The sequence below is a fragment of the Lithobates pipiens genome, unplaced genomic scaffold (genome assembly GCF_037356315.1).
Source record: "Lithobates pipiens isolate NorthernLeopardFrog02 unplaced genomic scaffold, aLitPip1_a1.2 Scaffold_22, whole genome shotgun sequence".
NCBI lineage: Eukaryota > Metazoa > Chordata > Amphibia > Anura > Ranidae > Lithobates > Lithobates pipiens.
In genome coordinates this window covers 290,318,047-290,390,135 of record NW_027507784.1, presented here as the reverse complement: position 1 = coordinate 290,390,135, position 72,089 = coordinate 290,318,047, and the positions used below count along the sequence as shown (strand labels likewise).

Sequence of the window (72,089 nt, the reverse complement as noted above, 5' to 3'; positions counted from 1 at the left end):
CTAGGTGATTGGACACTGGCACACCCTAAACAGGAAGTTCAATCCCCCATATAACCCCTACCCCTACTGGAGGTACCTCAGTTTTGTAGCAAAGCAATATGAGTGTATTAGAAGAGGGGAGGGACCTCTGTGTCCCGTGATGTACCTCAAAAGAAAAGGATTTTACAGGTAAGCTGTTATGGTAATCCTATTTTCTTTCTCGTACATCACGAGACACAGAGATTCAGTAATTACTGATGGGATGTCCCAGAGAAATGCTATCTGAGGGGATGGGAACCACACAACATAGGGTGTAATCAGACCTGAGGACCCTGTACCGTTGCCTGCAGCACTCTACGCCAAAAGGCGATGTCCTCATGCCTTCTCACATCCACCTGATAAAATTTGGTGAATGTGTGGATTGATGGCCAGGTTGCGGCCTTGCAGATTTGAGCCATGGAGGCCTGGTGATGCACCGCCCACGAAGCACTAATAGCCTTAGTGGAGTGCGCCTTGATCTGAAAAGGCAGAATGTTTTGCTTCAAACCATAAGCTTGAACAATTAGCAATGGTAGATTTTGATGCTGCCTGTCCTCTCTTAGGACCCTCTGGCAATACGAACAAAACAACAGTTTTGTGAACCTGAGCCGTCGCTTCCAGATAGGCTTTGACTGCTCTCACTACATCCCGTAGAACAGGGATTTGGAAAAAAGGAAGGCAGAACCATATCTTGGTTTAGAAAACTAGGATGAGGGCGTAACACCACTCTATCCTTGTGCATTATCAGATACAGTTCTTTACAAGAGAGGGCCCCTAATTCTGATACTCTTCTGGCAGAAGAAATGGCCACCAGAAAAATTAATTTCATTGTCAATAGAACTAAGGGAATTTAATGTATCGGTTCAAAAGGCTGCTTCTGTAAAGCTGACAGAACCAAAATTCAAATCCCAGGGGTTCAAACGCGCCCTGACTGGAGGATTAAGACACGTTACCCCTTGTATAAAGCTTCGGACCAAAGAATTCAAAGAAAGTGGACGTTTAAACAGAACCGATAAGGCCGAGACTTGGCCCTTGATGGTACTCAAGGCCAGTTTCCTCTCTAAGTAATTTTACAGAAATTCGAGGATTCTGCCTATGACATATTTTCTGGGGTGCCAACCCCTGGATTCACACCAGGAGACATATGCTTTTCCAGACTTTATGATAAATCATTCTGGAAGCTGGCTTTCTTGCATTAATCAAGGTAGATATCACAGGGCCCGAAAGCTCACGATTCTTCAGAATGTGGGTTTCAATAGCCAAATCATTAAATCAAGCATTTGTAAGGTAGGATGAAATACCGGTCCCTGGGATAGCAGGTCTGGACGGGACGGTAGGGTCCAAGGAGAGCCTACCGCCATCTAAACTATTTCTGCATACCAAGCTCTTCTGGGCCATGCTGGGACCACCAGAAGCACCTACTTCTTTTCCTGCCTGATCCTGCAAAGCATTCTTGGCAGTAGCAGAATAGGAGGCAATGCATAAATCAGAGAGAACTGATGCCATGGAGTGACCAATGCATCTGTCCCGCATGCAAGAGGATCCCTCATTCTTGACACAAATTTGTCAACCTTGTTGTTGAACCTGGACGCAAAGAGATCTACATCCGGAACCCACCATCTCTGGCATATGGCCAAAAAGACGTTGGGGTGAAGAGACCATTCCCCTGGGACTAACTGCTGGCGGCTCAAGTAGTCCGCCTGTCAGTTTTCTACCCCTGGAATGAAGACTGCCGATATGCATGGCACATGTGTTTCTGCCCAGATTAAAATCTGGGTTACTTCTTCCTGGGCTGCACGACTCTTGGTGCCCCCTTGGTGATTGATATAAGCCACTGCTTTGTCGGACTGGATCCTGACAGGGCAACCCTGCAACCTGAGTGTCCAGGCTTTTGGAGCTACATACGCCGCACGGATCTCCAGAATGTTGATGGGTAAGGCCCTCTCGGTCCTGGACCATCTCCCATGGACAGTGGACTGATCCAGGACTGCCCCCCAACCCAAAAGACTGGCATCTGTTGTTACCACTGTCCAGGTAACTGGTAAAAAGGATTTTCCTTTCCGCAGTTTTCCGCAGCTCGCGCGCTGGTCGGGACCCCCGTGAGTCTGGTCGCGGGTCCCGCGGACTCGATCGCCGCAGGCATACCCGCAATCGTCTCACGGGGCGGCTGAATGGAGAAATGTCGTTGTAAACAGCATTTCCCCATTCTGCCTAGCAACTAGTAACGCCGATCTCTGCTCCATGTGATTGGAGCAGAGATCAGTATTCACTAAATGAGAGCCCAGCCCCCCACAGTTAGTAACACACCCCTAGGAACACGTAACCCCTACACACTGCCACCCACTGGTTAACCCCTTCACTGCCAGTGTCATTTACACAGCAATCACTGCATTTATATAGCAGTGATTGCTGTATAAATGACAATGGTCCCAAAAATGTGTCAAAAATGTCCGATGTGTCCGTCATAATGTCACAGTCACAATAAAAATCGCTGATCGCCACCATTACTAGTAAAAAAAAAAAAAAAAAATTATAAAAATGCCATAAAACAATCCCCTATTTTGTAAACGCTATAACTTTTGCGCAAACCAATCAATAATCTCTTATTGCGATTTTTTTTTACCAAAAATATGTAGAAGAATACATATCGGCCTAAACTGAGGGAGAAATTTTTTTTTTATAGATTTTTGGGGGATATTTATTATAACAAAAAGTAAAAAATAATGCTTTTTTTCAAAATTGTCGCTCTATTTTTGTTTATAGCGCAAAAAATAAAAACCACAGAGGTGATCAAATACCACCAAAAGAAAGCTCTATTTGTGGGAAAAAAAGGATGCCAATTTTGTTTGGGAGCCACGTCGCACGACCGCGCACTTGTAAGTTAAAGCGACGCAGTGCCGAATCGCAAAAAGTGGTCTGGTCTTTGACCAGCAAAATGGTCCGGGGCTGAAGTGGTTAAGCACCTGTTTAACATGGTCTCTCAAATATTGACAGACTCCAATTGCTGCCATTTTTTAATAGGAATTCCATTTTCTTATCAGTTGGATCCCTAAGCATCTGAGCATTGTCAACAGGACAAGTCAGGCTTTTGTTTACAGGGTTAATGGCGGCGTGAACTGCCGATATACCCCACATCTTAGTAAATTTTTCCTCCATAGGATAAAGTGCAGAAAACTTTTTAGGAGGAAAAAAATGTTTATCTGGGTGATCCCACTCAGAATAGAGAAGCCTTTGAAGCAAACCATGAACAGGAAAAGCATGTGCAGTTTGAGGAGGTTTCAGTGAACCCAGAGAAGAAATGGGTTCTTTAACTGACTCAGGTACGGGTATCTTAAACGTGGAACGGACCAATCCAGCAAGAATTTGCACCAACATTTTCTCATCCTGAGAAGCTGAAGAGGGCCCTTCTCCACTAGATTCCTCAGAAGTGGAATCATCAGTTTCCTCCCGATCCTCCTTTATCCCAGAGTTCCTCACTCTGAGGGTCCTGGGTGACAGAGGGGGGCCTAGTGCGTTTTCTTCCACTGAGTGAAGATGGGATTAAGGCTACTAATCTTTCCTCTAAACAGTTTATGGTTGAGGAAAAAACCTCCTATGTAATCTACACAGGGGCTGAAGTGCCAGAAGCGGCTGCAGCCCCTGACCCCGACGGCTCTCCCTGGCCAGCCTCCCCGAGTCCTGCAGGGGGGGAAGGTGCTGCAGAGGGGGGGGGTCCTCAGAGCCTGAAGGGGACCCCTTAGAGCCCCTATTCTTCGGGGTACTTGTACCTCTTTTATCCATAGTGCAAAGCAACAAAAGGTAGAGGTACCACAAAAAAATGCACTGACTGCTGAGCCCTGTAGTTCAGCAACTGCCGCTGCTACTAAGATTCAGTCTGGTGCCTAAGTAAATGCTGCCTGGGAATGCCTGTGTCTCCCACACTCACATGTGCCTGTCAGCTCTGTGTCCCTCCATAGGCTGTGTGCATCTGCAAAAGAGTGCACTTTAACCAGTTGCCGACTGCTGCACGACGATGTACGTCGGCAGAATGGCACAGGCAGGCATATTGGCGTACAGGTACGTCCATGCCTTCCCACCGGTGGGGGGCCCTATCGCCCCCCCCCCCCCCTCCCCGGTGCCAGCCGCGGTCGGATTCTGTGCAGGAGCAATCCGGGATGAGGGGGCGGCCATTCATTCATGGCCACCCCCTCGTGATCGCTCATGACGAATGAAATGCTAGCACTACATCATTTCCTCTCCTGTAATGTAAACACAGGCAGCGGAAGTGATGTAATCTCTCCTCGTGTCGGTCTTTTTCGTTCCGGCACCGAGGAGAGAGGATCAGTGAGTTGCACCTAACACTACACTACACAGTAGAACACGCCAGGCACACTTTCACCCCCCGATCACCCCCCCCAAATCACCCCTGCATCCCCAGTCACAGTGACACCAATTGCATTTTTTTTATTTTTTCAGGGCACCCAGGGCAGTTTCAGGGCACCCGCCATTTATTACCTAATAAAGGTTTAACCCCCTGATCACCCGGCAGGTGATATAAGTTAAGTTTGAGGGTCAGATAGGGTCTGCGTCGCCCCAGGCAGCATCAGGTTAGTGCCAGTACCGCTAACACCCACGCGCAAAGCATACACCTCCCTTAGTAATATAGTATCTGAATAGATCAATATCTGATCTGATCAGAACTATATTAGCGTCGCCAGCAGTTTAGGTTTCCCAAAAACGCATTGTTAGCGGGATCAGCCCAGATACCTGCTAGCACCTGCGTTTAGCCCCTCCGCCAAGCCCAGCCCAGCCCACCCAAGTGCAGTATCGATCGATCACTGTCACTTACAAAACACAACACACAACTGCAGCGTTCACAAAGTCAGGCTTGATCCCTGCGATCGCTAACAGTTTTTTTTGTAGCGTTTTGATACAGTCGCTGACAGCCTAGGTGCTTTTTTTTACCTGCGAGTCTCACTAGTGTACCACCAAATTTAGAGCCCAAAATGGCAAAGCGAAGGTACACTAGTGAAGAGGCCTACACGTTTCTGAGCATGACAGATAGTGAAGAGGAAGTCACTCATCTGTCAGAGTCAGGCTCAGAATACGATCCTGTAGAGGACAGCGGCTCCATGACAGATAGCTCTGACGACTGAGATGAGGTCCCTGTTAAGGGCAGGCGTACCCGATCCCGAACTTCTTCTGTTGTTGAGGTGCAGGAACCGCAGGTCCCTCGTATGGAGCAGAGACGTACTAGAGCCACTCATCCTTCTGGTGAACTGGCAAGCACCAGCGGCCTAGTACACCCTGGACGTACATCCAGCACTGCAGTAGCACGTGGTGACGTGGCGAGTCCCATAAGTGCAGTTCAAGCTGGCGAGGTGGCAAGCACAAGTAGTGTCCCGCTACCACCAAGACAAAGACAAAGACAGGCTCGTCGTGCCCATATAGTGCCCTTCCTGCAGAATTTGCCAACCCTGATTGGGTGCCCACCACTTCTGCAGAACCCGTACTTCCCCCATTCACTGGCCAACTTGGCATTAACGTGGAAACAGTTGATTTTACGCCACTTGATTTTTACTCACCGTTTTTCACCGAAGATCTCTATAGATCTATTGTGGACCAAAGCAATTTGTACGCTGGTCAACACATCGCCACTATTCCCCGGTCCGCCCTTGCCAGACATTGGAAACCAATTACGGTTTCCGAATTTAAGATCTTTCTGGGCCTCTCCCTCAACATGGGCATAACCAAAAAGAGTGAGTTGCGGTCATATTGGTCCACTGACCCAATTCACCATATGCACGTGTTCTCTGCTTCCATGTCCAGGGCACGATACGAGCAGATTTTGCGGTTCATGCACTTCAATGACAATGAACTCTGTCGTCCTCGTGGAGACCCTGAATACGATCGGCTCTACAAAATTCGGCCCCTCATAAATCACTTCAACCAACGTTTTGCAGACTTGTTTACTCCCCATCAAGTTGTCTGCGTTGATGAGTCCCTGATTACGTTTTCTGGCCGCTTGTCATTCAAACAATACATTCCCAACAAGCGTTCCAGATACGGGGTCAAGGTGTATAAGCTCTGTGACAGGGCCACAGGCTATACACGTAGTTTTATGAGGGTAAAGATAGTCACGTAGAGCCGGAGAACTGCCCTGACTACATAGGAAGCGCTGGCAAGATAGTGTGGGACATGGTGTCACCCTTATTCGGAAAGGGGTACCATTTATATGTGGACAATTATTACACGAGCGTGCCACTGTTTAGTCACTTGTTTGATCAGCAGATTGGAGCATGTGGCACCGTGCGACCTAATCGCCGGGGCTTTCCCCAGCGGCTTGTAGATTCTCGTCTTAGGCTGGGGGAGAGAGCCTGCTTGCGGTGTAATAATTTGCTCGCTATGAAGTGGAGGGATAATAAGAATGTTTTCGTTCTTACCTCCATTCATGCAGACACGACGGTCCAAATTCATACGGCGACTGGTGTTGTGGAGAAACCCCACTGTGTCCACAAATATAACCTTAATATGGAAGGGGTGGACCTCAATGACCAGTTGTTGGTGCCGTACCTAGTTGCCCGTAAGGCCAGACACTGGTACAAAAAAAGTGTCCGTTTATTTATTCCAATTGGCTATGCTGAATGCTTATGTGCTACACAAAGCTTCAGGACAGACTGGATCCTTCCTTAAATTCCAGGAGGATATCGTCAGAGCCCTTCTCGTTCCAGACGGTGCTCCACCTCACCTTCCCCAACCAAATGCAGTAAGCCGGCTGCATGAGAGGCATTATTCTTATGTCCTCCCGCGTACCCCTACCCAATGAGCCCCCCAAAGAAAATGTTGTGTCTGCAGAAAGCGCGGATATAGGCGTGACACCCGTCATTATTGTCCCCTTTGTCCTGACAATCCTGGTCTTTGCATTGGTGAATGTTTTGAACGCTACCATGAACTAGTTGAGTTTTAGAGTAGGGTACAGCATTGCACAGGCTAGGCACACATTCACAGGGTCTCCCAAGATGCCATTGCATTTTGAGAGACCCAAACCGCTGGAACCGTTACAACAGAACTGTTAAAGTTACATAAAGTGTGTAAAAAAAATAAAATAAAAATAAATAAATAAAAATTGTTGTAGTTTTATTGTTCTCTCTCTCTATTCTCTCTCTATTGTTCTGCTGCTTTGTACTGTATTCTATTCTGCAATGTTTTATCATTAACCATTTTTTGTTTTCAGGTAAGCCATTCAGCTGCAGCGCTGATTTATTTATCTTGACAGCAACAGCGCTTGCTCCCACGATACATAAAGCCGTGACTCCAGCACTGTCGGAGGTGATTTCACCACCACAGTTAAAAAAAGAGCATATATGCCGAAGCATGGGGGCAGAAGGGGTGGAGGAGAAATTTGCTCCTAACTTTTGCGGGAGGATGCCCCCATGCTTCGGCATATATAAATGGTGCATGTATGCCCACCATTAGAAGTGGGTGGATGAAGGGAGGTATTCTAATGGTGGGAATACCCACCGATCAATATTTTTTTTTTTCGTTCAGCCCACAGGCTGCATGAAAAAAAAAATACAATATATGCCCAACCAGTTTCAGCAACGTACTGGTATGTTGCTGGACTTTGAGTGCTTATACCAGAATGATGCCTGCAGGTTTAGGTATCATCTTGGCATCATTCTTTTCAGCCAGCAGTCGGCTTTTATGTAAAAGCAATCCTAGCAGCTAATTAGCCTCTAGACTGCTTTTACATGCAGTGGGAGGGAATGCGCCCCCCCCCCACTGTCTTCCATGGTTTTCTCAGGCTCTCCTGTCCCAACAGGGAACCTGAGAATGCAGCAGGTGGTTCCGCCAGCTGACCATAGAGCTGATCAGAGACCAGAATGGCTCCAATCATCTCTATAGCCTAAGAAACCGGAAAATACGAGCATTTCATGACTTACATTTAGCAGGATGTAAACAGCGCCATTGGGAAAGCATTTTATCACACCGTGGTGGTGTGGTCAAGATGCTTTGAGGACAGAGGAGAGATCTAGGGTCTGATAGACCCTCATTTTTTTTCCTTTTTTTTTTTTTGAAAAAGAGTACCTGTCACTACCTATTGCAATCATTGGGGATATTTACATTCCTTGAGATAACAATAAAAATGATAAAATATAAAATATATATAAATGAAAGGAACAGTTTAAAAATAAAATAAAAAAGCAAAATAAATAATAAAAAACAAACAAAAAAAAAACACCCCTGTCCCCCCCTGCTAAGGCGCAACGTTGAACGCAAGCGTCGGTCTGGCGTCATATGTAAACAGCAATTGCACCATGCATGTGAGGTATCACAGCGAAGGTCTGATCGAGGGTACTAATTTTAGCAGTAGACCTCCTCCGTAAATCTGAAGTGGTCACCTGTAAAGGCATTTAAAGGCTTTTAAAAATGAATGTAGTATGTCGCCGCTGCACGTTTCTGCACAATTTTAAAGCATGTCGTGTTTGGTATCCACGTACTCGGCCTAAGATCATATTTTTTATTTCATCAAACATTTGAGCAATATAGTGATTTTTAGTGCATTAAAATTTAAAAAAGTGTTTTTTCCCCAAAAAATACGTTTGAAAAATCGCTGCGCAAATACCGTGTGAAAAAAAATGAAATACCCACCATTTTAATCTGTAAGGCCTTTGCTTTAAAAAAATACTTAATGTTTGGGGGTTCAAAGTAATTTTCTTGCAAAAAAAAATATTTTTTCATGTAAACAAAAAGTGTCAGAAAGGGCTTTGTCTTCAAATGGTTAAAAGAGTGGGTGATGTGTGACATAAGCTTCTAAAGGTTGTGCATAAAATGCCAGGACAGTTCAAAACCCCCCCAAATGACATTTTAGAAAGTAGACACCCCAAGCTATTTGCTGAGAGGCATGTCGAGTCCATAGAATATTTTATATTTTGACAAAAGTTGCGGAAAAAATACATTATTTTTTTTGCACAAAGTTGTCATTAAATGATATATTGCTCAAACATGCCATGGTTATATGTGAAATTACACCCCAAAATACATTCTGTTGCTTCTCCTGAGTACGGGGATACCACAAGTGTGAGACCTTTTGGGAGCCTAACCGCGTACGGTACCCAAAAATCCAAGCACCACCTTCAGGCTTTCTAAGGGTGTAAATTTTTGATTTCATTCCTCACTGCCTATCACAGTTTCGGAGGCCATGGAATGCCCAGATAGCACAAAATTCCCCCAAGTGACCCCATTTTGGAAAGGAGACACCCCAAGCTATTTGTCGAGAGGTATGGTGAGTAAAGTTTTGAAAATTGAAAAAAAAAAAAATATAGACGACTCCTAGAAACAGTGTTACCGGTAAGTCTAACTCTCGTTTTCTCTAGTCGTCTGTCCAGGACAGCACTAGAGAGGATCAACGAGAACTTAACAGATTAGGGGGGGACTACCGCTTGAAGGACCTTTCTCCCAAACGCCTGGTCTTGCGCTGAGATAAGGTCCAATCTGTAATGCTTCATAAACGTCGAGTAGCTTGACCAAGTTGCTGCTCGACAAATTTGCTCTGGTGTTGCTCCAGCTCGCTCTGCCCATGAGGTCGATAGTGCCCATGTGGAGTGAGCCATGGGGGGAAAAAGGACATTCCATTTTCATTCCTTTGTAGGCTTCTACAATAGCTTGTTTGATCCACCTTGCAATTGTATTTTTTGAAGCTTGTGACCCCAATTTTTTACCCGCATGTAAAACAAATAATGCATCTGATTTTCTGATGCTTTTTGACATGTCCAGATACTGTAAGACACAGGCTCTCACGTCCAGTTGGCTAAACTCTACCTCCTTAGTGCCCGTTCACACAGGGGCGACGCGACTTGCAGCGCGACTCACAGACGCGACCTGCACACGACTTCAGCGGCGACTTGCAAAATGACTTCTGTATAGAAGTCAATGCAAGTCGCCTGAAGTCGCCCCGAAAATAGTACAGGAACCTTTTTCTAAGTCGGAGCGACTTGAGTCGCTCCTATTAGAACGGTTCCATAGTACAGAACGGAGCGCGACTTGTCAGGCGGCTAAGTCGCCTGACAAGTCGCGGTAGTGTGAACGGGCACTTAGGATTAGTGGGGGACCCACAGAATGAAGGTAAAACAATTTCCTGTGTTCTATGGAACTTTGTCACTACTTTGGGCAAAAACCCAGGGTCCGTGCGCAACACCAGCCTATCTTCAAAAATTTGTAAAAACGGCTTTCACTGAAAGTGCCTGAAGCTCGCTAATGCGTCTGGCTGTGGAAATAGCCACTAGGAACACTGTTTTAAGCGTGATCCATTTCAAGGAAAGTTCTTCTTCCCGAGACTTTTTCACCCATCCCTGTAACACAATTTACAGGTCCCATTTGGGTAAAATTTTGAAAGGAACAGGTTTAATCCTAGTCAATCCCTTAAAAAACCTGCTGACTAGCGGGTCTACCGCCAGGGGTTGATCCAAAAAAACAGACAGGGCCGCAATTTGTACCTTTAAGGTACTAATGGCCAGTCCCTTATCTACACCCTCTTGTAAAAACTCCAAGACCGTCGGGATACTTATAGACACCTTTTTAGTGTCCAACCATAAACAAAAAACCTTCAAATACTTAACATAAATTGCTTGGGTTACTTTCTTTCTACTAGAAAGGAGTGTTTTAATTACCCTATCTGAGAGCCCCTTGGACTTCAAGAGACTCTCTTCAGACGCCAGGCCGATAACTTTAGGGTCTGAAGTTCTGGCAACAGAACTGGACCCTGGGACAGCAGATCCTCTCTCTCGGGCAGTATGAGGGGAGGCTCGTCTGTCAGACCCAGCAGCATTGAGAACCATGGTCTCTTCGGCCAATACGGAACCACCAGTATCAATGTGGTCCGTTCCTGCAAAAACTTCCTCAGGACTAGAGGAATTCGTTTGAATGGGGGGGAAGGCGTAGTGCGAAACGCCCAGTTTTGTGCCAAGGCGTCTATCCCTTTTGCCACTGCCTCCCTCTCTAGGGAGAAGTATACTGGGACCTGGGTGTTCGCTTTCCTGGCAAACCTCCGGAAGACCCCATTTGCGCACTATCAGCTGGAAACTCTCCCTGTTCAGTGACCATTCTGATTCGTACACCCGGTGTCGACTCAGAAAGTCTGCCAGGTGGTTGTCCACCCCCTTTGGATGGACCGCTGAAACCGATCTTCTTGTTAGCTTGATCAAGGACGGGCATCTTGTTCCTCCCTGCTTGTTTAGGTAGGAAACCGCCACTATACTTTCCGAGAGGACCTGTACATGGTGGTCCTTCAGATCCCTGGCAAACACCCTTAAGGCTTCCCAGATTGCCTGCAACTCCCTCCAATTGGCCGACCTCTGGGACTGTGTCTTCCCCCAGCAGCCTTGGGCTACTTTCGACCCCAAGTGGGCCCCCCAGCCCCAAGCACTGGCATCCGTGGTAATGCGAACAGACACTGGAGGAGACCACCATAGACCCTGTACTAGGTTCTCCTCCCTCTTCCACCACCAAAGAGAGCTTCTGGTCTTTGAGGATAGATGGATAGTCCCGTCCAGGGATTCTTGTGTCCCGTCCCAGCTGCTCAGGATATTGGCCTGAAGGCACCTGAAATGAGCTCTTGCCCAGGGAACTGCAGGGATTGTTGCTACTAACAGGCCCAACCCTGCCATAGCTGATCGGATGGAAATTGTCCGATTGGACTGCAAAAAGGTTACCGTCTCTTTCACCTTTTCTACTTTTTCCCCTGTGAGGAAGACTTTCTGTGACACTGAATCTACCAGAAAACCTAGATACTGTATGGCCTGTGTTGGTATCAAGTGCAACTTTTCTTCGTTTACCAACCACCCCAGCCTTTTTAGGCAAGAGATGGCTACCCTCAGATCTCCCTGCAGTTGGAGCTTTGAGGGGGCGAAGAATAAAAGGTCGTCCAAGTATGGTATGACAGCGATCCCTTTCAATCTTAGGGGGGCCAACGCTTCTGACAGGACCTTGGTAAATATCCTGGGAGAAGAAGACAGACCGAATGGCAGAGCCCTGAATTGGAGGTATCGAATCTGTCCTCCCCAAAGAATCGCTATCCTCAAATACTTTTGAGAGTCTTCTCGTATCGGGATGTGTAGATACGCGTCCCTTAGATCGAGAGAGGCCATGAAACAATTTGGAGGGAGTACTGTTCTCACTGTAAAAATTGTTTCCATCCGGAATTTCTTGTAAGTTACCCACTTGTTCAGTAACTTCAGATTCAAAATCAACCGGAATTTGCCTGATGGTTTCTTCACTACAAACACGTGCGAATAGAAACCGTGGTTTATTTCTTGTGATGGGACTGGCACTAGAACCCTCTGGTCTATTAAATCGCCAATTTGCGACAGCAAAGCTGTCGCTTTCTGGGGATCCTTGGGAGGCTTGGTCAGACACATCCTTGTAGGTGGGATGTGCTTGAACTGTATTTTGTAACCCTCCCTGATGATCCTCAGGATAAAAGAATTTGGGGTAGTCTTTTGCCACTGTGGGAGGAACTGCCCCAGTCTTCCCCCCACAGGAACCAAGTCACTGGGATTTAGTGTTTTTTTTTTAGAAGAGGAAAAGAGATTGCCTGTTTTCCTCCCACCCACTGTTTCTTAGGGGTTGACTCTTTAGGGGTCTGTCCTTGTGACTGTCCCTGCCTTTGAGGAAGAAAAAGGCGTTTACCTGTAGCCTTTTTGGGTTTGACAGGAAAGGCCTTCTTTTTGTCCGCAGTACGGTCCAGGACTTTCTCAAGATCCTGTCCGAACAAGAGGTCTCCCTCAAAGGGGATGCCACATAACCTCACTTTTGAGGCCGAGTCGCCTGACCAAGACTTAAACCAAAGTGCCCTGCGAGATGAATTTACGAGGGCAGCGGTCCTGGCTGACAATTTAACAGACTCTGCAGAGGCATCTGCTATATAACCTGCTGCTTTATGTAGCATAGGAAGGGAATCCAGAATTTCCTTTCTGGAGGTCCCCCCTTCCAAATGGCCTTGTAATTGTTCCAGCCAGACCTCCAAGTTGCGAGCCACTATTGTCGTGGCCATTGCAGGTTTTAAATTAGTCATGGTTACTTCCCATGACCTTTTCAGCAGTACCTCCATCCTTTTATCCATGGGTTCCTTAACCACTTCCCACCCGGCCAATGCATATATACGGCCGGGTGGGAGCCATCTACTCCTGATAGGACGTTCAGGAACGTCCCTCAGGAGTAGCGGGATCGCCCGCGCAGTGGCGCGATCCCGATGTGCTCGTGTCACCCGGACACGGCACATCTCAGATCGGCAGGAGGGCTCTGTGATTGGCCCTCCTGATCACATGACGGCCGTGTCCAATCACGGCCGTCATGTGATGTAAACAAACAGCCGGTTGCTAGGCAATCGGCTCTCCTCTCCTCACACGGAAGTCACCGCTGAAGAGAGGAGAGCAGAACGCTGCAGCCGGCTGATGATCAGTGAGTATGGGCTGCTTTTTACAGCTTTTTACTCACTGATCATCAGTGTAGTGTAAACACACAACACACCACACAGTACAAACACAGTCCCCACATATGTCCCCAAAACACATGTCCCCAAAACATACATGTCCCCAAATAATAAAAACACATGTCCCTAATAATAAAAACATGTCCCCCACATATGTCCCACTAAAATCACATGTCCCAATGATTATCTGCACACATATGTACGTGATCACCTGCACACATATGTACATGATCATTTGCGTACATATGTCCGTGATCACACAAACCAATTATTATACACTTAACGGAATTTTTTTTACCAAAAACATGTAGCAGAATACATTTTGGCTTAAATTTATGACAAAATTTGATTTTATTGGATTTCTTTTCAAATAGAAAAAAGAAAATATTGTTTTTTTCCCAAATTTCCGCTTTTTTTGCGCTTATATCGCAAAAAAAAAAAACAAACGGAGTCGTGAATAAATACCACCAAAATAAAGCTCTATTTGTGCGAACAAAATGATAACAATTTCATTTGGGTACAGTGTAGCATGACCGCGCAATTGTCACTGAAAGCGCTAGAGCGCTGAAAGCTGAAAATTGGGCTGGGAAGGAAAGGGGTGAAAGTGCCCTGTATTGAAGTGGTTAAGAACACCCATGTCCTCAAAGGCGAGGTCTGTTGATTTTGCACACTGGGAAAAAGCTGCGTCTACCTTGGGCACTTTGTTCCAAACACAAGAGGGGTCCTCGCTGGAGGGAAATCGCTTCATACTTTTAGGAAAAAATAGCTTTTTCTCTGGCTCCTCCCACTCTTTTTTGATCGAATCTATTAGTGTGCTATGAACCGGAAAGACCCTAACTGAATCTGCCTTTAGGGTCTGATACATCCGGTCATGCAAGGACAGGGAGACTGGCTCTTCTCCAATTTCGAGTGTCTCATAGATCACTCCCAATAAGGCACCAACCTCCTCGAGTGAGAGCCTGTATCTGGGAGAGCTTGACCCTTGAACAGGAACATCTCTGGATGATGCCGCCTCACTTAGGCCATCCAGAGAATCGAATTCCTCTTCCCCTGATTCGTCACCTTCCACTGGGGTGGAAGCAGGGGGAACTGCGGTTGGTTTTGGGGTTTCAAGGTTCGCTAACATCGCTTTGATGGACTCCATTTTTTTCTGTACCCCAGAAATCAAATCCTTACAAGCTCCCGTAGCTTCCTTATAGACCAATTTGTCTATGCATGGTTTACAAAGGGGCTTAGACCATCCTTCTTTTAATTTACTCATACATGAAGGACATCTCTTCTTCCCCCCTGACCTCTCTGGTTCTTTGGGTAGAGCCTAAGGCAAAAGAAGGAGAGAAGGAAGGGAAAAACAGACAAGCCAACGTCAGCGAAACCTTAGCAAAAATAGGATGCCTTCACCAAACACCTATGTGCACCCCACCAACCACTAACAGGATTCGCAAGACTCTTTAGTCCGGATCCTGTTTGAGAGAGGGAGGGAGTAAAAACACACCTGGACCATTTCAAAATGCCTTTGCATTGATTAGTCCATCACTCCCCCCCCTCTCTCTCCCAGCCCTGTAGGTACAAGACACCTCTGTGTTTGCCTACCTGAGCTGGTTCGGCTCCACTGCCACACTCCACTGCATCCATATTCGCTCGGAATCTTGCCTAACCGCCTGGAGGCTTTTCCCTTCGTAAGCGATGCAGCACGAACGCTATGTGGCCGAGGCTTTTTAAAATAGCTGCCAAGGTTCCGAACGTCCACGCTCACCGCGCGACCCGGAACCGGTAGTGGATTGCCGGAAGTCCTCTATCCTCCTCCTGCGTTCCACAGGCCGGAACTCGATGCCTGTGCCCGCCCCCCGCCTGACTTCGCGCCCAATTTTGAACCTATCGTCAGACGGGGAAACGACAGCCCTCCCCGGGCTTCGGAAGGAGAACGCCGGTTCGTAGTTGCTGTCAACCCGACCGGAGGACTTCAGATGTCTGTTACCAACAACAGGTACCCAGAACTCCTTCCCCGTCTCTTATGGGCAATCCCACCGTCAGGGGAAGGAGAGCTCCTGATCCAGCCTCCTCCTCCAGTGGAGGAAACACAAAGACTGAAGGGGAAGGGACGGAGACCGCCCTTTAAAGATCTGGTTTGTGTTTCCTGCCTCTGGAGGTGGAGCCTATCTCTCTAGTGCTGTCCTGGACAGACGACTAGAGAAAATATCATTTTTTTTCAAAATTTTCGTTCTTTTTACATTTATATCGCAAAAAAATAAAAATCGCAGTCAGTCAAATACCTTTCAAAGAAAGCTCCATTTGTGGGAAAAAAAGGACGCAAATTTTGTTTGGGTACAGCATTGCATGACAGCGCAATTACCAGTTAAAGCAGCGCAGTGCCAAATTGTAAAAAGATCTCTGGTCATTGATCAGCAAAATGGTCCGGTCTGAAAGTGGTTAAAGCCTGTGTAGCCTAGTGCTCCGCCCCCCGCTCGTTTTTAAAAAGGAGCGTTTCCCGCACGAGCAGAGGCTCTAACCCTGCTGGCAAGCATGGAGGGGAGGCTGGGACAGAGGAGGGGGAAGGGCCGGTGGATGTGAAGTCGCTGTAATGGCGGCGGCGGCGGATGGTGAGGTATATTACCGCTCTCTGCCCAGCCCTGTCTCAGCCCCCTAATCCATGGAGGGAGAATCCCAGAAGGAAAAAAAACACCTTACCTTCATCCTTCCTGGAGCATGGCTGGAGGAGCATAGAGCGTGGACACCAAGCAGAAAGATCAGGCATGAAAAGGAATGTGCTCTTGGCAGCCCCTGGTGGCAACTATAGGCATAGCATACATTTACTTAAAAGGAGAAAACCTACTAGAATTAGAAAAATTCTTGGAGTCTTCCGTACCTTATCCTGCTGCAGGGTCTGAACAGACCCAATCTTCACCTCTCGCGGTGGGAAAAACCCTTCAGAGACTGGGGCCCCCTGGAATAGGGGGATCCGCAGTTCTGGGCTCTTAAAGCACCCTGCCAGGAATATGGCTGAAAAAAAACAAATACTGGATCCCAGGGTACAGCTCTCTAAAGAGAAGCGTTACAGGTAAAACCTTGTTTCTTCGGACACGAGACACGGGTACCATCCAATTCGGCCTGGAAGAGACACTTTGAATGGATCCGGTTGCATAGCTGGCCCCAGTAAGGATATTCCAGCGGAGCTCAGCACAGCACATCTTCACTTGTGACCAACACCTAAGACACTGGCGAAAAAACTGAGGTACCTCCAGTAGGGGGGAGGAGTTATATGGGGGATTGAACTTCCTGTCTAGAGTGTGCCAGTGTCCAATCACCTAGTGATACCTTATAATCCATCAGTAATTACTGAGTCTCTGTGTCCCGTGATGTACAAGAAAGAAATATTGTTTATCCAGATGTTCCCATTCAGAATACATAAGCTTTTTTCAGCCATGCATGAATAGGAAAAGCATGCCCAGATGGGGGAGGTTTTAATGAACCCAAATTAGAGGTGGGTTCCTCAAAAACAAACCAATTTAGTAAGAGTGCACAAGCAACCTGTCTTGTGATGCTACTCCTTCTATACTAGGATCCTTGGAAGAGGATAAATAAAGTATCTTCCAAATCTTTGGGAAGATCTACCTGATCCACTGCACCTCAATAAGAGGGTCCAGAGCACTAGATGGGGATCTTCTTACGTTTAGCCCCACTATGGAGAGATAACATAGCATCAATCTTCTTTTCCAAATTACAAATGGTAGAAGAAAAAACCTCTTGCGTGATTATATACAGGGACTGAAGTGTCTAGTGCAGCTGCAACAACAGTCTCCCTTGACGGCTCAATCTGACCGGCTGCATCACTCTCAGAGGATGACATTCTTTTGGAAATGTTTTTAGTTTGTTGTGAAACCATTGACCCTTTAGAACCCTTAGAGGAGTTCCTGGTCCCTTTACCACTCATAACCTGAAGCACAAAGCAGAGGCACTACCAGCAAAAGAACATACACTTCTAGGTTATAGTCCAGCGCTATAAGCTGCTATTAATACCTAGCTTGGTAAAGTAATAATGTGGCAAAGGGAATGCCTGTGCCACCAAACCTGAAGCAAGCCAACCTCCTGCTCATGTGTCCCTCCACAGCCAGCAGCAGCTACACACACAGTGCTTTAACAACTTCCTACACATGTGCCCGGCGTCTGAAGCTGTTAGCGTGCCCCCCCCCCCCCCTTCAAAAGAAAGTGTCTTTTTTTTTTTCAAAAAGAAATGCTTTTGGAATAAGTCCCCCGAAGGGGAAGATTCCAAAATTGGGGGCGCAGGGGAAGAACCAGGCCCCCCTTTCTTACCGGAGGATCTGCTTGTGGCCAGAGGAGAACTGAAGGCTTCGGACACAGCGCTGTTTCCAGCATCAGGCGCTGAGTGCTCAATACAGGCCCCAGTGGTGACACATAGGCATGACAACATTATAACTCAAAAGAACAAATTAAGAAAATCTCCACTTACCTTTCTTCGCTGCAGGGTTATCTGAAATAAACCCAATCTTCACCCTTCACGGTGGGCTCCGAAACCTTCAGGAACAGGGGAACCTAGAGGTTACCCACAATCCTGGACCTGCAACAGCACCCTGCCAGTAAAACTTTATGGCCTTACTACCAAAAAGTACTGGATCCCAGGGTCAAGCTCTCTAAAAAAAAAAAAAAAAAAAAAAAGTGAAGCGTTCACAAGCAAAACCTAATTTCTTCGGACACGAGGCCCGGGTACCATTCCTTTAGCCCATGAAAGGACACTCTGAACAGATCCGGTCAGCATGGCTAGACCCAGCAAGGATTGCTTCCAGTGGAACTCAACACAGCACATCTTTACTTGTGACCAACACCTTAGACAATGGCGAAAAAACCGAGGACTCCCAGTAGTGGGAGGGGTTATATAGAGAGTACACTTCTTGCCTTAGGACGTGCCAATGTCTATCAGTGGCACTATAACCCACATAGTAAGTACTATGGCTCTTTGTCCCCTGATGTATGAAAAGAAATGTGTGTTTTAAGCAGCTTTTTACTGCCAGTTCTGGCATTCAGAGGAGCTTAAATGGACACCCTGTATGCATGAAGCCTAAATGTCGTCTCTGGACACAACATTCTGTGCTATGGCCACATACAAACTAGCCTATTAGCTGCACGCAGTGTTGGTCAAAGGCTCTATTCACACAAAACTATTTTCTGCAAATGGTAAACATAGCCTTTAGGCCCAGTTCACACCAGTGCAATGCCAGACATTGCATGTGATTCGCACTGCATTGCTGTGCACATCACATGCAATGTCTGTGCGATGCAATTTCAGCCATACAAACTGTATGGCTGAAATCACGTTGAATTCGCACCAAAATGGTGCAGGACCCTTTTTTTCGGTCCTCACTGTAATCCTGCACCATTTTACAGTTTGCACTGCGATCCAGTCTGGGGGTGTCGTTACATTTACAGTGACACACGCAGCGGTTCGCAGATCTCAGTGTGAATCACTGTGCGATGCGGGAACCCGCACTAGATTCGCAGGGTTCTCGCATCACTCTAGTGTGAACCAGGCCTTAAGGCAGAACATTAGTTCACCTCACTTGGTGGCTCCACCACCCCTCAGGGGCAACTTTTATGGCACCTATGCAGATGTGCCAATGGACTCTTTCCAGCCTTCAGTTCCATCAGCACATCAGCAAACCTTAACCGTACGTGCCACAACTGCGCGACTCGGAACAAGAAGAAATTCTCGATTAGGCAAGAAACACAAAGAATACTTTGTTAAGAAAAAAAAGAATTCCATTTGTAAGGGAGGGAGAGGGGAGAAGGCACCTTTAGGATGAAGGTCAGTTTTAACATATTTGACATTAGATAACAGATGGCAGTATATCCCTCCAGAAAAGTGCAGAACTGTGTGATGGAAAAGATCACTTATAAACTACAACAGAATTTTATTTTAGAAATTTTCAATTGCATTAAACTCCTTGTTTACATGCTAGATTATTAGAACAATGCCTGTTTAAAAATAATAAATAAATGAGAACTGCACTGCAGTGGACCTCATTATCAGAAATAGCTGCATTTTGTTAACTTTAACACTTGAGGGCAGTGTCAGATGTTGAATCTTAGGTGTACACGCTCCTTAAACCTAAAAATAAAGTAACGGATGCGAAAGCTGCGAGCACATACCCCTTCCTGACTCAGGACTTCACTTTTTAGGCCATGTAGTGCACTCATTCAGGTCATTGGAAATTTGGGGAGCTGAGAACCCCTTTTTGTCAACCTTTGTAAGAGGGGTTTTCCGCCCCCCCCCCCCCCCCCGTCGTTAGCCTCCCAAGCAAATTCAACCCTGCCTTAAAAAAAATGTAATGTGACTGACAATATGTAACAGCACAGAGGACAAGGGGACAGTCTTTACATCTAGAGGAAGATTTCATCTCCAAATACAGAAAGCTTTTTTTACAGTAAGAGCTGTGAAAACGTGGAATAGATTCTCTCCAGAGGTGGTTCTGGTCAGCTCTGTAGATTGCTTTAAACAAGGCCTGGATTATTTCCTAAATGTACATAGTATAACTGGGTTACTAATATTTATAGGTAAAAATGATCCAAGGAATAACAGATTGTCTCTCAGGGGATTGGGAAGGAATTTTTTTTCCCCTGCTGTAAGCAAATTGGATCATGCTTTGCTGAGAGTCTTCACCTTTCTTTGGATCAAATGATTGTATGTTTTTTTTTCCTTGGTATGTACCGTATATACTCGAGTATAGGCCGACCCGAATATAAGCCGAGGCCCCCAATTTACCCCCAAAAAAACTGGCAAACTTATTGACTCGTGTATAAGCCGAGGGTGAGACATGCCTGTCCATCCCTGTGTGTGTGTCCGTCCATCCCTGTGTGTCCGTCCATCCCTGTGTGTCCGTCCATCCCTGTGTGTCCGTCCATCCATCCCTGTGTGTGTGTGTGTCCATCCATCCATCCCTGTGTGTGTGTCCATCCATCCATCCATCCCTGTGTGTGTGTCCATCCATCCATCCATCCCTGTGTGTGTGTGTCTCCATCCATCCATCCATCCCTGTGTGTGTGTGTCTCCATCCATCCATCCCTGTGTGTGTGTGTCTCCATCCATCCATCCATCCCTGTGTGTGTGTGTATCCATCCATCCCTGTGTGTGTGTGCGTGTCTCCATCCATCCATCCATCCCTGTGTGTGTATCCATCCATCCCTGTGTGTGTGTGTCTCCATCCATCCATCCCTGTGTGTGTGTGTCCGTGTGTGTGTGTGTGTGTGTGTGTGTCCAGCCTACCTGTGTCCCGAGCCTGTGTCCCGAGCCTCCGTCCCGTGCCTTGCCTCCTTGCCTCCGTCCCGTGTCGTGCCTTGCCTCCGTCCCGTCCCGTGCCTTGCCTCCGTCCCGTCCCGTGCCTTGCCAGGATCGCCGCTCTTCGTCGGCGCCTCGGCGGCCATTCTAAAATTCAAAAGCCGCGCCTCCGCCTGTGATAGGCGGAACGCTGAATTTCCCAGCAGCCTGTGTTCCGCCTATCACGGACATCGTCTCATCCTCGTCCGTAGTACGAGGATGAGACGATGTCCGTGATAGGCGGAACACAGGCTGCTGGGAAATTCAGTGTTCCGCCTATCACAGGCGAAGGCGGAGGCGGAGGCGCGGCGTTTGAAGGGTAGAATGTCCGCTGTCTGTCTGCTCGACACGCTGATCGAGCAGGCAGACAGCGATGACTCGAGTATAAGCCGAGGGGGGCACTTTCAGCCTCAAAAAAGAGGCTGAAAATCTCGGCTTATACTCGAGTATATACGGTAACTACTATGTATAAATAAAGTTACAAAACAGTCCCACAAACATGAAGATGTGCAAGAAGATCTCTTGAATCTGGTTGAAGCCATTTAGACAGATCCCTACTTGCATAGCATATCGAAAGCCAAACTCTTGAATATGAAATGGTTACGGTCCGTGTCCTAATGGGGAGACTCTCTTTTCACACTGGAAAGTGAGAAGAAATCTTTCCATAGTAAGGAAAATACACATCTCAATTCAATAGCAATTCATATTTCTGCTCCCCCCATTTAAAAAAACAAAAAAAAAAAAAAAAACTTGTTGTATGGGGTACAAATGACAAAAAGGCAAATCCACTTAGCTGTGTTTCCCCGTCGCGCGCGGTCGCATACAGCCCCTCCCCCTTGTCCGGGGAACTGTGATAGACATATCACCCATCCAATCTGGATGGGTAATCTGTCTATCACAGTTCCCCGGACAAGGGGGAGGGGCTGTATGCGACGGGGGAACACACAGCTATTGAAATTAAAGCTGTGATGTTCCCGGCGCTCTATTGAACCAGACGGTGGAGGCGGCTCTCCTGCGTTATAGATCTCCCATGATGGGCGGCACCAGGGGCGGGGGCGGTGCCCCGCCCCATTTTCGGCTCAATTATCGGCCATTTTTTCCTTTCGGCAAATTGCCAATATGTTTCGGCGGCCGAAATTTCGGTGCATCCCTAGTGGAAAGCAGCCAATCAGCTTCTAACTTCAGCTTTTTCTATTAAGCTTTGACTCTATAACCTAGAAGCTGATTGGTTGCCATGCACAGCAGGACCAGATTGTGTGTGCGCCAGTTTTAGTCAATCTCTCCCCATGTTACAAAGTAGCGATACAGATTTAGAACCACCTTAAGTGCTCCACACTATGTTATTTCTTAGAAACAAGCACAATATCCCAAGATCCCGTGACAATAAATACACCCAAATGAGCGCTCTTATTCAACCCCCAAGATTCCAAGACAGCCTAATCACACAGCTGTCTTAGGCCTGGATGTTTACGGCCCTTTTTTCATTTCAGACCTTTGGTAAATGTCAACGCTAGAAAATTTTTCCCCTTTAGACAAATTCCAAGAGAAGAGAAATTCAAAATTGTTGAAGTATTCCATGATACTTGCAAATCCATCATTATAATCTCAGACAAGTGACTCAGTTTGAAGAAATTTCCTTGGTAGGTCCCTCCTGCAAATGATATCTGATATTTACAAATTATTGAACGTAAACCCCCTACAAAATTCATATAAGCACCCTTATATGTAAAAAAAAAAAAAAAAAAAGGCAGAAGATTCTGGGGAAGTTACCTCTGGAGAGTTGGTAAATAATCTGGTTGCAAGCGGCTAAAAGTTTAAAATGTACCCATTATTTGAAAAAACAATATAAAAAACATACTTCTCAATTAGTACCAATATACTCAAAGATTGAAAGATGTGGATGTTGCTAAAAGGAATTGGGGTCTCCGCAACAAACACTGGCAGTGCTCACTTATTAAACCATATTGAAAAATCTATCCAGTCTCTAGAGTCTAATTCATTGAGTATTTGGCACACAGATTCTTTTCTCCAAAATCTTAACTCCTGGGTTTACCCCAGATTTGCTTTTCATGCCAAAAAGCTGCTACTACACATACATACCCACAGCTAGATACCTGATAGCTCTCAAAACGCAAGCAATGTGAAGCAGAATTTCGTATTTTATTGGAAGCAGCTGTAAATTGTCCTGAAAATGATTACATTTAAAAATGAGAGAAAAAGGTTCTACAATGTTGCCACTTTTTTTATCCTTTGTTGCATTTCAGTGCTGCTGAACCCCTACAGAATTCTTGCCGCTTTCTGTCTACATGCAATCCCAAGATGGATTCAAGGCATTTGCCAGGGCAGTTTTCCTGGTGGTGATAGCAACAGACAATGCCTGTGTAATGTGTATGTTGAAATGGCCTCTTGTATTGTCCGTTAGTAAACCAGAGGGTGTCCAATGTGTGTTGAAAGGGGTGCTTTTACTCTCTATCAGAAGCTGGTGTGACAAATGCAGGAGCACAGATGGGAGACAGGAACAGAATGCTGTAATCCTATAAACAGCAAGTGCCTGAACTAGCTGTCTAAATCTCATAGAACATAGATCGACTTTACGTTGGTAATAAATAGCACCGCAAAAAGTAATTTTTCTTTTTTTTTTTTTACTTTTGAATAGAGAGGAGAGGGATTAAACCAGTTACATTTTTATTGCTGTCTGTTCCCACATGCAGGACATTCACTCTCTCCCCATTCACTACCATTTCCCCATAACAGAAATAGTGAGGATATATTCCAACAAGGTTGTTCTGGTAACAACCAGGGATTCTCTCACTTCCTTTGGCTGTGGGACAGAAAGTGAAGGGAAATCCCTCCTAAAAAGGTACACAGATGTCAAAATAAACCTCTCAGCAGATCCGACTCCCCGAACCCCTTGAAATGTAGCAGTTTCCTTCACAACACTATCACAGACATCCGCCTGTAAATCACACATACTGCAATGGATCCAATTTTTGGGGTTTTACAGAATTTTATTTTAGCCCTCCAGTGCTAAATGCGGGCCTGGTATCTTTCAGGTGTCCTGCAACACCTTTGCCACAATATGAACAGACCCTTTTGCCAAAGGGATAACAAAGGCCGATTCCAGCATCTAGAGAACGCAGACAAAGCCAACCAAACATACATTAACATTTTCCCCTACCCAGTGGAAAAAAAAAAAAAAAAAGTTAGAGATAGAGGCCCTCCGGGGTGCCTTCTTGTTTCTTGTACAAGACATTTTCTTTTGACTTCTTAAAATCTTCGTTGGTGACCTTCATCCTCCTCTCACGCAGAGCCATCAGGCCACCCTCTGTACATATAGCCTGTGGAGACAGAGAAGCATGTGACTTAGAAGAAAGCTGTGAAAATCTGTCTGGTTTATATAATAAGTTGCATCCAAAGTCAACACATTTTTTTCTTTTTTTTTTATTCTGGATAGATGTATTGTGTGTCCCTACTAGAAAGATCTACTCTGTCAGTGACCATTGCCTCCAGGGCAGAAAACGATGGGAAATTCAAAACTGTACGGTTGTCACAGAAACTTGAGGTGAGGGGTAAACTTGTAACAAACACCTGTTTTGGTAACAGCTGGATTTTTTTTTCTTATTTATCTCACTTCCTGTTACATCTGTGAAAAAGAAAGTAAAGGGAAATCCCCACAAAATTGGAAAGAAAAAAAAAATATACAGGAATTTAATTAGCCCTCCGGATCCAGAATTATATATAAAATATGTTGAGTTTAGATAATACACTTTAATGTAATCCTGTTATTTTTAAAGCAGCAGTCAGAAAGGATCTCAAATTGCCATACCTTTATATCTGCTCCAGACAGGTCATCTTTTGCCATGATTAAGTCATCCAGTGTGACGTCGTCTGCCAGGGTCATGCGGCTGGTGTGTATCAGGAAGATTCTCCTCTTTGTCTTCTCATCAGGCAAGGGGAATTCAATTTTACGGTCGATACGACCTATGTGTGATAGAATAAAGTGTTCATATTTATATATAAAAGAGCAACAGATTTTGTGAGCAACTATCCTCATCACACCAATGAGTTCCTAGCTACAAAAGGTTGTTTTAGGTCTTTTTAGAAAAATAAAAATAGGATTTTTACAGCTTGCCTGTAAAATCCTTTTCTTGGAGTAAATCATGGGACAGAGAGCATCATAGTAATTACTATGTGAGTATATAAGCAACTTCAGGTGATGGACACTGGTATACCCAATAACAGGAATTTCACTCCCCATTTAACCCCTCCTCCTACCAGGAGTACCTCAATTTTTGCAGCAAAGCAATATACTTAAACCCCAAAAAGAGGGAAGGGACCTCTGTGTCCCATGATGTACTCCAAGAAAAGGATTTTACAGGTAAGCCATTATAAAAATCCTATTTGCTTTATCGTACATCATGGGACACAGAGCACCATAGTAATTACTATGTGGTAATTACATAGTAATAGCAATGCTATTTGAGGGGACGGAGACAATACGTAGGGCACCCCCAGACTCGGGGACTTATACTGCTGCCCGATGCACACTGCGCCCAAAGGAGATATCCTCATGCCTTTTTAAATTCACCTGATAAAATTTGGTGAATGTATGTACTGAAGACCAAGTTGCAGCCTTACAGATCTGAGCCATGGAGGCCTGGTGACACACTGCCCACGAAGTACTAACCGACCTGGCAGAGTGCGCTTTGACTTGAAAAGGTGGAATCTTCCCCTTAAATCATAAGTTTGAATTATAACTTGCCGAATCCACTTAGCGATGGTGGATTTCAATGCTGCCTGTCCTTTCTTAGGACCCTCTGGCAGTATAAATAAGACACCAGCCTTCCGAATCTGAGCAGTTGTCTTAAATAAACCCTGGACTAAAGAATGTGTAGCAAGCAGTCTTTGAAATAAGACCAATAAAGCTGAGACGTGGCCTTTAATAGTACTCAAGGCCAACTTCATCTCTACCTCCAACTGTAGAAAGACAAGAATTCTGCCTATGATATATCTCAGAGCATGCCAACCCTTGGATTCACACCAGGAAACATAAGCCCTCCAGACTCTATAATATATAGTTCCGGGAGCTGGCTTCCTTACATTAATCAAAAGTAGAGGTAACTGACCCAGAAAGCCCACGTTTTTTCAGAATGTGGGTTTCAATAGCCAAGCCACTAAATTTAGCGTTCGTAAGGTAGGACGGAATATCGGCCCCTGTGAGAGTAGGTCTGGCCGTAGTGGAGGGTAACATGGACCCTCTACCACCATCTTTACAATTTTTGCATACCAGGACCTTGTGGGCCACGCTGGGGCTAACAGAATTAATGGTTTTCTTTCCAGCTTGAGCCTTAAAAGAAGTCGTGGCAGCAACTGAATAGGGAGGAATGCATAAATCAGTGAGAACTGATCCCACTGGGTCACCAACGCATCCCCCGGGAATAACTGCTGGCGACTCAAGTAGTCCGCCTGACAATTCTCTACTCCCAGAATGAAGACTGCCGACAGGCACGGAATATTCCTTTCTGACCAAATTAGAATATGGTTCACCTCTGTCTGCTCTGCGAGACTCTTGGTGCCCCCTTGGAGATTGATATAGGCCACAGCTGTGGTATTGTTGGATTGGATCCTGACAGGACAATCCCATAACCATAAAGCCCAGGCCTTCAGAGCCAAATGCACTGCCCGAATATCTAGGATCTTGATGGGCAAGGTTCTTTCGGTTCTTGACCACTGCCCCTGGACAGTTGTTTTCTCTAGTACTGCTCCCCAGGTCGAAAGGCTGGCACCTGTCATTACCATTTTCAAATAAACGGTCTGATGGATTTTCCTTTCAGCAGATTCTGGGTTAGTAGCCACCAACTGAGGCTCTGGGACACCCTTGGGGACAGACGCATTGGCAAGTCTAAAGCTTGAATCATTTTGTTCCAAGCAGACAGGATACTGTTTTACAACAGTCTCAAATGGAACTGAGCATAGGGAACAACTTCAAATGAAGCCACCATTTTTCCCAACAACCCCATGCAAAGGCGAATGGAGGGATCCCCTTTCGACCTGACCATCCACACTAGCTCTCTTATGGAGTTGATTTTTGACTGAGGCAAGAACACCTTTTTCTGGGCTGTGTCTATGATCAGACCCAAGTACTCCAGCCTTTTTTGCTGTTTTAAAGAAGATTTCTCTAGGTTGAGAATCCAACCCAGACTTTCCAGGTAACTGGTTGTATTGAGCACGCTTTGCTCCAAATGAGCCATGACTGGTCTATTAGCAACAGATCGTCTAAGTACGCCAAGAATGTTATGCCCTGTTCCCTTGACCTGGCTAGAGGTGGAGTCAGCACTTTTGTGAACAACCAGGGTGCTATAGCTAGCCGAAGGGCAAGGCTACAAATTGAAAATGCTGCTGTTCTACTTCGAACCGCAGAAACCTTTGGTGAGCGGGAAATATAGGAACATGCAGATATGCATCCCTGATGTCGATAGACGCCAGAAGTTCTCCTCCTTGTAGGATAGAAACTGACCTGATCAACTCCATGCGAAAGGAGCGGATCTTCAAGGAACTGATTTCGATTTTTTTAACTCTAGAATGGGTCTGACATCTCCAATTGGTTTTGGTACCGTAAAGAGGTTTGAATAAACCCCCAACCTTTCCCTTCTGCGGGGATTCTGCATATGCCTCTTCATAGTGATGTTTTAGAATTCTGCTTTGCAGATTTCCGTGCCCAGGTCTTTCTCTGGGACTGGGCCTGAACCTGACGTTTTCCTCTAGAGTCTGATGGTGGAGGCTGTCGCCACTGCCTAGAGGCGGATGCCCCTGGCACAGGGAAAAAGTCTGCTTAAATGAAGGACATTTATTATACTTTCTTTTGACTGGCAAAAGAGTACTATTTCCACTAGAAATCATTTGGATGTATTTGTCCAAATCATCCCCAAAGAGTCTAGAAGCCTTTTGCAAGGTGCTTCGGCTGACAAATTTTTTAACCATAGGATACTACGCATGTGCATTAGCACAAGCGCAAAGCGGGACGCCTGGTGAATAGTTTTTCATGGCGTCTATGGCCTTTAGTAGTTCGGCCAAATCACGGGCCTGTTGTGCAGGGACCTCCTTAAGGTCCCGTCTAAACTGGTCCTTTAGGGACTGACAGATTCCTATTGCAGTGACTGCAGGCTGAGTAATAGCCCCTGTCAAGGAAAAAGAGGATTTTAACAGAAATGTAAACCTTTTTTCAGTTGGATCTTTAAGTATTTGTGCATTGTCTACTGGACAAGTTAGACTTTTATTCACAATGGAAATCGCAGCGTCAACTGTTGGTACATTCCATCTTTTGGTGAATTTTTCCTCCATGAGATAGAGAGCTGAGAATCTCTTTGGAGGGAGAAAGTGCTTATTCCAAGTGATCCCATTCAAACTGCCTTTACTGCAAATGCAATGCTGAGAAATCTACAGGGAACAGAGTTCTATGTACGAGACTATCGTTCCACCTTACATCGGACAGTAATGATTTATTACCTACTTTGATGTGGTTGCACTAGCTGAGTCCAAGGAATATCCACACATACCGGATAGATCCCATATACAAAGCCCATAAGACTTGGTAGACATATGTCTTACCAAGTCCCCTGGAAAGCCTCCTCTATTCAAAGGTGGTGGCGGTGTTGCATGTTAGAAGAGCACGCATTTTAGTCTGAAAGCAGCTTTCGGGAAAATTGATCTCTCTACAAACTCACCATTGGACATTATATTTTTGGGACTTGTTTTGGCACTAGCACTTCTTTTTGATCATTTGTTAATGACCATTACACTTTTTCTTATTTGTATATTTTCACATATATATATTTTTTAACGTTTAGTCTATTTTCAAAATATGGTTTCGGTTCTTATGTTTAACCACTTCAATACCAGGCACTTAAACACCTTCCTGCCCAGACCAATTTTGAGCTTTCAGCGCTGTCGCACTTTGAATGACAATTGCGCGGTCATGCTACACTGTACCCAAATGAAATTTGTATCATTTTTTTCCCACAAATAGAGCTTTCTTTTGGTGGTATTTGGTCACCTCTACGGTTTTTATTTTTTGCTAAACAAATAAAAAAATACCGAAAATTTTGAAAAAAAAAATGTTTTTTTGTTTCAGTTTCAAAACTTTGCAAATAAGTAAGTTTTCTCCTTCACTGATGGGCACTGATGGGGTTACACTGATGGGCAATGATAAGGCGGCACTGATGGGCACCGATGAGGTGGCACCAATGAAGTGGCACTGATGAGGTGGCATTGATGGACACCGATATGTGGCACTGATAGGCTGCACTGATGGGTGGCACTGATGGGCGGCACTGATAGGTGGCACAAATTGGCACGGGTTAGGCGGCACGGATTGGCATGGGTTAGGCGGCACGGATTGGCATGGGTAGGCGGCACGGATTGGCATGGGTAGGCGGCACAGGTGGGCATGGGTAGGCGGCACAGGTGGGCATGGGTAGGCGGCACAGGTGGGCATGGGTAGGCACTGATAGGCGGCACAGATGGGAACTGATAGGCGACATTGTATTATAATATATTGCACTAATGGATGCCAATCAGTGCCAATCAATAATGCATGCCAATCAGTGATGCCCATTGTGGGCACTGATTGGCATCCATTATGGGCACTGATTGGCATCCATTGTGGCACTGACTAGAATCCCTGGTGGTCTAGGGTGGCATACCTTGTCCTTGGCATCCCTGGTGGTCCAGTGTGGGCATCCTCGGGGGGGGGCTGTGCTGATAATCGATCAGCACAGACCCCCCCTGTCAGAGGAGCAGCCGATCGGCTCTCCTCTACTCGCGTCTGACAGACGCAAGTGAGTAAAAGCCGATCACCGGCTTTTCCTATTTACACTGTGATCAGCCGTGATTGGACACGGCTGATCGCGTGGTAAAGAGTCTCCGTCGGAGACTCTTTACTGAGATCGTAGTTGCCGGGTGTCAGACTGACACCCCGCAACAACGATCGCCGCGATGCGCGCCCCGGGGGGCGCGCAGCGGCTCATAATCCTGATCACGTCATATGACGTTCGGTCAGGATTATGAAACCACTTTGCCGCCGTCCATTTGCTATAGGGCGGGCGGCAAGTGGTTAATCAAAATCAAGGAATATGTTTTTTTCTTGTTTGAATGTTTTATATGGTGATCCATATAATTTATCTCTTTATCATAGCGCTACACATTTATTTTTCTTTTGTTATTTACGATCCCATTCAGCATAAATACGTTTTTCTAGTAATGCATGTACAGGTAACGCATGAAAAGGCTGTGAAGGCTTTATGGAACATAAAGAAGAAACAGAACTTTCAGCTGACTGTTAGGGGTAGCATGAAAGAGGAACGAACCATCTCCGTAATTGATTGTACAAGCAATTTCTCTGATTGTGAAGCTGAATAAGGTTTATCCACTGTCTCTTCTGAAGAGGAGTCATTGGTTTGCCTTTCCTTCTGATCGCTTGAGGGTAACACCTCATCCTGTACCCACCGTTCCCTTGGTGGGAGGGGTCTGAGGTGGGGCAGGGGGAACTAACGCGCTTCCTATCCCTTTAGAGGATGCGATTAAAAGGCGCTAATCTTCCTTCTAGGCTCTGTAGGGTGGAGGAAAATGCATCTTCAGTCACGAACACAGGGGCTGAGATGTGAGAAGCAGCTGCACCAGCAATTGGTTCTAATGACTCACCCTGGCTTGCCACAATTGGCAATTCAGGAGAGGATGACAGGGTAGAGGCACGACTGGAGTTCCCAGCATCTGGGGGTGGAATTTTTGCTACCTTTTTTGTGCTGTCTTTTTTGAAAGTCATAGGGCTAAGCACAAAAGCAGAGGCACAAATGCACAATTTTCTGAGCAGTAGTCTAGCAATATAATGCCGCTATATAAAGCTCAGCTTGGTGCTGAGTAACAATGTATTTCCTGTACTGAAAATGACTACATACATCCCTTATGTGCTCCAGCGCTCCTGTGTGTCAGACTTCCATCTCTTCAGTTGTTTATCTGATGCAGATCTTCTGTTAACAGCGTCTTTTTAAAAGCCTCAAGTGTGCTGCACCCCTGGCGCCTGCACTGTGTGCTCCACATGGATGCTACATCACGCGCACGGTGTCACGCCTAAGCCACACCCCTTTGCCACTAACCCGCCCCCTCTCATTTCAAAATGAACAGCACTCCATGCACGCGGACAGCTTCGGATCTGCCAGCGCAGACCTGTATAAGGGGAGCTCTGTGATCGCCTGATGAACAAGAAAAGCAAGTATGACTAAGTAGGGTAGGGGTGATGGCAGTACATTCCAACTGACATGTTATGCGGGGAACGGACTACTTTTGGCATACAAAGCCGTAAGGTAAACCAACACAGGGAGCCGCCACCGCACCCCCCGCGAGGGGGGGGTGTGTGTGTGCAAGCTGCTGCTGTACCCCTCCCTTTTCGCTGCCCCGGGGGGAAGGAACATGCCTTTATTCAACTAAGAATCCCCCCTGGCTACTGGGACCACACAAATGCTGTTCTAGCCGACACTGAGCTAGCTGAAAGCAACATACCAAAGTATGTGCACTTACTTCCTCTAGTGGAGATTTTAAGGCATACATTATACTCATAGAATAAAAAACAATAGGTGGACTCTTTACAGTTCCTAGGCTTCTCCCTTGCCTTATCCTCGCTGCAGGATACTGCTGTAACAGACAGTTCCAAACTTCACCCATCACGGCAGGCTGCGTGAGCAAACCTTCAAGGACTGGGTCCCTTTTTATCGGGGTTCCACTCCCTTGGACCTGTAACAGCACCCCGCCAGAAAAAACTTTAGGTAATTTAGCATGACCAAAGCTCTGGGTCCCAGGGTCAAGCCCTGCAAAGAGGCGTTACAGGCAAAACCTCATGCTTTCGGAGACAAGGCCAGGGTACCATCCACCTTGGCCTCAGTGACACTTTGGATGGATCCAGTCTGTGGAGGTTATTTAAATCCAGCATGGATCCCTCCTGGAGCTCCTCAGAGCACATCTTCACTCGTGACTACCACCTTAGACACTGAATAAAGAACAGAGGTATTCCTGGTAGGAGGAGGGGTTATATAGGGAGTGAACTTCCTGTATTGGGTATACCTGAAGGTGCCTATATACCCACATAGTAATTACTATGGTGCTAAAAATATACTTGCCTTGCAGCTAGGCAAGGGTAATATTGTGAGCCTAATGGCAAGATCCTAAGAATGCTGGAGTCCCAAATATCATGTGAAGTGGCTTCTGCACTGTGACAGAGCCACCTCTTGCCAGCTTTGGCATCCCAAGCTTTCCCAGCATCTTGATAGAGGGTCTTTGACATCACTTTCACACCTAGGCACCATAACGCATGCAGGGGAGGTGTAAGATATAGTGTTGACTTTCAGCCTAAAGTTTAATCTTTAAAAATGTAGATTAGTTTTTACATGGATAAAGAATAAGTGGAGAGGTCTACATTGATATGTCTGCTGTCCACCTGTCACTTGAATCCTTGAACTTGATTTTGCACAAGAGAAAGAATAGTCAGAAAATAAGCGGTAGTAAGAACCTGGTCTAATTAATGCTGGGTCCAAGGTTTCTATCCTGTTTGTGGCCATTATAACTTTTACATCCCCTCGAGAATCAAATCCATCCAGCTGGTTCAGAAGCTCCAACATGGTTCTCTGAATTTCTCTCTCTCCACCGGAGTTGGAATCGTATCTATAAGGTAATGTGAGGGAAAAAAATAGCATTAGTACTCTGTCATTAGTTCTCAGATTACTGAAAATGCGGTGAAGATTTGTCACTCAGCAAAACTATACCATTACAAACTAGTAAAACTGTTGGTTAAAGAAAACCTAGAGTTACAGTAAAAAGAGAAGCTGCTTCTGCTGACCTCTCCTGAAAACATTAGCTTCCAGCCTGTTATGCTTCCATAATTTGAGTCCCAAGAAGGCAGATCAAAGGTTTAGAGCTAAATTGCTGCATGCATGATCTAAGCCTGTGACAAGGAAAGTTTTAAGCCAAAAAGATCAGCATGGCAACCTTAAAACTAGTATTTTCTAAAGCAGGTCAGCAACAAGAGCCCCAAAATTACTGTCCGCCGAGGTTTCCCTTGTAACCTTACGGTAAATGTGCAGCGTTAGAAGTATTGGTAGAGTTTATGCAGCCACATCACCGCACACATTTACCATTGTAAAAACCTTGAACGCCACTATCTGGAGAGAGGAGAAATTGATCTGGAAAGTATAAAACAAACCTCATACTACTTTCCAGATACATTTCTCAGAATTTTAAATGTACATGAATCTAGATGCTCCTGGATGCACAGATTTATATATCTATTAAACACGGCTAAACTGCACTCACCTGAACGCAAGTAAATACTGTGTGAATTATACCATTTAAAATCAAATCATACATTTATTTGCATCTAGAAATGCCTTATAAAAGCATGCCCACGCAAATGAAGCCTTGGCCGTTTAATTTAAGATAAAGCCTATGTTTCCGAGTCGAAGAACCAAAAAAAAAAAATGAAGCCTATGCAAATATTTAGGAGACACCATTTAAGCCAGTCAATCCAGTTATATATCCCATAAAAGCTTGTTAGAAGTATTTTTCATGCAAGTAGCTTAGGTTCCATAATCAGTCTTGCAATTAGAATTCTATAAATGCATGTACAGCAGCGCTCACACTAGGAGAGGGCAAAAAAGCCACAAGGATCTATAGCTTTGCTCAGTTCTGTAAGATTGACAAAGCAGAGAGATTAACTAATTAGTGTGCTACCTCTCTATTGCTGGGTAGAAGAGCTTAGGAAACAAAGCTTCATCAGCCACTTTTCCAATAGTAACCAATCACACAGGTGAGTAAAACTACTGTAATTTTGGATGGGGGGGGGGGGGGGGTCAAACCATGGAATCCACTGGCAAGTAGGATAACATAAACTGCTGCACAAAACAAAGCATTTTCTCCTAGTTACCTCTCATACCTTTTCATGAACTGAATAATACATAATGAGTTCCCAATACCACATTTCATACTGGAGAACAAAGTAATAACACTACCATACCTTTTTGTGCCAATGGCGTCTATTTCATCAATAAATACAATGGACGGAGCATGTTCTTCAGCCACTCTGAAAAGCTCCCGCACCAGCTTGGGTCCGTCTCCCAGGTATTTCTGGATCAGCTCTGAGCCCACTACCCTCAGGAAAGTGGCCGATGTTTGGTTGGCTACAGCCTTGGCCAGAAGGGTTTTACCTATGAAGAGATTCTGGTGAGTTTGGCAATATGTGAATAGATAAAGCAGCTAACCAGTAGTGTCTGATACCACAGTACCTGTGCCAGGAGGACCATACAGGATGACTCCTTTAGGGGGTTTGATGCCCATCTCTTCGTAGTACTCTGGGTGGGTGAGTGGAAGCTCTACAGACTCCTACAATGCAGAGGTAACAAAATATAACTCATAGAAAACGTGTGTTTTCTTTATACAATAATGGACATGTTCATGCTAAGAAAACAAAGCACCCTAAAGAAACATTTATTTTAGGCATTTTGTGCAAACTAAGGTAAGCTGTGTCAACTCACAGAAGTCACCTATGAACCCTCATTGTACTTTTCTCAGGGCCAATCCACACTTGTTTTCAGATTGGACTTCCAGCTGTTTATTCTGCACCTAAACCAAATGAGTGTTTTGGCTCTCAAGCGCCCATTTTTAAAATATCCTTTATTCTAGAGTTTCTTTTCTTTCCCCCATAGAGATAAAGGATAGAGCAGGTAAAATATCACACAAAAAGTGGAAGGCGTTGCCTTCATAAAAAGTACATGAAAAGGACTATTATACTTTACCACCTCCAGTCTTACACACCGCTGTTCCCCTTTGGGTTGTGTAACCCAAAGGGGAATAACACAATCTTCACTGAAAATACTCCCAACCAGTCTCCAAATGTTCTTTTGCATGCACGAGTAGCAAAATACTATTTATTCCTATTGAGAGACCATCTATCATACAAACCATAATAGTGGGTAAAGTGCAGCATTAATAAAATGACAACTGATTATACAATAGGATAAGAAAAGTTTGGCAAGAGATGTCTCAACATAGTTCATAAAATTGAAGCATAGCTAATAGGATATAACCCATGTGAAAGGAGAACTGTGTTGTGAATTACTTGGACTTGGTTTATGTGGACTATATTTTCACATGTATTATATCCTATTAGTAATGCTTCAATTTTCTGAACAGTGGTGATATCACCTCTTGCCAAACCCTTCTTATCCCATTGTATGATCAGTTGTCATTCTATCAGCGCTGCACTTTACCCACTATTGTATTTTGGAGTGTGTATGCTTGGCTCTTAGTACTGCCAGTTTTTTATACTCTAGCACAGTGTTTTCTTTTGTTTGTCGTATTATACAAACCAATAATAGCTCACTGAGGTTCACACAACGTGGAAATGCCATGATTGTGAGACCAGTATAAAACACAGTGGGGATGGTGTCTCATTTAAAGGATATTTGTAAGAAAGTATCAGTATTCCTTAAATAAAGGCCACAATGCACCGCAAAAGCATAAAAGCACAATTTAAAACACATTTTTAGTGTAGAAGTGTAAAGAGGCTCTAAATGTGCACCGACTTGCACACAGAAAAGTACAAGCATGCAAATGGAAAACAATGCAGAGATCAGTGTTATATTCTATGGCTGCCTTCATCCAGAATTTGTTTAGCAGTTTTACAAGGTTTTAGTAAAACATACAGGAGGTTAAACACCCCATTGCTAAAGCACAGTAAGCAAACCTAACAACATTAATACACGCTCACAGAACAAACCTTAATTTCCTGAATCTGATTGTCCAGGCCACCGATATCAGCATATGTCTCCTGAGGGGCTTTCTCCACTTTCATAACAGTTACCAAGGGGTCCGTGTCATCCATGAGAACGCCAATTACTGCATGCACCTGAAAGATAAACAAAGACCATGTTTGAAAAAGGAAAAGATTACCAAGACTCAATGTTTACTGATAGTTATTGAATTAGCCGCTTTAGCCTTGGAAGATTTGGCTGCTCAATGACCAGGCCATTTTTTGCGATTCGGCACTGCGTCATATTAACTGACAATTGCCTGGTCATGCGACGCTGTACCCCCAAAAAATTTGACAACCTTTTTTTCCCCATAAATAGAGCTTTTGTTTGGTGGTATTTGATCACCTCTGGAGGTTTTTATTTTTCACACTATAAACAAAAGAGCGACAATTTTGAAAAGAAAAAAAAAAAAAACAATATCTTTTACTTTTTGCTATGATAAATATCCCACATTTTTTTTATTTAAAAAAAAGTTTTCCTCATTTTAGACCGATATGTATTCTTCTACATATTTTTGGTAAAAAAAAAAAAAAAATTGAAGCAAGCATATATTGATTGGTTTGCACAGAAGTTATAGCGTCTACAAAATAGGGGATAGATTTATGGCATTTTTTTATTTTTATTTTTTAAACTAGTAATGCAACATTATAGCGGAATCATCAGACACCTTTGACAATTATACAGATAATGTAAACGGATTACTGCACTGATTACTGTGTAAATGTCACTGGCAGGGAAGTGGTTAAGACTAGGGGGCGATAAAGGGGTTAACTGTGTTCCTTATGTGTGTTTCTAACTGTGGGGAGATGAGACTGTCTAGGAGAGAGGGAGAGAGATCAGTTTTCTTTTTTTTTTTTATATTCTTTATTTATACTCAAGGAGGTCACAATGTTAAATTACATATATACACATATATATTCACATACATTCATTTAACAGTTCCCAGCCAGTTTTACTCTCAACAGGGTTTTCATATTCCCATTTTAGTAGCGTTTTTAGAGAACTCTATAGTAAACCTTATACTACTATTCTATCGCCTATCCTAGTTATCTCCACTATTAGGTGATGCACTTTCCTCCTTTTATTTTAATATTTTCCCCTGATCCCCCCCAAAAAAAAGAAAAACTATTAATTTCCTCTACTCTCTACCACCCCTCCCCCTTTCCATCACCCACTCCCAGGGGGGGTGGGGGGTCAGGGACCTCCATATTGTTATTTTGTTATCGACTCCCACAACATAGTGGGTTTCTTATCGAGAGATCAGTTTTCATACATAGTATGAACACAGGATCTGTCTCTTCTCCCCTGAAAGAACTGGGATCTGTGTGTTTACACACACAGATCCCGGTTCTCGCTCTATCACGAGCGATCAGGTTTGGGCACACGCTGCATTTGCCCCTAGGGCCAAAACCAAAGCGACGTAAGGTAACTTTTCGCCCAGCCGTGCCATTCTGCCACAGTGAAATGTTGGATGCCTAAATAGATCTCAAAGTGAAATCATTTATGTTGATTTTTTTTTTATCTCTTTCCTTTTTCTTGCCAGTTACCTATGACCTATGAACCACACCATAAGCACAGTAAAATCACAGCAAAATTGTGGTGCGTTTTCGGTGGCATTTTTTACTTTTTACAGTGAAAATACTGTACACTGACACTATACTTTTTCACTTTATTGGCAAAGTGCTGAAACCAACATTTTGGGCAGACATGTCTTGGCCACCAAAATTTTTGTGCAGCTCTAGCAAATATTAAACATGTCATGCTTTAAAATTGCGCACACTCGTGGACTGGCGCCAAACGACGGTACTTAAAACTCTCCAAAGGCAACGATTTACTTTTTTTTTTTTTTTTTTTTACAGGTTACGAGTTTAGAGTTACAGAGGAGGTCTAGCACTAGAAATATTGCTCTCACTTGAACGATCGCAGCGATACCTCACATATGTGGTTTGAATGATGTTCACAAATGTGAGCACAACCTACATATCGCTTTTGCATGTGAGCACAAGGGGATAGGGGTGCTGGAAAAAAAAAAGTGTTAATTTCTTTTTACACTTTCCCTTTTATTTTCTGATCACTTTTATTCCTATTTCAAGGGATGTAAACATCCCTTGTAATAGGAATAGGGCATTACAGGTCCTCTTTATAAGTCCGCACATATCTCCTGTATGCTGGAAAACTTAAGATTAGAAAAAAGAAAAGTGACCAATGATGTCGCATTCGGCCTCTGAGTGTCCTAGAGATGGTCGGGGACCATCTGGTCCCAGCTAGCTCTATGGTAAACCGCTGGCGGATTCATTCTCCGGTTAACCAAAACACACGGGAGAGAGCGGAGAAGCGCCGGAGGGAGGGGAGGAAGACCCCTCCCGCCACCCGTAAAAACAATCAAGCGGCTATGATGGCTTTTACACTATAGGAAATCACTGTCAGAAAAAAAAAAAAAAATGACGTCTAGATGATCCCTGTAGCTACCTTCATCATCCAGATATCTTCACTCAAAATAAATGACATCATAGGACGTCTACCCAGGAGAAGTGGTTAACCAAATGTTCAGTTATCCCTCACAATTGTTGTTCTAGGACACACAATGCAAAGACTCACTTTGTGGTTTAATAAGACAGAGCAGCCTGGTTCCAGTAGATCTTTATCTACAAATGATAGAATGCTGACATAGTGCTCAGACCCGACAGATGTGGAAACAATGGCATGGTTGTCATCAATTATCTCCTCTAGTGTGCCCACAGACATGGGAGTTCCCCGTAGGTCATCCACCTTAGACCTCTCCTCCTAAAAGGACACAGAAACAGAAGTTGTTTTAAGTCATACAGTAATGGCACAGACCTGAATGGCTCTGGTTTTGTAAATTCACACCTGATATGTACCCAGGAAAAACCTTTAAAATGTAAAGCCCCACTCTAGGATGCGGTAAATTTACCCATGCAGTGGGCCCTTCCACACTGAATGAGGTAAATGCCTGCTTTGTCTAGAAGATAAGAGAAATGATCTACCTTATTCTTCACTACTGGGTTCATTCAATATTGGGACTACAATAAACTTGTATACCAATGCAGATTGGTGCAGGTGAGTGCATTTTAACATATTTTATCCACTTGAGCTCCGAATTGTTTTACCCACTTCATGACCAGGCCATTTTCTGCTATTCAGTACTGTGCTAGTTTAACTGGCAATGGCGCGGTCATTTGACAATACACAAAACTAAAATGTATATTTATTTGGTTTATGTGAAAGTTATATCATCTAGAAACCATGGTATATATACTGGAATTTGTGCAGCTATAGACGCTATAGTGTAATGGTGGTGATCAGCAAATGATAGTGCAAGAGTGATAGGGTGGCAGGCAATCAGGCGCTAACAGACACTGGCTAGGAAGGTCATTAACTTACACTGACTTCGCTAGTGACACCATTAATGATCAGTGAAAATACTGTACACTGACACTGTACTAATGACACTGGCTGTTAAGGAGTTAACTATGTGCCTAACAACTGTATTGTGTGTAATGTGTGCTGCTTTTACTTACTGACCTGACTGTTGCTTTTCAGGGACGTGAAACAGCCATATCATTGTTCTGTGTGGTTTTAAACACAGAACTCTTGTCTGTGATTGAACATAACCGGTCGTCCAGTTTCAGACAAAATCATAAGGTGAAATCTGCTGCCAAACTCGTGTCCACTCACAGCACAGGTCAGCAGGGAGCAAGCATGCCCCAAAACCAGGAGACAGGCAGCAATGTACAGATACGTTGTCCAGTCTGCCTGTGTCGCCAGTCCGCAGTAAATCTACTGTTGGTGGGTGGCAAGTAGTTAATGTTTTTTTATTTGCATACTACACTCTGTTTTTTGTTTTTGTCTGAGCCCGACACACCATAAATTGTGAACGAGTTGTTGCTACTGATAGAAGTTTCCTTAACACAGGCACTTTTATACCTTTTGTTTTAAAGGTCAATCTGTTCCAGTGTGCGATTTTAGCGCACACGGGGTGGAGTGAGTTTGGATGGGTATATTTAACAACAGCTTAGAGTGGGGCTTTAAAATGGAAGCCACATCCCAACCTAGTTAGATTATGGTCCTGCAAATGTAACAGATTTATATGAACTGCTACATTGTTACTGGAGACAGCTGCCACATTAAACAAGACTAAAGGGGGGAAACATCCACAAAAGAGGCTACCATGTTTTAGAGAGAGAAACATTATTTACAACAATGCAGTGTCAGAGACTGTGGCTTGCTGTTAGCCCTTCTGTGTGTACTGGTTAGCCACTACAGTTTGGTCAAGTGGTATAATAGGCCACTTGGTCAAGTGCAAGATCAGCACTGCACACTATACTGGAGAGAAAACCTTCAATCTACTCTTATACTGTGGAAATTAAACCCATATCCACAGCACAATTTATTTTGGTTGTTCCCCTTAACTTCACATTTTGAGGGCCTGACCCAGTACAGGACAATTATCAAATGCCACTGCTTACCTCCTGCTTCTCCTCCAGAGGTTTCATCTGCTCCTGATTTCTGATAAACTCTTCTTCCATGAGGAGATAATCTTTAATTCTCTCCATTTTCAGGAGCTTCAGCCTGCATTGTGTGTGTGGCGTTACTACAAGACAAACAAAAAGAACCAATAATGTCTATCAACATAGACCTGAGGCACAAGGACCATCGGATCTAATCCATGAGTGAATCCATGTCCATTCATTTAAACTGTGGGCAACACCAGTATAAGAAAGCATTCATAAATGTGTGTCACATGGTAATGTATGCAGGGCACACAATACCGGCACATTGCATTTGCATCCAAAAAATGCAGATGTGAACAAGATTTGCAAAAAACATCTTTCTATAATGATGGCAACATTGTTTTTCCACTATTTGCAACTCATGTCCACTTGCCCTCTGTAGAGAACATTTTTATTGTCAAATTTTTAAATGTACCTTGCATACGGCATCTCACAAAAGAGTACACCCCTCACATTTTTGTAAATATTTTATTATATCTTTTCAATAACACTGAAGAAATGACACATTGCTACAAATGTAAAGTAGTGAGTGTACAGCTTGTATAACAGTGTAAATTTGCTGTCCGCTGAAAATAACACACTGCCAATACCGCTGAATCCAATTAGCCATTTTCCCTCCCTGGTGCCATGTGACTCATTAGTGTTACAAGGTCTCAGGTGTGAATGGGGCGCAGGTGTGTTAAATTTGGTGTTATTGCTCTCACTCTCTCATACTGGTCACTGGAAGTTCAACATGGCACCTCATGGCAAAGAACTCAGAGGATCAGAAAAAAAAATAATAATAATAATAATTCTCTACATAAAAATGGCCTAGGCTATAATAGGATTTTTAAAACACTTTACCTGTAAAATCCTTTTCTTTGAAGTACATCACGGGACACAGAGCCATAGTAGTTACTATGTGGGGTATAGGCCACCTTTGTGATGGTGATGGACACTGGCACACCCTGAGATAAGAAGTCCACTCCCTATATAACCCCTCCCACTACTGGGAGTACCTCAGTTTTGTAGCAAAGCAATACACGTGTATACCAAAAAGAAGGGAGGATCTGTGTCCCGTGATGTACTTCAAAGAAAAGGATTTTAGAGGTAAGCTGTTTTAAAAATCTTATCGTACATCACGGGACACAGAGCCATAGTAGTTACTATGTGGGATGTCCCATAGCAAAACCAACTGAACGGAGGGAGACACAACAAAAGTAGGGCACTAAGAGACTAGAGGACTTATGCTGCAGCCTGCAGTACAATGCGCCCAAAGGCAATATCCTCATGATCTGAAGTCGTGGCCTTGCAGATTTGAGCCATGGAGGCTTGGTGATGCACTGCCCAGGAAGTACTAACAGCCCTGGTGGAGTGCGCTTTAATATGAAAAAGTGGAATTTTCCTCTTTCAACCATAAGCTTGAACAATTACTGTTTAACGAATCTGAGCGGTCACCTTCAAATAGACCTTGACTTCTCTCACCACATCAAGAGAACGTAGTGACCTTTCTTCTGCAGAACAATATCCTGGTTTAAATAAAAACCCGACACTCCCTTCAGTTGGAAATTAGGATGAGGATGCAATACAACCTTATCCTTATGAATAATCAAATATGGCTCTTTACAAGAAAGAGCAGCCAACTCTGATACTCTTCTTGCAGAAGAAATGGCAAACAGAAAAACAAAATTTCCTTGTCAAAGGGACCAAGGGAATATCTCATATCGGCTCAAAAGGCTGATTCTGTAACGCCGACAGGACTAAATTCAAGTCCCAAAGGTTCAGGAGTGACCTAACCGGAGGATTAATCCACGTTACCCCCTGAATAAAGCTACGAACCAGGCTATATATAGCATATATTGGATATATATGCCTTCCAGACTTTATAATACAAGACTCTGGAGGCTGGCTTTCTAGCATTAACCAAAGTAGAAACTACTGAACCTGACAGCCCATGGTCTTTCAGAATGTGGGTCTCAATAGCCTAACTGTTAAAGAGGAAGTAAACCCTGATGAGTTTACTTCCCCTTTCATTCCCTGCAAAGGCAAAGCATAATGGACTACTATGCATCGCATAGTAGCCCATTATGTGTCACTTACCTGACACAGGAGCCAGCGAAGTCGCCGCTGTCCCCTGTAGTCCACCGCACCCATCTTGTTGGTGAGGTCTCGCAGCTCCGCCGCTGTCATTCGGCGAAGCCGCGATGACGTCGCGCATGCGCACGGGAGCCGACACGCGCGGCAGCTCCGTCGCTGAGAATGCCGCGCTCAGTGCGCCTGCGCACATGCGCCGTAGACAGCGGTGCCCGTTTTTGGGCAAATATCTCCTAAACCATATAGGTTTAGGAGATATTGCTTGGACCTACAGGTAAGCCTTAATCTAGGCTTACCTGTAGGTCAAAGTGGTTTGTAAGGGTTTACAACCACTTTAATACCAAAAGTACTGGATCCCAGGATCCAGCTCTCTAAAAAGAGAAGCGTTTACAGACAAAACCAGTTCGGCCTTAAAGACACTTTGAATGGATCCGGCTGCATAGCTAGAACCAGCAAGGAGTGCTCCAGAGGAGATCAGCACAGCACATCATCACTTGTGACCAACACCTTAGACACTGGCGAAAAAAAACTGGGGTACTCCCAGTAGTGGGAGGGGTTATATAGGGAGTGGACTTCTTATCGTAGGGTGTGCCATTGTCCATCACCTGAAGGTGGCCTATAACCCACATAGTAACTACTATGGCTCTGTGTCCCGTGATGTACGATAAGAAAATAAGATTTCCAAGACCCTGAAATTGACCATACAGCGGTTTAACAGGATAGTTTCCACTCAGAACAGGCCTTGCCATGGTCGACCAAAGAAGTTGAGTGCACGTGCACAGTGTCATATCCAGAGGTTGTCTTTGGGAAATAGACATATGAGTGCTGCCAGCATTGCTGCAGAGGTTGAAGGTGTGGGGGGTCAGCCTGTCAGTGCTCAGACCAAACACCACACACTGGATCTAGTTGGTCTGCATGGCTGACGTCCCAGAAGGAGGCATCTTCTAAAGATCATGCACAAGAAAGCCACAAACAGTTTGCTGAAGATAAGCAGACTAAAGGACATGGATTACTGGAACCATTTCCTGTGGTCTAATGAGACCAAGATAAACGTATTGTGTTCGGATGGTGTCACGCGTGTGTGGCGCCAAACCAGGTGAGGAGTACAAAGACAAGCCTGTCTTGCCTACATTCAAGCATGGTGGTGGGAGTGTCATGGTATGGGGCTGCATGAGTGCTGCTGGCACTGGGGAGCTACAGTTCATTGAGGGAACCGTGAATGCCAACATGTAATGTGACATACAGAAGCAGATCATGATCCACTCCCTTCAGAGACTGGGCCACAAGGCAGTATTCCAACATAACGACCCCAAACACACTTCCAAGACAACCACTGCCTTGCTAAAGAAGCTGAGGGTAAAGGTGATGGACTGGCCAAGCATGTTTCCAGACCTAAACCCTAATGAGCATCTGTGGGGCATGCTCAAAAAGAAGGTAGAGGAGTGCAAGATCTCCAACATCCACCAGCTCCCTGATGTCGTCATGGAGGAGTGGAAGAGGACTCCAGTGGCAACCTGTGAAGCTCTGGTGAACTCCATGCCCAAGAGGGTTAAGGCAGTGCTGGAAAATAATGGTGGCCACACAAAATATTAACACTTTGGGCCTAATTCGGACATTTTCACTCAGGGGTGTACTCAGTTTTGTTGCCAGGGATTTAGACATTAATGACTGTGTGTTGAGTTATTTTGAGGAGATAGCAAATTTACACTGTTATACAAGCCGTACACTCACTACTTTACATTGTAGCAAAGTGCAATTTCTTCAGTGAATGAATGAATGCACGAAACTAATGTGAACCTAAAAAATATCTAAATACGTGTACATATATAGGAAGCCGCCAGCAAAAAATAGTGATCTCAACACCAAAAGAAATATAAAAATGCAAGAAATGCGGCGCTACCTAGAATAAAATTCAGTGTTGTCACATGAAAAGATAATAAAATATTTACAAATATTGCAGTGAGATACTGCAAGTGTATACATGTGACACCATCTCTGGAGGCATCTTTTTACCACACTAAGCAAACATTATTATTTTTTTAAATAGAATTTAATTTGGTTTGGCTAATAATGTACAGTAAAGGATAGTTGCTAAATCCAATAACCGATGGGGATATTATGATCTTATATTAAGATAAATATAGCTCTATTCTCATAAAATAATAAAAAAGAAAAGAAAAAAAAGAAGTAAAAATCTTGGACCACTTGGTCTTTTTCTGCTGTTTCTTTCAGTTTAACTTGGCTAATTACAACTTCAATCCCCAAAAAGTTGGGAGGCTGTGCAAAATCTACATACAAACAATGCAATGATTTGCAAATCTCATAACCCCATATTTTATTTACAATAGAAAACATAGCAAATGTTTAAAGTGAGAAAATTTACCGGTTTAAGAAAAACTAAGGTCATTTTGAAATTGATGGCAGCAACGCATCTCAAAAAGGTTGGGACAGGGCAACAAAAAGCTGGAAAAGAAGTACTAACAAGGAAGAGCTGGAAGAACATTTTGGAACTAATTAGGTTAATTGGCTACAGTTCATTAACATGACTGGGTATAAAAAGAGCAGAGGGGGAGATTTAATAAAACAAGAGTACACACGCAAATCGGGAGGCGTGGCCTGGACCGGCATGGTGTGAGGAGTGCTGATCAGGAGCTCCGCTTGCTCAAAATCCATCATCGCAAATCTTGGGGTTAAGATTGCTTCCTATACCCCACAATCCAGTCTACCAACATCTTGTACCCACAGGGATCATGTCACCACCTAAAAAGGTGACAGAAACAATCGCGAAGTTGGACAAATATCGACTCAAGGAGAAGAGGGCCCAGGAGAAAATGGCGCCGACACAACTCCTCATGTGGAATCGGCTGCGGAGGACACTGCACGTGGGCTGGAAGCAATCTCGGACTGTAAAAGCACCTTAACATGTAAAATCGAGGTTAAAAAAAATCGATGTGTCACTAATCCGTCAAGACCTGCAGAAGCTCGCAGGAAACTCGCATCAGCCGCATGGAAGACGAGGTGCCGCCATTGCAAGTTACATCTGAACGGCTACAACGTCAGCTCAACGCAGTCTTAGCCAAGCAAGATGACATGGAAAACAGGCTTTGGAGGTGTAACCTGTGGGTCGTGGGGCTGCCTGAGGATGCGGAGGGTACAGACCCCCCCATCATTTGTAGAAAACCTGCTCATAACTACATTCAAGAGAGCAGAATTCTCCACATCAATTGTTGTAGAGAGAGGATGGCTGCCAGACCCATCCGCCCACCCCCAAGGTGCACCTCCCCGGACCTTCATCGCAAAAATGTTGAATTTCACGTGACCAGGATGCTGTCCTCCACCTCACCAGATTGAAATGCAACACCCCCTTCAAAAACAGCAAAATCAAGGTTTTCCTTGACTTCCCCACAGAGGTCCAGAAGAAGAGGGCGCACTTTACCGAAGCCAAACAGCAAATGAGGATCCGACATTATTCATACGCCATGCTCTTTCCCGCCAGGCTGGAGAGAATAGAGCACACTTCTTTGATAGACCAGAAGCCGTCTTTGCGACAGAGCGGCGCCTGACCTTGCACCTACCTAAAGACACAGCCAACAGACACCAATGTATGTCCAGTCCCTGCCGTGGAAGACGACACGCAGAACACATCTCATCCCAGTGTGCTTTGGACTATCTTCCATTAAGGTACTGTGTTCTGTGCTCCCAGCCTAATGCCACCCATGTTTCCACATGTTGGCTGGTTCCACTCTGAACTGCCCCCGATGCATCACCTTTCGCCTGGACATACCCACTGCCCCGTTTGCCCGATTTTCCCTCTCCTACCACCTCCTCTGTACTTTCGGGGTGTAAGAAATGACTGAAGCCCTGAACATTTGATTTCTTTTGCAAGCTACCACCCATTATGACGCCCGGGACATGGACTCAAATTCCCATATCTTCCTGCCACCCCCACGCATGCTATCCTGGAGATCTAAGACCGGGAGTCACACTCCTCGGGCTGCTGCTTGCTCTGCAGCAGATAACCGCCCCCCCCCCCCCCCCAAGTTACGGGAGACCTAGCAGGCCCCGCTATTGTTAGTAATCAGGGAATTCCGTTCCTTCTTCGCATCCCTGTACTCCTCCACTGCCACCAACCCCAGGGAAGAAGTGGAGGCACTTCTAGCTGGCATAGACCTGGCCACACTTTCCCAATCCCAGATTGATATGCTAGATGCTCCTATCACCAAGGAAGACATAGCAGAGGCAATGTACCACCTTAACCCATCGAAAGCACCTGGATCTGATGGTCTCCCCCTTGAATTTTATACAACCTACAGCGAAACTTTAGTCCTCAGGCTACATGAACTATTCTCTCACATATTCAAACCCAGCTCTTTACCCAAACCCATGTGCAAGGCCTTTATAGTACTCATACCCAAACCTGGCAAAAATCTATAACTACCTGAATCATTTTCGCCCCAATATCCCTTCTCCAACTAGACATCAAGATTTTAGCCAAGGTCCTGGAGCTACGATTGAACAAAGTGACTCTCACCTTGGTCCACCTGGACCAGACTGGGTTTATGCCAGCAAAAAACAAGACATTTAACCTGCGCAGGCCATACATGAACCTACAAGCCGAGCATGACCAGATGGGATCCAGAGTGGCAATGTCTCTAGATGCCACAAAGGCATTCGACTCAATAGAGTGGGAGTACCTCCGGGAATGTTTGGTGCCAGGATTTTGGTAGAGGAGTCTTATCCATCTGATGAATTTGGGTCTGAATCCAAACCGTGTCAGAGTATTGGTCAATGGGAGGGTCTCTGGCGCCTTCTCCCTTTCTAGGGGCACGTGTCAGGGATGTCCCCTATCCCAATTATTATATGCTCTGGCAGTGGAGCCCCTTGCATCTTCTCTGCGATCACATCAGGGAGTCAAGGGTCTGCGGTGTGGGAGCTTGGTGGAAAAACAGTAAGCCTATATGCTGACGACATGCTACTGTACTTGGCAGATGCCGGCCCCTCCCTAACGACAGCCCTAGAAGTAATATAAACATTCGGTAAATACTCCGGTCTGAAGATAAATTGGGACAAATCCCAGGTCCTTCCCATTAACATAGGTGCCCCTACAAAAACCCAAGCCTCTTGCCCCCTCATCCGGGTTAGTTCCATTAAATACTTAGGCATAGTAATTACCCGTTCTCCAGAATACATCAAGCTTAATATAGAACCCTTGTTTGTGAATCTGAAAACCAAGACACAAATATGGGCCAAATTACCCCCGGGCGTAATGGGCAGCGTAAACTTTATTAAAATGGTCCTACTTTCGAAATTTCTATAAATATTGTGGCATGCTCCGGTTTACCTACCCCTCAGAATTTTCAAATCTATAAAAACCATCCTTAACTCCTTTGTGTGGGGCAAAACCCGAACAAATAAACAAACTATCATGGCAAGTGCTGAAGAATCCCACCGATTTAGGGGGCACAGCACTTCCTAACTTCAACTTATATTATTTAGCAGCGCAATTATCCCACTTCTATTATTTAGATAAACATGATAAAGGCCATTACTTGGCCCTGGAATGCTCCCCGCACACCCACGTGAACACCCACCCCTTCCAAATCCTCTTCAGGAGACCCACCGGACCCTTGGGTACTGGGAAACCAGAAGAGACTACTGTACAACCACTGTAAAATCTGGGAGGTGATGATACGCAGATTGAAAACCCCACCCACGCACACGCAAACACCCCTCTGGGACAACCCAGGCCTAAAAGAATTATTAGCCATACCAGACCATAATCTATGGATCAACCAGGGTGTGATAAACCTGATGTACATTGCGGTGCTACCCTGAAATCGTTCCAACAACTCAAGGATGAATTGAATCTCCTTAACTCCATGCATTTCCTCCAGCTCCACCACGCCCTCCAGACTGAATTTCACGATATAACCCTCCTAACCTAGAGAAAATGGATATCCGAAGTATAACAATGGGACCAGATTCCTTAAAACTTATATCAGTATTTTACAACTCTCTTCTCTTCTCTGCCCAACTACTACAACAATTGCACATAGATTGAAGGACCGATGGGCTGGTGACATGGGGGAGATGGAGGATCACGAATGGGAGGATGCATTGGACACCTGCAAAAAGGTCTCTACTAGGCTTTAAGGTCACCTCACACAATTATACATCATGCACAGATCTTATCTGACCCTCCTTCATTTGACAATAATCCACTATGCCCCAGATGCGGCAGTCCATCTAGTACCTTCTTCCATCTTATTTGGTCATGCCCAATAATACAAGACTATTGGTCTCACATTGTAAAATTCATACATGATGAGATGGGGCCCCCCTGACGTTATGCTCTAAACAATGGCTACTGGGAGTGTTCCCAGAGCCAGACTCAGACAAATTCCATGTTTTATTTCTAAAAGAATCACTATTTACAGCTAGACTACTTATAGGGAGAAAATGGTTAAGGGCAATACCACCAACAGTCCAAGAATGGATATCCGCAATTAACAGTGTCTTACCCTACAAAAAATACATTTATGCCCACAGGGGCTGCCCGGCCAAATATGGGAAAATATAACTCTAGGTTAGAAAATGCAGCCACATGCAATGAGACAACCGAATGTCCTCCTGAACATTCAGTTCATTGAATAATCTCCCCCTATAATATTCCCAGCAATTGATATACCCATGATTTTGGATATAAACACCGTATCTGTGTAATACATGCAAGAATGTATGAGCTTTGTTGAATGTTATCTACTTCCACGTTTATATTACTTATTGACTGTGACGCTAATGTCAATGCTCTGTAAGTATGCACTCTTCTCAAATAAACAACCACGTTATTTTCAATAAAAAAATAATAAACGAGAGTATACAGAATCTGGTGCAGCTGTGCTTCTAGGTCTTATTGTCAAAGCTTAAACAAGCTGAACTTAGAAGGTCATTGGTTACTATGCGCAGCTGCACCACCATGCTGTGTGCTACAGTTTTAGTAACCCCCCCCATTGTGTCTCAGAAGTAAAGATGGGCAGAGGTTCACCAATCTGCAAAAAGCTGCAATCAATCTTCCAATGTCCCCAATCCATCTACTGATAGAACAGAGCCTTGGGGGCAAGCTGCACATGCTCAGTTTGGTGTGTATTGCTAGAGAGTTTTTTTTTTTTTCTGGGGAGTGTGCATGTGATCAGCACAGGGCCAACCCAGCCTTGTCCTCCTACAAGCTTTAACCAGTGCTTGGCCAGACACTGATAGAAGTCACAAGACTACTATATACTGCTGATGAGAAAAGTTATTTAGCAGTTTATATTTACTAAAATAATTAATTTTCTGTGTACTGTGGGACAATGTTTCTCAACTCCAGTCCTCAAGTAACCCCAACAGGACATGTTTTCAGGATTTCCCTCAGATGAAACGGCTGTGATAATTACCTAGGCATGGAAACTGATCAAATCACCTGTGCAAAATAATGGAAAGCCTGAAAACATGACCTGTTGGGGGTACTTAAGGACTGGAGTTGAGAAACATTGCTGTAGTAGACCAGATATAGTGAATGTATAGGGTCCTGGCTTTAGTAACACTTTAAAACAAGATGGAATGGCAAACATGGCCCTGTCCCAACTTTTTTGAGACGTGTTACTGACATTTAAAAAACAAAAAGTTGTTTTGTAATGGTACATTTTCTCATAATCAGACCTCATCTTCCCTACAAAAAGCAAAAGGTCCCACACTGCATCTGCTGGCAAGGGACAGGCTTTTCTACTCAAACTGTGGTATATATATATATATATATATATATATATATATATATATATATATATATATATATATATATATATATATATATATATAGGACAGTGAACAACTATAATGTACCGGGAATGTATTCAGCAAATTTAAACTGAAGGTTCAATTGGGCTTTAACGCAGAGTACTCACCAAGAGGAAGTTTACTAGCGGCATCAGGCCCTTTCGTCTTCTTTTTCTTTTTCCCGACTCGTGTAGGTACTGGTGGCTCATACTTCTTCTTTTTATCCTGATATAACACACGCAGAAACAAATGTTATCCTGGCATCAGCCTGCCTTTAATTCTAGGCCCCACTACTCCCACACAACCAAAGGAATGTAAAGCCTCGTACACAAAATCGGATTTGTCTGAAGGGTGTTGGCCCAAACTTGTCTTGCATACACACGACAAGGAATTGTCAGGCAACAAACACGAACCTACTACTTGGTTTTTCAGCTCTTTCAGCCACCCTTTGGGCTCCTTCTGCTAATTTCGTGTTAGCAGAAGTTTGGCGAGTATTGATTCTCACTTTTCAGTTTGTTTCTGAACAGCCGCTGGTCAACCAGACATGTTGCGGAATCGGAAGAGATAACCTGTTATTTATTATTGGCTTTGGAGTCATTGCTTTGACTTAATTCTTTTGGTTGAATAATGATTTGATTTTGTATATTTTTCGATGCATAGAATTCACTTTTTGGTTAAGTTAAGTTCTATTGGCAGATAGCATGTCTTTTTTTTTTTAATGCACAATAAAAAAAATTGTGTAGAATAATACTTGGCTATGTACTTTACTTCAAATGACAGTGTGGGAGTAGGCAGTTACATTTAAAAAATACAATGTAAAATTAACAAGGGACACCAACATAGTTGTATCTTTGATCTTAAAAACTGTGGGATAATGGTGTTGTGGTAACTTACACAAATTAAAAAAAAGCATAATAATATTATTCTTGATATCACTAGAAAAAAAAAAAAGCCATTGAAAATTTGTTTACAATAACTCCATCAGTATCACCAGCAAAGCAGCTTCATTATTATCCCATTAAAGAAGAAGAGAATTGTGCTGCATTTCAAGATTTCATAATTTGCCACATCGCAAATGTTAATTCTCTATTACGAACGCTAGTTTACAAGACAGACTGCTTCTGGCTCCGACAACAGACATTTGTCAGCGGAAAATTTTAAAACCTGCTATCAAACATTTGTCCGTGGAAAATCACACAATTGTCCAATGGATTTTCGGCCAACAGCCTGTCATCACACATTTCCCGTCGGAAAATCTGATCGTGTGTATGAGGCGTTTAACAAGCCCTGATTTATGGCTTGCATATTTATATAAGAATTGTGATATCTGAAATGATTATTCACAGTTAAATTTGAGATTTAACATCCTCCTATGGGCAGATAAACCACACCGTAACAAAACATGCGGCTTAGGCCATGAAGTGCAAGGAATGACGGGTAATGTGCGGACACCTACAGTAACCAGATTGCAATAGCAGGTAGAACCTGCCTAGGGACCCGCACCGCCAAGCTCAAGAGCAAGAACACAGGTGTGCCCCCAATGCATGGGGCTTGCTATGGGGGCACAGACAGAGGAGGAGGAGCTGAAAGCGCCAGCAGGGGAACCTAGAAGACAGTTCACGGCTGCCCTGTCCAATAGCACAGGTGCTATAAATTGGTGCTTTATCCAAACATTTTTATTTTCTAGTTTTTGGTAGAGTGAGGAAGATTAAAGAAGCCTTAGTCAGTTTTTTTATTACCATTTGTATTTCTCACTTCCAGCTGTGTACCTAGGAAGGTAATAGAAAAATCCTGCAGATGAAACAAACATGTTCTAGCTCTTCACAATTATGCAAAAACAGAAAAAAGTTTTGACTGGAGTTTAGCAGTAATTAACCTCTTCAGCTCTTTGGACTTGCCTCGTATGTCCAAAGCTTGAAGCGGTTAAAGCGGTAGTAAACGCCTCTTAACTTGTACATACAGGTCAGCCAATAATAAAGCTTCCCTGTAGGTACAGTTAATATCTCCTAAATGTGTACTGTTTAGAAGATATTCACATGTGTAGCAGCCAGTGATGTCACTGATGCATGCACACTGCGCTCTGAATTGAAGGCACACTAAAGTGTTCCATCCATTGAAAGTGTTGTGTCCTGATGGTGACTCTGGCGTGCATGCTCAATGTCTCTGCAGCTCAGCCGTTCAAACGCCCGGACTAGAGGTCGACCGGTATGGGTTTTTCTCTGGCCGATGCCGATATTTAGAAATCATGGCGCCGATGGCCGATATATGATGCCCATTTTTTTTGGGCCTATGTTAGGCCGATTTTTTAAATGTTTTTTTTATCCCCCTTCATCTCATAAAACCAGACACCTTTCCCACTGGGGTGTTTTTTTAGGCGCTTTTGGGCTAAAAATAGCACCTGTAAGGTGCCTGCAAAACGACTCCCCTGCAGTCTGTGTGAAAGACAGAGTGGTTTCACACTGAGGCGATGCGCTGGCAGGATGTTAAAAAAATAAAAATAAAAAAAAAATAATAAAATCCTGCAAGCAGCACGTTTGGAGTGGTGTATACCGCTCCTCCACCACTCCTGCCCATTGAGATTAATGGGCACCACTGCCGAAGCGCATACAATGCGATTTGGCAGCGGTGCTTCACGGGCGCATTTAACCTCTTCTTCGGCCGCTAGCTGGGTTATATGTGCCCCACTAGCAGCCGAATAGCACCGCTAAAACGATGGTAAAGCGCTCTTAAAACTAGCAGCATTTTACCATCAACGCCTGACCTCTCCAGTGTGAAAGCAGCCTAAATAATAAAAACAGGTAGTCAAAACTTTTGGACGAAAAAAACAACTGTTTTAGGGTTTTTTTTTTTTTTTTAAATCATTTAGTGTATTTTTATTTCCCAAAAAATTGCATTTGAAAGACCTCTGCGCAAATGCCGTGTAACATAAAATATTGCAACAACCGCTATTTAATTCCCTACGATCTCTGCTAAAAAAAATTATATAATTTTTTGGGGGTCGAAGTGATTTTCTGGTAGAAAATACAGGACTTTTACTTGTAAGCAACAAGTGTCAGAAAAGATTTAGTCTTTAAATGGTTAAACTGAGTACTCTACACACAGAGTTGAGTTCATTCATCAAGTGTAAACATTGTATCTTTTTGCTCTTTTCTTGGCAGACTGCCCAGAGAGGAAACAAGTCGCTTCTATGAAGACTCAGGCAACTTGCATTGACTTCTATTACAGAAGTCATTTCCAAGTCACGCTGTAGTTCTAAATCTGCCTTTTTATCAGCTCAATCGGCCGATGCCAATTAATTAAAAAACGGCAAATATCGGCCGATATATCGGTCGACCTCTAGGCCGGACCCCACAAACCAGGAGGACAGACCGGGGGTGAAGACGGAATCCCTGTCAGCGGTGACAGCATGTCGCTGGAGGGATCCATTTTATAGGCAAATCTATCATAATGTGATAGTATGCAGTACATACTAGCATACTTTGGCATTCAATTTATTTTTTTATTTTTTTTACAGTTTACTACCAACACATTTACTTTTTTAAAAGCTCACTGCAGCAGTAGCAGCCATGAGCTTGTTTCTGTTTTTATCGGCCTGTTCGAGTTTTTTTTGTTTTGTTTTGTTTTTTAAGTGTGAATGGGGCCTAAAGAAAAAAAAATCATTACAATAATTTAGAAATAATTTTATTTCTGCTTTTTGATTTCACAGGTTCTGTTGACAAACAAGCAGTTATAATGAATAAAATATGGTTTCAATGATACAACACAGTGGTTATTACCTTGTCATCTTTCTTGCCTCCACCGGGCCCATGACCACCACTCTGACTTTGACCCTAAAGGAAAAAAAGACCAATAGGTATTATTGTCAACAGTTTTACTTTTAGCAACATCAGTTACCTGGACTATGAATACCTTGTGATACTCTCTTGATTCGAATGAACCGAGATTTGATCACCTATAATCATAATCCTGGGTATCAAAACTGGAGCATGCAAAATGTAGTGCAGCTCTTCATAGAAAACAATCAGCTTCCGGGGGGTTTTTTTTTTTTTTTTTTGTCAATGCTTAATGGAACAAAGATAAAGTTAGAAGCCTTTACTCTCCAGTTTTTGTAACTCAATCCCAGTGTTTCCAGATGGCAGACAGCATAAAAGAAAGCCACAAATATCTAACAGTACAATAAGATAACATATTTTTTAAAGTCATAGACAAGGTATAAGATATACAAGGCTAAAACAACCTCTGCACACTGGTGGTGAAGCTTGAATTTTCTCTGCTTTGGTACTTTTGTGCCCACAGTGCAGTCTACCAGTGAACTTCTCATGAAAGGGTTCCATAAAAAAACTCTATTCCTGGTTAAGGTGGCGGCAACCTTTTGATACCAGATCAAAAGAACTGAGGATTTGGTTTGGTTCACTGGCATGGAGAATAAGGACGAAACTCATCACAGATTAATAGAATCCCAAGGTGGCCACACATATCAATATAATACATTTTAAGTAAATCTAAAGCCAAAGCTTTTTCATTTCTGATAGAGTGGGGGAGGTGTCTCATTAGGGAAATTTCCCTCAACTTCCTGTCCTGTTGACTCAACAGGAAGTGAGGGGTTTCTCTCTTCAATGTGTGGGAAATCCCCTCTTAGACAGTGGTCACAGAATCAAGTTTCCCCCATTGGAAGACTCTTGCCTCTTTTCCTGTTTTTTTGACAACTCAAAATGTTGGATTTACTGTGGCTATCTTTCCTAGGGACATGGGTGATCAGGACAATTAGAGAGTGAATGTCCTGTGCTAAACAATTGACTCCTTCCTGGACTAGTCAAAATTTCTAGCATGTTCAAAGGCACATTGCTAGAGAGTAACCATGTCAAGACCATCCTTCCTGCTCAGGCCAATTTTCAGCTTTCGCACTTTGAATGGCAAATGTGCGGCCATACAACACTGTAACCAAACAACATTTTTTATCATTTTGTTCACACAACTACAGCTTTCTTATGGTGGTATTTAAATCACCACCAGAATCTTTATTTTTTTCTAAAAAAAATTAAAAAAATTAAAACAAAATTTTGAAAAATAAAAAAATATTATGTTTTTATTTGTTTCTGTTATATTTTGCAAATAAATGTTCTTCATAAATTTAGACCAAAATGTATTCTGCTAAATTACTTTGGTGAAAGAAAACCCAAATCAGTGTATATTAGTCTTTAGGTAATTTATAGAGTCCAAACTATATACAGCCCCTCACATTTTTGTAAATATTTTATTATATATTTTCATGTGACAAAACTGAATAAATGACACTTTGCTACAATGTAAAGTAGTGAGTGTACAGCTTGTATAACAGTGTAAATTTTCTGTCCCCTCAAAATAACTCAACACACACCCATTAATGTCTAAACTGCTGGCAACAAAAGTGAGTACACCTCTAAGTGAAAATGTCCAAATTGGGCCCGAATCAGCCATTTTCCCTCCCTGGTTTCATGTGACTCGTTAGTGTTACAAGGTCTCAGGTGTGAATGGGGAGCAGGTGTGTTAAATTTGGTGTTATTGCTCTCGCTCTCGCTCTCTCATACGGTTCACTGGAAGTTCAACATGGCACCTCATGGCAAAGAACTCTCTGAGGATCTTAAAAAAAAAAAAAAAATAAAAAAAAATTGTTGCTCTACATAAAGATGGCATAGGCCAGTGATGATGTTTTGGAACTACATTTCCCATGATGCTCCTGCACTCTACAGTGTTGTTGAGCATCATGGGAAATGTAGTTCCAAAACATCTGGGGTGCCAAGGTTCGCCATCACTGGTCTAGGCTATAAGAAGATTGCCAAGACCCTGAAACTGAGCAGCAGCACAGTTGCCAAGACCACACAGCGGTTAAAACAGAAAATGTATCAGTCCTGCTGTACTGACGGCCCATCTCATTTCTTGAGGCCCAAAAATGGCAAGACAAATATCCCCCCAAATTATCCCTTTTTTGGAAAGTAGACAGTAAAAGGTATTTAGTAAGAGGCATGGCAAGTTTTTTGAAGTTGTCATTTTTTGGAAAATGTATTAAGTAAAAAATATTTTCACAATTTTTTTCTTTTTTATATGCTGTCCCCAGTGCAGCATCAGGGACGGTGCGTTTTTTTTTCTTCTTTCTTTAACACACCGTGATCAGGACAAAATAACATTACAATAGCAACATTTGGGGAAGTAATCAGTATTTTTTTTTTTACACATTATGATTGCTTATAGCAGTGAATTACATTGCTATAAGCAAGCATTTTACTGAATGAAACTGATTAATGCAGTTTGTTTTGTTGTGATGAGCTGTGATTGATCAAAGCTAATTACATGGTGGGCTGTGATTGGCCCTGTCTGTACAATATGATCACATTGACCAATCAAAGCTAGGACCACAATTGTACACAATGGATGGCATGAAAGGAAACCATCCGATGTTTACAACTGTGATCACTACCATTAATCGTGCAATACCATTATATAAGTTGACGTATGAGGCCAGAGGATGCCCGACTCCTTGTAAGAATAAATGAAGCCCCTTGCTCATTCCTTGACTCCAATTAAGCAGAATGGACATTGAACCTTTAGGTTGTCACATATTCAATCAATGTATGCCAGTTTACCAGATTATGTAAAGGTTTAAGCGATGTTCGCTTTATCTCCAGTTTGTTTTCTGTATTGTTTGTTGTGTATGAAAATAAATAAAATTATACTTTAAAAAAAAAAATGTTTACAACTGTCATGTGACCTGCAGTGATTGGTCACATGGTATCGGCAGCGAGCCGGTACACTGATCAGTCATTGGCTGGCTCGGTGGACATAGCCGGTGACAGATCGCAGCGCTTTCTGAGAGGATGTCATATGACACCCACTCAGGATGGTAAAGACACGGCCCGTCCATCATTCTGCTATAGGCTGGGCAGGAAGGTCTTAAAGAAGAGACAGACAGCATTGTAAACCTGACAAGGGTTTGTTAGCCCTCGCCAATCTAGCCAATCTTAAAAAAAAAAAGTTCTGTTCTCTCAGCTAACGGCGTAGATTACTAGATTTGTAAATTAAGAGTCACCACATTCTATACATGAAAGGGTAGGCCTCTGGGGTATTTTTCACTCCCTCACCCCCCTTTTCATCTCTGCCTCGGCACCATGCATTTGAAGAAACGCTGGTTCTCCAGTCATTGTCTCCCAGCGCTGTCAATCAAAGTCAGTGAGCAGGGGGCGGGGTTTGTTGTCTGTGTCAGGCCGATTTTTATGGGGGTACTCGGTGGTGGGGGGGCATCGGAGGACCCAAGAAGAGGAGGTTCTGGGCCACTGTGTGCATGTCATTACACAGAGTAGGTAAATATAACATTTTGTAAATAAACTGCTTCCCGTCCGCACTATAGTGAAAACATGGATGGGCGGGAGCACTCTCATACTGGCAGGACATCGTACGATGTCCTCCCATTCTCGGCACACAGTGCTGCGATTGGTGGTGCGCCATGTCCCCTGGACACTGCGTCACCAATCATGTTAAAGAGCCTATGACGTAGGTCCTTTACCATTTGATCAGCTGTGTCCAATCACAACTGATAACAGTGTAAACAGGAAATTCCGGTTATTGGCATTCCTTTCCGCAAAGTGACAGCTTGTGAGGAGAGAAGAGCGGGTATTCCTCAGCGGACACATCTGAACTAACAATCAGGGCACTGATAATCAGTGCAGCCCCAACAGTGCTGCCAATCAGTGCCCATCAGTAACTCCTCATCAGTGTCAACTATCCGTGCACATTAGTGCCTCCTCATCAGTGTCGCATCTTAGTGCCTTCTCATCAGTGTCGCATCTTAGTGCCTCCTCATCAGTGCTACCTCATCAGCGCACATATTTAAAAAATAAAAAACATTTTTAGACTTTTATTTGTTTAGCAAAAAATAACCTAGTGGTGTTTGAATACCACCAAAAGAAAGTTTTATCTGTCTCAAAAAAAACGATAAGTTAGTTTGGGTACAGTGTTGCATGAACGCACAATTGTCATTCAAAGTGTGACAGCTCTGAAAATTGGCCTGGGTCGAAAGGGGGTGAAAGTGTCTGGCAAGTGGTTAAAGAGGTTGTAAACTCCATTAAAAAAAAAAAACCAGTAAGACAAAGGCATAATGAGCTAGTATGCATCTCGTACTAGCTAATTATGAAATACTTACCTTAGAACGAAGGCCCCGCACACCGCTGACATCTTCCCAGGTGCTTCTTCCAGGGCCGTGTTCGCCATTTCTTCAGTGCACATGCGCGGATGATGTCGGTGGCTGTGTATATAGTAAGTATCTCCTAAATGGTACACATTTAGGAGATATTTACAGTACCTATAGGTAAGCCTCATCTGTAGGTACAATTAAAAATCAAGACTTTACTTCCTCTTTAAAGGGTAAGTTCACCTTTACAGAAAAATCTGTAAGGTCCCTTTCACGTGGGCGGATCTGAACGGGCGCTCCATGCAGGTCTATGGAGTGTCGGATAACAGCGGAGACATGTCCACTGACATCCGATCCGCAAAATCCAGACGGGTGCAAACCCTATTTTTCATCCGTCTGGGGGATCGGATGAAAACGGACAGGCGGTCCGTAATCATCCGATCCCCCATAGGGGAGAGCAGAGCTCTGACAGGTCCATCCCTGCACAGAGTGCGGAGGCAGACTTGTCCTCCGCCAGCTCAACGGGGATCAACAGAGCGATCCCCACTGAGTAAAAACGGATGCGTAGGTCTGAAAGGCACCTAAAGGGAACTTAGACAGGACCCTCTCAGTCCCAATGACCTGGAGCAGGGTAGAGCTGTACGATTCTGGCTAAAATGCTTAAAAGAAGATAGATCACGATTCTCTCACGATTCTCGCGGCATATCATCTTTCACAATAAAACAAAAAAAATTGTGCTATCTTTAATGTTTTGCTTTTTACTACTTATTGAAGTGTATTTTTTCCCCAAAAATTGCATTTGATAGACTGCTGAGCAAATACAGTGTGACATAAAATATTGCAGCAATTGCCATTTTATTCACTAGGGTCTCTGATTATATATATAAAAATATGTTTGGGGGTTCCAAGTAATTTTCTAGCAATAAATATTTTAAAGGGATTGTAAAGTGAATTTTTTTTTTTTTTTGTGGCCCCGAACCTGCTCTTCTGGGGTTTCTCGGCGGCTGTCTCTGCTTCCTCCCGCAGATGCTTCTCACGTTCATGCAAGCTCCCTCACATGGTGAGAAGCATCTGCGGACGCGCTCACGTGATACAGCCGGCGGCTATAGCCGCTCGCTGTATCACACGGCCCCACCCCCTGGCGCTCCACGTCAGTGTATGTGATTGACAGCAGCGCGAGCCAATGGCTGCACTGCTTTCCATCCATCCACTGCAGCCAATCAGCGGCCCTACTGTGCATGCGCGAGTTGCACAGCGCAATAGGAATTGTCCGCGCTGTCTCTGGGACCCGTGTGTGTCCCAGCAGACAGCGCGCCGGGACAGGAAGAGGCATAGACTGCCGTGGGAGTCTATGCCCGGATATGGGTGTAAATACCTGTCTTTGACGGGTATCTGCACCCCCCTCCCCCCTGAAAAGGTGCCAATTGTGACACTGGAGGGGGGGAGGGTTCCGATGAGCGGAAGTTCGACTTTAGGGTGTAACCCCGCTTTAAGAAAGAAGTGTCAGAAAAAGATTTAGACTTTAAGTGGTTAAACTGTCTGCATTTACACTGGTTGAAAGCTTGGCAGACTGCCCAGATTATTTGTTTACAGAAGACGTTCTTTCCCTTTGATCTAAGAAGTAAGCATGGGTTACAATGTTTCAAGTTCTACACTTGGCAGATTGTCCGGGATGCTTTCTTTTGACAGTGTGAGCAGATAATCTCTCCTTTTGTTTATATGAAAGAATCACCTATTCTCAGCGGAAGAAATCATGGGGGGGGGGGGGGGGGTGGGTGTGAATCGAGATTGCGGTCTATTAACAATTAATCGTGCAGCTGTAGAGCACGGCGATCTCCCATTCTGAGTCCTGCTATAGCCGGCGTCACCAGCCCTTAGAAATTCCCTCGGCTTAATCTCCAAAATGTACCCCGTCAGGGGGTATGCTTAGGAGCAGTCTAATTGGTAATTGGTCCGTGCCATCACATGTGCGGTGCCGACCAATCAGAACCTGCGTAGCCCGTCCTGTCAATGGGGAAGAGGAGAGAACTCCGGGGGGTGTATATAAGCCCCGGTCCGGTGATGCGGCTATATCAGGGCTCAGAATGGGAGATTGCCACGTTGCAGGTAAATGTGAACTTACACTTTAATGACAACACATTTACACGAGGGGCACTCTCTGGAAATCATGGTGCGGCACATCATTTATAAGGAGGGTGGAAGTACAGAAACTGCCTTCTTCTGTTATTTTATTTTTTTAAATCAAAAGATATTGTCGGTTTTTGGCACGGCTCTCTTCAGTTGGCGGGGTCCGGCCTCCTGGACACATTTTGCGGTGGGGCACAGTGACAAAGCCGCTGGTCGTGCAATTTTGTGGCTTGGCGGTCGGTGGAGACAGTAAAAGCTCGGACTATTCTCACCATCCCCCGCACAGTGAGGGATAAAGATATTGTGCTGTGATGGAGTTCCAGGCACCCCTGGAATGATGCGGGGTGTCACATTCCTGGGACGCACCAGTAGGGTTGTCACCTCATCCCTGTAGAGCTGAACACACATTAATTACACGGGTTCTGTGGCTGATTAAGGTGATAATTAAACCCACTTGGCGCCTTATCTGCATTACATTAGTGTCAGAACCCGTGTAATTTGTATGTATTGGGGTGTAAAGGGATGAGATGGTGACCCCCTTCACACCAGAGGCCCCTTAGTCACACCAGTACAGGGGAAACCCACACAAACAATGACAACGCTTCTATCCGGGGAAGGACACAACTACAACTCCAAGCACGTCCGGCAACACTAGGGCGGAGGGCCCCGGACATGTCACAGTACTCCACTCCGCGGGCGGACCGTGAACCCCTATGGGCCGCCACAGCCCGGCTTCTATGGAGGAAAGATGCTCACTCACCATGTCCGTCGCAGTCTGTTCTTCCCGGAAATACGTCACAGGACGGCGACTCAGCCGGACCAAACCTGGCCCCGCCTTCCCAATGAAGAAAGCGAAGCGGCAAAATGGCCGCTGTGTACATCGCAACCATTGATCCGTGGGGAGTCCTATCCTTCCTCACTATAATCAGAGCGCAGGCGCACATCACACAGCCATAGGAACGGAGGGCGGGCCACAGACCAGCATATACCAGGCTCTCTGCGTTCTCCAGAATCATAGAGAATGTGAGGAGAAGAGGTCCTGACAGCAACACCGCCACCTCCTGGGGGACGGCCAGCATCACATACCCTGAGCGGACTGTAGGGGGCGTTCAGGGACCATAATATGGGAATCACACAGGAGCCGAACTGTGGGGGACTCGGGGACAATAAGTTAGAGGGGGGAGATACAGGGGTCACAATGTATAGGGTGATATACAGGGGCCACAATGTATAGGGCGATATACAGGGGCCACAATGTATAGGGCGATATACAGGGGTCACAATGTATAGGGCGATATACAGGGACCACAATGTATAGGGCGATATACAGGGGTCACAATGTATAGGGCGATATACAGGGGCCACAATGTATAGGGGGAGACACAGGGACCACAATTTATAGGGGGAGATGCAGGGGCCACAATATATGGGGTGATATACAGGGGCCACAATGTATAGGGGGAGATGCAGGGGCCACAATGTATAGGGGGAGATGCAGGGGCCACAATGTATAGGGTGATATACAGGGGCCACAATGTATAGGGGGAGATACAGGGGCCACGATGTATAGGGGGGGATACAGCATTGATGTCGGGGGTGGGCGGGACCAAGCTGCTATCAAACACCAGCCAATGGGATGGGATATGGGTGGGCCGCTATGTGTATGTGGCCCGCCCCCTTTCTTAAGCAACCCAATCATTGGCTGGTGTTTAATAGCTGTTGGTCTTCATCAGTTTAGGCCAATATGTATTCTGCTACATTTTGTTTGGTTAAAATTTTTTTCAACAAGCGTATATTGATAATAATCATTAATATATATATTGATAATAGTCATTGACCCCAGTGATGTGTTATTTATATCTCTCACTAACAATAAAATCAGGACTTCAATTACTCCCATTGACACCAATGTTAAAGTGTTTACGTTATCCCGCTTGCACAGATGATATAGCGTTTATTGTATTTCCATCGCATAAATGATATATATTGCATGCCTCTCACACAGATGATATGAAGTTGGTTTTACCCCACTGACACCAATAAGGAGTTTAGTTCATCCCACCCATGCCAAATATAAGAAGTTTATTTTATCCCTCTGACACCGGTAATATAACATTAATTTTCCCCCTCTGACACCAATGATGTGACTTACTTTATCACAGTGACACTAACAATGGAGCTTAATTTACTCCCACTTTCTCTTTAGTATACCCTAGTGCCGCATACACACGACCAGACTTTTTGACAGCAAAGGTCCGACGGAACTAATCCGTCGGGCATTCCGATCGTGTGTCGGCATCAATCGGACCTTTGGACTTTAGAAATAGAATATGTTTTAAATTTTCCCACCGGAACTCCACCGGACCCAGTTCCTAGCGGGAAACCCATTCGTCTGTATGCTGGTCCATACGGACCAAATACGACGCACGGGCAGCTACAGCACCTGCCAGCGAGAATGTTTCCAACGCGATCCTATCGCGCTACTTATCGGTGACAGGGTACTGTACATCTAGCGCTCGCTGCAATAGAAAAAACACATTTTCCTATCGCAGAGAGCGTGAGAGGGAATGCCTGGTATGGATTTTAAGGGGAAGCCCCTACGCCGAAAAAACGGCGTGGGGGCCCCCCCAAAATCAATACCAGACCCTTATGCGAGCACGCAGCCTGGCCAGTCAGGAAGGGGGGTGGGGGCGAGTGGCGCCCCCCCTCCTGAGCCGTACCAGGCCGCATGCCCTCAACATGGGGGGGTGGGTTCTTTGGGGAAGGGGGGCGCCCTGCGGCCCCCCCACCCCAAAGCACCTTGTCCACATGTTAATGAGGACAAGGGCCTCTTCCCGACAACCCTGGCCGTTGGTTGTCGGGGGTCTGTGGGCAGGGGGCTTATCGGAATCCAGGATCCCCCTTTAATAAGGCGGCCCCCAGATCCCGGCCCTCCACCCTATGTGAATAAGTATGGGGTACATCGTACCCCTACCCATTCACCTGGGGGGAAAAATGTGAATAAAAAAAACACACTACACAGGTTTTTAAAATAGTTTATTAGGCAGCTCCAGGGGTCTTCTTCCGACTTCTCCACACTTTCCGGTTCTTCTCCCACTCTCCAGCCTCTTCTCCCACTCTCCGGTTCTTCTGCCGGGCTCCTCCGCTATCTTCTTCCAGCTCTTTTGCTAGCGCCCGGTCTTCTCCTTTGTCATCGCTGTCTTCTTCTTCTTCCTTCTTCTGTTCTTCCGATGTTGACACAACACTCTCTCCTGCTGTAATGCTGTGGACACGCTGCGTATCGACTTATATAGGCATAAGGGGCAGGGTCACGGGTGGTGTCACACAATGACCCCGCCCCTTATGACATCACAGCCCCAGCATGCTTTGGTCATAAGGGGCGGGGTCATCGAGTGACATCACCTGATGACCTCGCCCCTTATGCCTATATAAGTTGATATGCAGCGTGTCCACAGCATTACAGCGGGAGAGAGCATTGTGTCAACATCAGAAGAACAGAAGAAGAAGACGACGAAGGAAAAGACAGGGCCAAAACGAGCAAAAGAGCCGGAAGAAGCTAGCGGAGGAGCCCGGCAGAAGTACCGGAGAGTGGGAGAAGAACCAGAAAGCGCAGAGAAGTCGGAATTAGACTCCCGAAGTCGGAAGAAGACCCCTGGAGCTGCCTAATAAACTATTTAAAAAACCTGTGTAGTGTGTTTTTTTATTGACATTTTTCCCCCAGGTGAATGGGTAGGGGTACGATGTACCCCATACTTATTCACATAGGGTGGGGATTCCGATAAGCCCCCTGCCCGCAGACCCCGACAACCAACGGCCAGGACATCAACATGGGGACAAGGTGCTTTGGGGTAGGGCGCCCCCTTCCCCAAAGCACCTACCCCCTCCATGTTGAGGGCATGCGGCCTGGTATGGCTCGGGGGTGCTCGCTTGTCCCCACCCCCTTTCCTGACCGGCAGGGCTGCGTGCTCGGATAAGGGTCTGGAACCGATTTTGGGGGGACCCCCACGCCATTTTTTCAGTGTAGGGGGGTTCCCCTTAAAATCCATACCAGGCGACGGGGCTAGCAAGGTGTCAAACTCGCCGATAAAAGCGGCAAGATTGACTTCCTTTTCTAGTCCCGTCATAACTCATCCTGTTCAAAATGAACGGACTTTAGTCCATGTGTGGGCAAGTCTGTTCATTTGGAAGTCCGCCGGAACTCAGCGGACCTACTCTGCTGGAAAGTCCGGTCATGTGCGGGCAAGTCCGTTTGTTCAGAAAGTCCGCCGGAACTCCGCCGAAATTCCGGCGGAAGTCCGTCGGACCCTAGTCTGGAAAGTTTGGTCGTGTGTACAAGGCATAGGTTGTGTTTTGTCCAATATAAAACAAGGCATAGGGTTGTAAATGTGCATTGTCACCATGTTTGCTGGATTGTACTTATTGATGGTCAAAAGTGTTTAAAAATTTATAGGTGATAAAAAATATTTTTGTTTAAAAATAAAATTTGTTTTAGAAGAAAGTGTTACCCACATATGTACCTTTGTCTCTACAGAGCCAACAAGGATTGTTTGCTGCTCTGCACAGTGCTTTTGTTTTTGTAGACCCCTTTCACACTGGGGCACTTTGTAGGTGCTACAGAGCGAAAAAAAGCACCTGCAAAGCACTCTGAAACAGCCGCTGCTGTCTCTCCAGTGGAGCGGTGCGCTGGCAGGATGGTAAGAAAAAGTCCTGCTAGCAGAATCTTTGGAGCGGTTTATACACGGTTCCTTCACCACTCCTGCCCATTGAAATCAATGGGGCAGTATGGCTATACCAGGGCATCGCGCTGCTGTAGCATCGCTTTGCGGTGGGTTTTAACCCTTGGCCACTAGTGGGGGTAAAACCACCCCGCTAGCGGCCGAATAGCATCGCTAAAACGACAGTAAAGCAGCGCTAAAAATAGCGCCACTTTACAGCTGATGCCCAGGTGCCAGCAATGTGAAAGGGGCCTTACTCTTTTAAAACATTTGTAGCACCCTCTACCTCGATAGGTAGGAGCTAGTGTAGGTTTTTGTGTAAGCTGCCAGCGCAGGTATATTTAGGCAGGCCTATGCCAGACATAGCAAGTCTCTTGCAAGGTGCGGGAGTCTCCCGCATTTCTGCAGCGGCTCCCGCACATCCACATGCACCTCCCGATCTCCCGGGAATGATCGGGGCGGCGGGGGGGCCATCTGTGAACACCAATCTCTTTGTATAGATTTTTATCTGACAGCCGCTTCTCCTTCTCTCTCTCCCACAGCTGTCAGCTAAAAGACTATAAAGGGGGATCAGTGTCCACAGCTGTCCCTCCCGCCGTACCGATCATTCCCAGCTGTTCTGTGTGCTCTTTCCCCAGCCCCCTCTGTGTCCTTGTCCACCCCCCCTTCTCCCCCAGCCACCATGTTCTCCTCCAGCCCCCGTGTTCTCTTCCGCCCCTCCTGTCCTCCTCCTCCACCCCACCTAGTCCCCCTGCAGCCAGCTCCCCTCCTCTCCCACTGGCTGCAGGGGGATCTGTGAGGAATTGGAGGGACACAGTGAGCGAGATTGCTCCTGTGATAACTGAGCAGAGTAAACTGTGTTTACTCTGCTCAGTTTATGAATGAATAGGAGTGGGGAATCTGTGTCCTTAGTTACTCTCTCTGTCTCAAAGGGGAGATGTCAGGGGTCTGTTTAGACCCCTGATATCTCAAAGCCCCCCCAAAAATATAAAAAAAAAATATTGTAAACAAATTCTAAAAAAAAAGTGAAAAAGTGTAAAAAAATAAAATAAAAAACTACTGACACCACTCTCCTCTGCCCTACCAGCACTGTCCATAGCCCCAAACCCCTCCCCAAAAAGCATTGAAATTTTTTTAAAACAAATTAAATTGTAAACAAATCAATTATTAAAAATAAAAAAACTACTGACACCGTCCACTGCCACATACCACCCAACCCCCATCCCCTTCACCAGAAGCACTGTGCAAAAATATTGAAAAGGTGATTTAATAAATATTTTGCTACGGGGGGGGGGGGGGGTTGCGGGTACAAAGCGCCACTCCCCTGAAATTAGTTTTTGCAGGTTGGGATGTCTGCTATGCTGGGAGCCAGGCCTATTTGTTTTTGATCTGGGGGCAGGGGAATGGCTTAGCATAGCAGTAGGTGACTGACATGTGCTTCAGGTCTTGGGTGCCTCCTTTGTTTCCAGGGAGAAGGTTCTGGAAAGGAGGCAGGGCAGAGAGCTAGAGTGACATGGGGTGCATGTGGGAGCCCTGACCAATCCCCAACTAGGACTGGCAGGGGGCAGGCCTTCTACATATACCTATGGTCAGCCTAATGGGGTGGGAGTTGTCAGCTGGGTGAACTGGTTGATGGAGTGTTAGACTGTCATGTCTGAGGGAACCCCCTTTCTGGGGGGTGTACCTCGGGTGGGGGAGCTGGGAGGGAGCCTCTCCTTTCACGGTCATGGAGAGGTGTCCTGGAACAGGAGCTGGAAGAGACAGTTGGTCAGTAAAGTCATTCAGGAGGAATCCAGGCCAGTTGTCGGTGAGTGGAAAGCACAGCAGAAAGCCCTGGAAGAGATATGCCAGGGGAGCTGGATGTGGAGCTAGAGGAAGAGACTGTGGGAGTTTTGTTTCAAGTCGCTGCGGCCAGGAGGGCAGCAGCATTTGCAATTGGACTTGCTGGGATCAGTAGTCCTTCACATTTATTCTTCTGAACTAAATCGGTTGCTACCACAGAGGGGTACTGCAGATCCCTGCCTACAAAAGGACATCAAGTAATGAAATACTGGGACTTATTCAGAGTGAGGCCTAATCATGGTGTGACAGGAGACTAAGCCCGGACAGTGTGGCAGGTGCTCCAAAATAATGTGCTGGAGGAGAAGTGCTGAGGTAAAGTTTGTCAGGTTTAGAGTCTTCCATCTTTGTTCTACTGAGAAGATGTGCAGTTACTTTACTCTGCTGAAAAGTGTGACGCAGCTACTTTTATTCTGCCATTTTATGGGCATCCCATGTCCCTTTTCCCCAACCAAGTTCAATACCCTAATAAAAACAACAAAAACAACCAAAAGACTGAGAAATGTGTCTAATGGATGTCTGACCACTAGGGTCTGACCCCACGGGGCCATCGCTACACATTAGTAAAAACAATTGAAACAGGAAATAAATTGTTACAACCCGCCATTCATTCTGTATTCACTCGTTCGCCTTCTCGCTTTTTTCAGCTCTGCTTTCTTTCTATAATGGTTATTTAGATAATATACACATTTTTTATTTTACTGTATGCAACCTTTTCTGAAAAAACCCCAAAGAGTTGTATTATACATTCAGGGAAATTCATAAAGTGTATCCACGACACTATTTAGAATCTCGTCATGCCTTCACGCAACAAATGTCTGTGCAGGTGACAGATTTGTGTACATGTTGTAAACTGCTGCTGCATCTGGTTTGGTGCAACACAAAAACAAAAGAATGGGGGAGTCAGTACCTGGTGCTTCCTTGACAGCAGCATTTCAGGGTGAGGGGAAGCCTCCTTCCCTGCTCTGGTCATATGACGGAGCTGAGAGGACTTGCCTCACTCTGAACTGCTGTTGTATCTGGTTTAGAGAGGTGTGAGTCCTTTCATGGAGGTCTGTAGCGGGAAGGGGGTGGTGGGAGATGGGTGGTGTCTCTGCACTGAGGCGAAAAGGGAGTAACTGTCCTTAGGGGTCTGTACTAGGAAGGGATGAATGTTCTAAGGAGTCTGTACTGGGACGGGATTATTGTCCTGAGAAGTCTGTACTGGGAAGGGACAACTGTCCTGAGAGGTCTGTACCGAGGAGGAGTGACTGCCCTGAGGGGTCTTTACTGGGATCAGGTGATTGTCCTGAGGGGTCTGTACTGGGAAGGGGTGTCTGTCCTGAGGGGTCTATACTGAGGAGGAGTGACTGTCCTGTGGGGTTCTGTACAGAGGAGGAGTGATTGTCCTGAGGGATTTGTGCTGTGGAGAGGGGGGCTCTGTACCGAGGAGGGGGTTCTTTGCTGCTGAGGCCTCTGTACTGGGGGGGGGGTCTGTACTTAGGAGGAGTTATTGTCCTGAGGGGTCTTTGCGGGGGGGGCTGTTCTGAGGTGTCTGTACTGGGAAGGGCTGACTGTCCTGAGAGGACTGTATTGGGGAAGGGGTCTGTACTGAGGAGGAGTGACTGCCCTGAAGGATCTGTGCAAGGAGGTGACTGTCCTGAGGGGTCTGTATTGGCGAAGGGGGTCTGTACTGAGGAGGAGTGACTGCCCTGAGTAATTACTTAATGGGTTATAGGCCACCTTCAGGTGATGGACACTGGTATACCCAATCCAAGAAGTTCACTCCCTATATAATCAGTGTGCTTTGAGGAGCTCCAGGAGAAATCCATGCTGGATTTAAATAGCCTCCATCCACCAGATCCATCCAAAGTGCCACTGAGGCATGTAAAAACCTCCTAACTGGGTTCCCTTTTCATGGGGAGCGGTTATTTGGAGAAGACTTGGACAAATATATCCAAACAAACTTTCTAGTGGGAAAAGTATTCTTTTGCCAGTCAAAAGAAAGTATAAAACGCCCTTCATTTAAATGGGCTCTTTCCCCTGCGCCAGGGGCTTCCACCTCTAGGCAGGGGTGACAGCCTCCGCCGCCAGACTCTAGAGGAAAACCTCAGGTTCAAACCCAGGCTCAAAAGAAGTCCTGGGGTCCAAAAACCTGCAAAGCAGAATCCAAAAGCCTCATCATGAAGAGGCAACCCCCCTCACCAAGGTGGGGGGAAGACTTCTGCAGTTTTCAGAAGTCTAGAAAGAGGAAATTCAGGACAGATGGGTCATCTTCATGGTAACGCTGGGGTACAAGCTGGAATTTCGGGGCTTTCCACCATCTCGCTTCCTGAGGTCAAGCATTCCCAAAGTTTCAGAGAAAAGACAATCTTTGTTTCAGGCACTAGACCGATTAATATCTCAAGGGGTGATCATACGGATCCCCACAAAAGAGCAAGGTCTGGGGTTTTATTCAAATCTTTTCATAGTACCAAAACCAAATGGAGACGTCAGACCCATTCTAGATCTAAGAACTCTAAATCAGTTCCTGAATATCCACTCCTTTTGCATGGAGACGATCAGGTCAGTAGTTTCTATCCTTCTAGGAGGAGAACTTCTGGCATCAATCGACATCAGGGATGCATATCTCCATGTCCTTATATTTCCCGCTCATCAAAGGTTTCTTCGGTTCGAGTTAGAACAGCAGCATTTCCAATTTGCAGCCCTGCCCTTTGGGCTAGCCACAGCACCCCGGGGTTTGCCAAAGTGCTGGCCCCACCTGTAGCCAGGTTAAGGGCACAGGGCATAACAGTCGTAGCGTACCTTGCTAATAGATCAGTTGGTGGCTCATTTGGACCAAAGCATATGCACTACAACCAATTATCTGGAAAGTTTGGGTTCGGTTCTCAGTCTAAAGAAATCTTCCTTAATAAGTAGGGATGGCCTTGCGGTTCGCCTGGCGGTCGGTTCGTTGCGAGTTCGCGATTCGCCAAACCGGCAAACTTCTGGCGCTGTTCGCCCGGCGGATATATGCGTTTACATTGTGAAAGAACTTTGACCCATGATGACACATCCATCATGGGGTACAGGACAGCCAATTGAAACATTTCAGCACATGGACAAATGGACATTCCCCCTACCTTATAAATAGACCTGATCTGGCAGCCATTTTACATTCTGTCTTTGTCAGTGTAGGGAGAGGTTGCTGTGTGGAGCAGGGACAGACTGTAGTGACACAAATCACTAGCTATTAGGTACACAAAAGTCCTTTTAAGGACTGGTATAGATGTACAGTATATAGGGTTCTGGTGCACTGCTACTGACTTCACTTAATACTTTTGATATATCAGTGTCCATGTGGTGGGACTATGTGTGCACAGCTAGTAAGTATTTTGTGGCTGAAAATATGACCTATAGGTTTTTAAGGTTCGCCTGCCATTAAAGTCAATGGGGTCCACCGCGAACTTTGCAGTTCGCAAACTTTTGGCCGCGTTTGCGGTTTGCGTTTGCGAAACGTCCCGTCGGAAGTTAGTCCATCACTATTAATAAGGTTGGAGTACTTGGGTCTGATCATAGACACAGCCCAGGAAAAGGTGTTCTTGAATCAGGCAAAGATCAACGCAATAAGAGAGCTGGTGCGGATGGTCAGGTCAAATGGCAATCCCTCCATTCGCCTTTGCATGAGGTTGTTCGGAACCATGGTGGCTTCATTCAAAGCAGTTCCCTATGCACAGTTTCATTCAAGACTGTTGCAAAACAGTATCCTGTCTACTTGGAACAAAACAATTCAAGCTTTAGACTTGCCAATGCAGCTGCCCTCAAGAGTGTCCCAAAGCCTCACTTGGTGGTTACTAACCAAGAATCTTTTGAAAGGAAAATCCTTCAGACCAGTCATCTGGAAAGTGGTAATGATGGATGGCAGCCTTTCAGGCTGGGGAGCAGTACTAGAAAAGACAACTGTACATGGACAGTGGTCAAGAACAGAAAGAACCTTGCCCATCAATATCCTAGAGATGCAGGCAGTACGTTTGGCTCTAAAGGCCTGGACTTTCAGGTTACAGGATTGTCCTGTCAGGATTCAATATGACAAGGCCACAGCTGTGGCCTAGATCATTCACCAGGGGGCCCCAAAAGTCTCTCAGCGCAGAGAGAGGTGAACCATATTCTAACTTGGGCAGAAAGGAATGTTCCGTGCCTATCTGCAGTCTTCATTCCAGGAGTAGAGAATTGGCAGGTGGACTACTTGAGTCGCCAGCAGTTATTCCCAGGGAAATGGTCTCTTCACCCCGACATATTTGGGGCTGTTTGCCAAGATGGGAGACTCCAGACGTAGATGTCCTAGCCTCCAGGTTCAACATGAAGCTAGTCGACTTTGCGACCAGAACAAGGGATCCACTTGCATGCGGAACTAATGTGTTGGTGACCCCATGGGATCATTTCTTTTACGGATCTATGCAATTCCCCCCTATTCAGTTTCTGCCTCGACTTCTTTGCAGGATCAAGCTGGAAAGAAAGCCATTTATTCTGGTGGCACCAGTATGGCCCAGAAGGTCATGGTATGCAGAAATCATAAAAATGGCAGTGGAGGGCCCATGGTCCCTCCCACTACAGCCAGATCTGCTCTCACAGGGTCTCTAAATTTAACGGCTTGGCTATTGAAACCCACATTCTGAAGAAACGCGGGCATCTCTACCCTGATTAATGCAAGGAAGCCAGCTTCCAGAACTATATATTATAGAGTCTGGAGGGCTTATGTTTCTTGGTGTGAATCCAAAGGTTGGCACCCTCAGAGATATATCATAGGCAGAATTCTTGCCTTTCTACAATTAGGGGTAGAAATTTAATTGGCCTTGAGTAATATTAAAGGCTAAGTCTCAGCTTTATCTGTCTTATTTCAAAGACCTACTTTTTCTTTAGTCCTGGGTTTTATACAATGGGTAATGTGGCTTAATCCGCCCATCAAACCTCCCTTGCATCCTTGGGACTTGAACTTAGTTTTGTCTGTGTTACAAAAACAGCCATTTGAACCAATACAGCATATTCCCTTAGTCCTTTTGACAAGGAAGTTGATATTTTTGGTTGCTTTATTCTCAGCAAGGAGGGGTTCGGAATTGGCTGCTCTTTCTTGTAAAGAGCCATATTTGATTTTTCATGAGGACAGAGTGGTGTTACGCCCTCATCCAGGTTTTTTTTTTTACCAAAAGTGG

At 44.9% G+C, this 72,089-nt stretch overlaps 1 protein-coding gene across 1 annotated transcript; it reads right to left on the bottom strand.

Moving 5' to 3' along the window:
- Positions 1-22,951: 22,951 nt before the first annotated feature.
- On the bottom strand, positions 22,952-61,232 carry PSMC1 (proteasome 26S subunit, ATPase 1). Its single transcript, XM_077449164.1, has 11 exons — positions 61,128-61,232; positions 53,856-53,909; positions 50,208-50,304; positions 40,150-40,274; positions 38,261-38,446; positions 35,629-35,757; positions 34,136-34,232; positions 33,868-34,057; positions 32,368-32,519; positions 24,637-24,791; positions 22,952-24,148 (listed from the first exon to the last, which is right to left on the bottom strand). The coding sequence occupies exons 1-11, from the start codon at positions 61,128-61,130 to the stop codon at positions 24,014-24,016; spliced, it is 1,323 nt and encodes a 440-aa protein (XP_077305290.1). The 5' UTR covers positions 61,131-61,232; the 3' UTR covers positions 22,952-24,013.
- Between the last annotated feature and the right edge of the window lie 10,857 nt (positions 61,233-72,089).

Excerpts from the sequence above, each read along its gene's own strand:
- PSMC1 (XM_077449164.1), bottom strand. Across the intron at positions 50,305-53,855 it reads GAGGCAAGAAAGATGACAAG|GATAAAAAGAAGAAGTATGA; the intron begins GTAATAACCACT and ends GTGTTATATCAG. Across the intron at positions 34,233-35,628 it reads ATCAGATTCAGGAAATTAAG|GAGTCTGTAGAGCTTCCACT; the intron begins GTTTGTTCTGTG and ends TCTGCATTGTAG.